At 44.1% G+C, this 72,089-nt stretch overlaps 1 long non-coding RNA gene across 1 annotated transcript; it reads right to left on the bottom strand.

Moving 5' to 3' along the window:
* Positions 1 to 17,804: 17,804 nt before the first annotated feature.
* Positions 17,805 to 33,864, bottom strand: LOC138273665 (uncharacterized). Its single transcript, XR_011200290.1, has 2 exons — positions 33,497 to 33,864; positions 17,805 to 18,185 (listed from the first exon to the last, which is right to left on the bottom strand). It is a non-coding gene; the product is annotated as an uncharacterized lncRNA (long non-coding RNA).
* Positions 33,865 to 72,089: the final 38,225 nt, after the last annotated feature.

Consider the following 72,089-nt stretch of genomic DNA (forward strand, 5'->3'; position numbering starts at 1 on the left):
TGTGCTACATAGCATTGCATTTTACAATGCTGGGCCAAGCAAAACATATTTGTGCTACGCAACATTGCAATTTACAATGCTGGGGCCACACAAGGCACGTTTGTGCTACGGAGCATACTATTTTAACCACTCAGGGGCCAATGAAGATGTTTGTTTCATGCAGCATACCATTTTACCACACAGGTACAATTATCGCAAATATTGGATACTTCCAAGATAGAAGAGGGGTTGAAAGTGGTATCAATCTACCTGTACATCAAAGCAGGGCATCACATACAATTTAATCGACAATCAATCTGTAGTGACTCTACGCAACACAGCAATGCATCCTGCTGTACATCGTTGCACAAGGAGAACTACATTTTATGCTCCACATAGTTGTGTGCCATTATGTATTGCCTAGTGTAAAATGAGACAGGCTTACAACATACTGCTCATGGCTTCACATTTATTTGTTATTTTAGCATGAAGGTGTTCATTCCTGCACACAATGTCCCTAATTTTTCATTGTATTACCTTGACCTTGTGTCACATATGGTGTTGCAAGCGTAACATAATCTTTGAGTCAGATTCAAACTTAAACACAACACCAATTTGTGCAGCCCTGAGTTGTTTGTTAAATCAAAAGTAAAGCAAATCAGTATAAGTCTGCCTTGCGTTACTCTGCCCTGAGATTGTGTTCCACGGGTTGAGCATGGTTGATCTCATGCATTCAGTCATCAATTTTGTCCCATCCTCAAATGTATCCAGCATGGTAACCTTGGAAATGCATAAAACATGTGACCCCTTCCAGGTGATGCTCAAGGTGGTGTGATAGCTTCATCTTTCCTTGTACTTTCCTGTTTTGGATTCTGTAACACACTTAGAGTAAAAAGGCTCAAAGGATTGTTTTTGTGCACTAAGGTGTCCATTTCTGTACAAAAACATAATCCTGCCTGTAATGCATGCACACTTGCATTACAGAGCAAGGGTGCCTGCATTGGCACTATAGTGGACTCATTGGTACAGTGCAGTAATATGTCAGAAATGCCCCAAATATTGTTGCATACGGTCTATTCCTGCACTATCTTAGTGATGCTACTAACCACAGCAAATGGAATGGCAAAGTTGACTCGCATCACCTTGTTTAAAATGGACGCCTATGTAACTTAGCAGAGTGCACATAAATATTTCTCTCCATACTGTGGACAGACCACAACAGTGTCAGTGTCAGTGTCACTGGACACATACAATTAGTCACAGATGTTGTGGGATGTGTTGAATTGTATTTCGATTTAGTACTTGTGGGAAACTAGCACCTTGGTGCAGAACCCTTCCCCCCCACACTTTTTGCCTGGTTTCTGAATGCAACTTGGACTGGAGTGCACTGGGATCCTGTTAACAGGGTTTCCATTGCTAGTGTTCTTTCCCTAAAACATTGTAAAAGTGATTGGATACACATTTAGATACCACTATAAAGGCCAGATGTAGGAAGGCTTTTGCACATTGCAAACTTCGAAAAACGCAGTTTGTGGCATGCAAAAGGCCTAACGCGATGCACAACCTCAAATTGCTAGTCGGTACCGACTCGCAATTTGAGGCTGCAACTCGCAAATAGGAAGGGGTGTTCACTTCCTATTTGCGACCGCATCGCCATGCTGAGTTGCTTTGTGACCGCGAATGCGGATGCAAACCAACTCGCAGTTACCACCCACTTGAAGTGGGTGGTAACCCATTCGCAAAAGGGAAGGGGTCCCCATGGGACCCCTTCCCCTTTGTGAATGCCGAAAAAAACGATACCAAATGGTTTCGGAAGTTTTTCTTTTTGCAACTCGTTTTCCTTTAAGGAAAATGGGCTGCAAAAAGAAAAAAAAAAACTGCTTTATTAAAAAAGCAGTCACAGACATGGAGGTCTGCTGTCTCCAGCAGGCCACCATCCCTGTGAGTGCATGGACTCGCTATGGGGTTGCAATTTGCGACCCACCTCATAAATATTCATGAGGTGGGTCTTTGCGACCCCATAGCGAGTCGCAGAAGGTGTCTGAAACACCTTTCTGCATGCACTTTTGCGAGTTGCAATTTGCGAGTCGGTATGACTCGCAATTTGCAAGTCACAAAAGTTTTTCTAGCTACATCTGGCCCTAAGTCCCTAGTAAAAGGTACTTAGGTACCCAGGGCATGGGTACTATGGGTAAGCCCCTGAGGGCAGCAACACTGATTGTACCACCCGCCAGGTCCATGCATCCAGATGCACCCAGCACTGCCATAGCAGGCTGAGTGTTCTGGTTCAAACACACAAGCTCCACTTGGTACACTACCTGTGTGCCCTGTTCACCATAAACTGCATTTACTATGGGTAAGACACCCATCTAGTAGGCTTTACAGCCCTAAAGCAGGGTGCTCCATATTATATGTGAGGGCATAGATGCATAAGCAATATGTCCCACTGTGTCCCTGCCAAACCTGGGACATAGTGAGTGAACAGAGCAGCCATTTTAACGCATGTGCTAGACACTGGTCAACACAAGTTTCCCAGCTACATAATGGCTACTCTGAACCTTGGGTTGTTTGGTATCAAACAACTCAGAATGATAAATCCACACTGGTACCATCACTGGATTTATTATCAAATGTACCCAGGGGTCACCTCAGAGGTGCCCCCTGCAAAAGGTAACTATCCTGGCATAGTTGCTGACTGGTTCCAGCCAGCTTGCCACATCCAGAAGGCCAATACTTAAACCTTGGGGGAGAACCATGTCTCTCTGGTTTGTAAAACAAAGGGGGTCATCACAACCTCGGCGGTCTTTTTACAAGACCGCCAGTGCAGGCGGTTTTCGGCTCGGCGCATTATGACTGCTGGCAGTCCTTTTCCGGATGGAGAGCCGCCAGCAGCCATACTGGTGGTTGGCGGGGAAGTGGAGGTTGCTCCACCTCCACCGCCACGTCACCAGAACACAGCCCACTGAATCATGTTCTGTGACTCGCGTGGCAGTGTTCTGTTGACGGGGTGCTGGCGGCGGAGCAGCCCCCATGGATCCCGTCCCCTCCCGGAGGATCAACCGACCAGGTAAATTGATCATCCATTAGGGAAGGGGTGTGGGGGGGCGTTGTGTGTTGTGTGTGTGCATGGGGGTGTGCGTGTGAGTATGTAGAGGGGGTGTGTGAGTGCCTGTGTGCATGCGGGGTGTTGTGTGTTTGGAAATGTGTGCCTGTCTGTCTGTATGGATGTGTGCGTGCGTGTATGTCTGAATGTGGGTGTGTGTATGACTGTGTGTGTGGCTGTTGGCATGTTTGTTGGTGTGTGTGCGGGTATATGTGTTGGTGGTGCCTGCGTGCGTGTCCGGTGTGAATCAGTAATGTGATGTTGGGTGTGGGGATGGGGAGGGGGTCCTTGTCAAAGCCCAGCTCACCTGAGTTCTAGTTCAGTTCTGATGGAGGTTGAAGACAATCCGACCCCACCCTGAAACTGCTTGTTCCAGCACACTAGTTTTTAAAACAGTGCACTAAGAACAGAAGCTCAAGGGAAGGGGGGAAGTGGATAAAATAAAAATAAAAGAGACAACACCGTTCTTGCGTTTCCACTGTTGAAGTGCTGCACAAATCTGCGGCCCTTTCTGACTTCTGTAGAAACTGGTGCCTAATGAAACATAAACAAAGAACAGATAAGTGCAACCTATTCCTAAATGGGTTCCTAACTATCCCTTTATTTATTAGAAATTCTCTTCTAAAAGTACCTCTTGGATCCTGGTCTCTAGTTTCCAGGTTTGGAATGTGTTACTGCTCTGGGATGTGTTTTCTATTACTGTAAAGCTTCTAAAACATTAAACAAATACCATTATCAGAATTACCAATATCAAACATTCATCATAATATAACTAAAGCCTAAATTCCCAATAGCAGACTCACTTTTCGCATATTTCCAGAATCTTTTATAAAACAAATATTGTACTTTTACATCAAAATACAGCATGTAATTTGTGCAAGTCCTTGATTTACTGTTTGCCTTGCTGTCAATGGTTTCCACTGTTCGATTCCCAAAAGTTCCATGAAAAAAAACAATGTCCGCTTCACAAAGTCCTGCAAAATACTCCTGCAACAAAGAGCCTGAATCACAATGCTCGTGGAAGGCACTTCGCCTCAAACTGTCTATACACGAATCCAGAAATTGCCGTCAAAGCTCCCTCAGGTAATAAAAAGTTTTGCACTTACTTGTTGCTGGCAAGAGATACTGATCAGTCTAACCTTGTCTTCTTTCTCTTTTGCAGGTTACTCGTAGGAGAGAGGCTGAGGCAAGGAGGAACCGGAAACCAGAAGAAGGAAGAGCCAGCAGCTGCGCCCATTGAAGTCAAAGAAAGTCTGTAAAGAGCAGGAGTGCCAGCGCCGAGGGATCTGTTCTCAGGTAAGCGGGAGGTACACGAGCACAAGCACTGGGTGAGGCTCGGGGGATGCCTTTTATAGACAGGGCTGGGTGTGGTTCGAAGAGCTGGGTGTGGTTTGAAGGGCTGGGTGTGGTCCTCACATGCTGCACATGTTCTTGGAAGGTGTGCAGAGCTGGGTGTGGTTTGAAGAGCTGGGTGTGGTCCTCACATGCTGCACATGTTCTTGAAAGGTGTGCAGAGTTTTAGTTATTATGCAAATGAGTTGGATTAACACATGGCCTAGGGAGGAGTGTTTTAAAGAAGCCTTGGTAAAAGCAAGGCCCAATGTGTAAACAAAACAGCACATTAAACAACATACACAGAAGCCTAGGGGGGGGGGGAAGGTGAGATAACAAGAAAGGCTTTCAATAGTAAGTTTAAAAGGGAGCTATTACAGAACCCACTAGTGCAGTGAGAGGGGACATGCTCTTTGCTGTGTACAAACCCTAACAGTTGCCCCCCTCAAAGGCCCTCCTACAGGACGGGGTTTTCCTGGATTTTTTAAATAAAACCGTCTAATCAGCTGTGGGGCATGTACATATGATGCTGGTTCCCATGAATTCTCAGATTCATCATATCCTTTCCATTCTACTAAATAAAACAGACGTCCACTAATTATTTTTGAGTCTTTTATGCTTTTCACTTCATATTCCAGATTTCCCTTAATTGGTATGGGTGGAGGTGGTGGTTCAGGTCGGGTTTTTGAGTTGTACGGCTTAAGCAAGGACACATGGAATGTAGTATGTACTGGATATACTTTTGGTAAATCTAATTTTACTGTTACCGGGTTTACTATGGCAGTTATACTAAAGGGTCCAATGAAACGTGGTTGCAGCTTTCGGGATCCCTCTATGTTTAGGTTTTTTGTGGAGAGCCATACCTTGTCACCAATTTTAAACATTGGGGCCTCAGACCTGTGTTTGTCTGCTTGTCTTTTCATGCTTTCCTTGTACTTAAATAAATGTTTCCTGGCTTTGTCTTGTATGTCACCTAACCTCGTTAGTCTATCCGTTACTGTAGGCAACAGGGAATCTTCTAACAAAATGGGTATAGCTCTTGGATGATACCCCTGCAAGAAATAGAATGGTGAGCAAAGTAGAGCTGAATGCTCAGTATTATTATAAACAAACTCTGCTACAGGAAGAGCTTCCAACCATTCACTAGAATAATCAGCCAATAAACAACGTAGCGTTTGAAGTAAGGTTTGGTTCAGTCGTTCAGTCTGTCCATCTGTCTCTGGGTGGAAAGCAGTGGATAAGGCCACATCTATTTTCAGTTTTTCACATAATTTTTTCCAAAATCTGGAGTTGAACTGGCTCCCTCGGTCTGACACCACTTTGCTTGGCAAACCATGTAAACGCACAATTTCCCTTATACAAATATCGGCAAAATCTGCTGCCGTGGGTAATTTCCGTAATGGTACAAAATGTGCCATTTTAGATAAAAAATCCACTATAACCAACACTGTTGTGAAGGATTTTACAGGTGGTAAACCTACAATAAAGTCTACGCTCACAGTGTGCCAAGGTTGTTTGGGTGTTGGCATTGGTATTAACAAGCTGTCAGGAGCCTTATGAGAAGATTTATGTCTTGCACAAATTGGACAGGTGGTGACAAATTGCTTAATGTCCTTTCTTATAGTGTCCCACCAAAAGTGTTTTTGCACATTTTCCAGGGTTTTTACCCAACCAGGATGACCTGCCAACGGTGAGGCGTGATGCCAAATTATCACCTGTGTTTGTAATTCAGAGGTGGGCACTAACAGCATGTTGTCGTGATACAATAAACCTCGTTGTATTGTGTTATGGGAATCCTTTAACCAATCCTGAGGTGCTATTTGCATGTATGCATTATATAGATCTGTGATGAAATCCTTCTGTTGTACTGGTGCCAACAACTTTTGGGGAGGAATAATGGGTTCTCCTATTTTATCTTGTTTCATGTCTGAGGTATGTCCGTATCTAGATAACACATCAGATTGAATTTGTTGTGCACCTGGTCTATAGGTTATAACAAAGTCAAATGTGCTAAAAAAATTTAACCAGCGCATCTGACGTGGTGTTAGTGCTTTAAGTGATCCAAAAAACTGTAGGTTCTTATGGTCAGAAAAGATTGTAACTGGGTACTTGGCTCCCATTAAATGGTGCCTCCATTCTGAAAAGGCTACTTTGATAGCTAGTAGTTCCCTTTCAGCCACAGTGTAATTTTGTTCAGCTGGCAATAACTTTTTGGAATAGAAGGCTATAGGATGTAACTGGCCATCTACTGCATCTCGTTGAGAGAGAACTCCTCCTAAAGCTACTTGTGAAGCATCCGCTTCAACAAAAAAGGGCAAGTCAGGATCAGGATGTTTCAGAATTGGGGCTGAAGTGAACTTTTGTTTTAGGAGTTGAAAGGCGTGTGCCGCCTCATCAGTCCAAAGAAATCGTTGCCCTTTCCGCAACAAGGTAGTTATTGGGGCCGCAATGTCTGCAAAATGTGCAATAAACCTCCTTTAAAAATTGGCGAAACCCAGAAATTTCTGAATATCTTTTACAGAGGATGGTTCTGGCCCATCAGCAATAGCACTGATTTTCTTTACATCCATAGTTATTCCTTGAGGTGACAGGCAGTATCCTAAAAAGTCCACCTTGTTGACATTAAAAGTACACTTTTCTAACTTAGCAAAAAGATGATTTTCTTTTAACTTTGATAATACTGCACGAACATGTTGGCTATGTTCTTCTGAGTTCTTAGAGTAAATGAGGATGTCGTCTATGTACACTATGACACAAACGTCCAGGAATTCGTGTAGGACCTCATTTATAAAGAACTGAAAGGCCGCAGGGGCATTACATAACCCAAAGGGCATTACTGTGTACTCAAATAAACCAAACTTTGTCTTGAAAGCTGTCTTCCACTCATCCCCCTCTTTTACTCGGACCAGGTGGTAAGCTCCCCGCAGATCTAGTTTAGTGTATACAGTAGAATGTCTTAATTGATCCAACAACACAGGTATTAGAGGAAGAGGATATTTATTCTTTATTGTAGCCTTATTTAGTCCTCTATAATCGATACACGCGCGCAGGGATTTATCCGGCTTCGGGATAAAAAAGAGTGGAGATGACACTGGAGATGTGGAATGACGGATGAACCCAGACTGTAGTAGATCATCTAGGTAGGTTCTTAAGTATTTGGTTTCTTCGTCAGTCAAAGCATATACTCTGTTATTAGGTAAAGGGGCCCCTGGGATAAGATCTATACGGCAGTCATAAGACCGATGTGGGGGCAGCACACTAGCCTTTACTGGATCAAAGACGTCTTTAAAGTCAGAATATTCAGGAGGGAGACTTGGTTCATCTTGTGTAACACTAGCACAGTGTAATACTGTGCTCTGTTCTGTACCTGCTTCTTGATAGCAATTGGTTCTACAGAAAGAGGAATCCAAAGTAACAGTTCTATTCACCCAATCAATTTTTGGGTTATGAGTTGTTAACCAGGGTACCCCGAGAATCAAACCAAAATTAGGAGTATCTATCAGATCAAAGCTAATCACCTCTGTGTGCCCGTTCTGACAGACCATAACAAGTGGACTTGTTTGTTTTGTGATTAATCCAGAGGTCAATTCTGACCCATCCACTGCACATACTGCTTCTGGACAAGGCTTTAGGCACATAGGAAGTCCTAAGATTTCAGCTAACTTATTATCCACAAAATTTCCTGTCGCGCCTGAGTCCAGTAGGACAGGGAGAGAATGCCTCACTTGGGTAGTAACAATTAAAACGACCTGAATTATGAAATGTCTAGGTATGTGCGGTACCCTGAAGGCTGCAGCATTAGAGGTTTGATTAAGATGTTTTCTCGAACAAGTAACCTCTCCCCTTGTCGAGCTTAATCGTTTCCCGATTCAGTTGAGGAGGTGGAGGAAACAGCACCCTTTCGTGGAGTTTTAGGCTTTACTGGACATTCTCTGGCAAAGTGACCTGCCCTGCCACAATATAAACATAATTGAAATGTTCTCCTTCTTTCTTTTTCCTCTGATGTGAGTGGACCTCTGAGTGTCCCTATTTGCATAGGCTCTGGTTCAGGGAGTTTATTATCTGTGTCTTTCTTCTCGTGTCTAATAAAAGTTAACCGTGATTCCAGTTTGTATTTATCTCTCTTTCTTTCTCCTAGTCTATGTTCTAATTTCACAACTAAATCTACAAAGTCCGAATAGTCTTTTGGCAAATCAACGATATGAGCCAGCGCGTCTTTTAACTCGTCTCTCAAACCTTTATAAAAAAGGGAGACACGCTTTTCTTCTGGCCACTGTGTCTCGGTGAGTAAACGATTAAAACTAGTGAGATAGGTCAATAAATCCTTGTTACCTTGTTTAAGATTTAAAAGCTCATTATCACTTGCCTGCATGAAAGTGTGTTTTGCAAAAAGGCTGGTCATGGTACGTTTAAATTGATTCCAATTATGGAGGATGGGATCATCTCTATCCACGAAAGGAATTGACCAATTGGCTGCTGTGCCACCCAAATAAGACAAGACGAATGCCACTTTCGTATCATCAGTAGGGAACTGTTGTGGCTTACAAATGAAGTGTAATTGACATTGATTGATAAAAACATGGAATTTGTTACTATCTCCATGAAAACGTTCAGGTGCTGCTAAGGGCACAACATTAGGAACATTAACAGTAACCTCAACTGGGGAAGGCAAAGTTGTATGTTTTGATGGCACCCCTGTCTCTGAGGAGGTTTTAAACAAAGGCGTAGAAGCTGTTTTCCACTGAGATCCCCTAAATTTATACCTGCTTAAATCCTGTTTTAAAGAGGTATTCTCCATCTTTAATCTCTCTATTTCCTCTTGCATATGTTGCAAGATGCCAGACACTGATTCATTATGAGCCAAGTCCTCATTTAGGGCCTGCTCCATATCCGTGACGTCAATGCCCTCTATTTCTTCCCCGGTATTCATCCTCCACCAGAACTGAAATTTTGTAAGGCTTGTGCTTCTGTCAAAGCCCAGCTCACCTGAGTTCTTGTTCAGTTCTGATGGAGGTTGAAGACAATCCGACCCCACCATGAAACTGCTTGTTCCAGCACACTAGTTTTTAAAACAGTGCACTAAGAACAGAAGCTCAAGGGAAGGGGGGAAGTGGATAAAATTAAAAAAAAAGAGACAACACCGTTCTTGCGTTTCCACTGTTGAAGTGCTGCACAAATCTGCGGCCCTTTCTGACTTCTGTAGAAACTGGTGCCTAATGAAACATAAACAAAGAACAGATAAGTGCAACCTATTCCTAAATGGGTTCCTAACTATCCCTTTATTTATTAGAAATTCTCTTCTAAAAGTACCTCTTGGATCCTGGTCTCTAGTTTCCAGGTTTGGAATGTGTTACTGCTCTGGGATGTGTTTTCTATTACTGTAAAGCTTCTAAAACATTAAACAAATACCATTATCAGAATTACCAATATCAAACATTCATCATAATATAACTAAAGCCTAAATTCCCAATAGCAGACTCACTTTTCGCATATTTCCAGAATCTTTTATAAAACAAATATTGTACTTTTACATCAAAATACAGCATGTAATTTGTGCAAGTCCTTGATTTACTGTTTGCCTTGCTGTCAATGGTTTCCACTGTTCGATTCCCAAAAGTTCCATGAAAAAAAACAATGTCCGCTTCACAAAGTCCTGCAAAATACTCCTGCAACAAAGAGCCTGAATCACAATGCTCGTGGAAGGCACTTCGCCTCAAACTGTCTATACACGAATCCAGAAATTGCCGTCAAAGCTCCCTCAGGTAATAAAAAGTTTTGCACTTACTTGTTGCTGGCAAGAGATACTGATCAGTCTAACCTTGTCTTCTTTCTCTTTTGCAGGTTACTCGTAGGAGAGAGGCTGAGGCAAGGAGGAACCGGAAACCAGAAGAAGGAAGAGCCAGCAGCTGCGCCCATTGAAGTCAAAGAAAGTCTGTAAAGAGCAGGAGTGCCAGCGCCGAGGGATCTGTTCTCAGGTAAGCGGGAGGTAGACGAGCACAAGCACTGGGTGAGGCTCGGGGGATGCCTTTTATAGACAGGGCTGGGTGTGGTTCGAAGAGCTGGGTGTGGTTTGAAGGGCTGGGTGTGGTCCTCACATGCTGCACATGTTCTTGGAAGGTGTGCAGAGCTGGGTGTGGTTTGAAGAGCTGGGTGTGGTCCTCACATGCTGCATATGTTCTTGAAAGGTGTGCAGAGTTTTAGTTATTATGCAAATGAGTTGGATTAACACATGGCCTAGGGAGGAGTGTTTTAAAGAAGCCTTGGTAAAAGCAAGGCCCAATGTGTAAACAAAACAGCACATTAAACAACATACACAGAATCCTAGGGGGGGGGGGGAAGGTGAGATAACAAGAAAGGCTTTCAATAGTAAGTTTAAAAGGGAGCTATTACAGAACCCACTAGTGCAGTGAGAGGGGACATGCTCTTTGCTGTGTACAAACCCTAACAGTCCTTCCACCTTTGGCGGGTGGCAGATGGGTGGGGGGTGTCGAGAAAGGACTCGGGTGGGGGTTGGGGGAGACCCCTATCAGTGCCAGGCAAGGAATTCCCTGGCACTGATAGTGCTCACCGCCATGGATTTCATGGCGGTTCCCAACCCCATGAAATCCATGGCGGTGAGCCAGGTCATGATACCGCTGGCGGTATTGTGACGGCCGCCGGGCTGGAGACCCAAGTCTCCAGCCCAGCGGTAGTCTCCGCCCTGGTGGTCTGATCGCCATGGTCATAATTCCAAATTTTTTACCGCCAGCCTGTTGGCGGTAAAACCGCCACTTCTCCACCAACCGCCAGGGTCGTAATGAGGGCCAATGTCCTTCCTGGGTGGAGGAACTAAACCCCCCTCCCTCAGGAATGTGCACTGCCCTGGCAGTGAGCTTAAAAGGGCTACCGCCGTTGAAACTCGATCCCCAGGCCTGCTGCTAGCAACTGATGGTCTCCCCTTTTGCAGACCCCCACTTTTGGAGGGAGCAAAGGCGGGAAAACCACACAAAGGGTAGGAGGAGGGGTCTCACTAAACATGCACCATGTCTAGGGGCTTACAGTTGACGTGAACTCTCCATTTCATTTTCCTCCATGTTGGATGGCAGGAAAACAGCCAATCAGGTTTAGGGAAGTAACCCTTCCCACAGGAATTGGTCACTAAAGTGGGTGGAGCCACCCATAGGTAAGTGTCTGGGCGCTGTGTATGCCAACGGTGGGGTTGGTGCAGTCACTGACCCAGTGTATCCTTTGTCTCTCTCCCCCTCTTTCTTGTTTTGTCATCCTGTCCTTATCTGCATTAGCATCATTTGGCGAAGAAGCAGAGGCACCAGCGACAAAGGGAGCTCCATCCCACAGGACCCTGGAGGCAGAGTCTGACGCTGAGGGCACCAGTGGGACAGAGGGAGAGGGGAGCACCACAGCGGAGACTGTAAGGGACAACACAGACTCTAATCCCTCCCCCGATGGGAGCTCTCTGGTGGTGGAGGACAACTCTGTGACCACCTCAGCTGCAGGTACAACTGCCACCCCAGTACCAGCACCGCCCTCCAGTAGCCCCTCAGCGCATTGCCCGTGCCCGCTCACCCAGGAGGGTGGGCATCTCCTGTGCCCCAGGCACCTCAGGCCCTGTCCCAGTGAGCCCTGCTGCCCTGAGTGAGGAGGCTATTGGTCTCCTGAGATCCATCTCTGCAGGGCAATCAACCATTGTAAATGTCATCCAGGGGCTGGCATCCCAGATGCAGCAATGCACTGCATTCCTGGTGGGCATTCACAGTGGATTGTGGGCCCAACAGAGATTGATTTAGGCTCTGGCCTCCTCTTTGATGGCAGCCATTGACCCTCTTTCAGCCGTCACCCCTCCAACTTCCACTTCCCAGTCCCATACTCCTCAACCCCAACCCATCCCAAGCACGCAGCCAGACGAGCATGCACACAAGACAACACCCAAGAGTGGCACAGGCAAACACAAGCACCACACTTCATCCCACAGGCACTCACACAAACACCATTCAGTTGCAGACACGACAACATCCACTGTTTCCATTGTCTCCCCCTCCTCCTCCTCCTCCACCTGCCACCCAGTTACGTCTACACTCACACCTGCATGCCCTACATCAATATCTGCTACCACCATCATCACCACACCAAGCAGAACACACACCTCACTGGCAGACACCTCCACAACATCATGCACGTGTCCCCTGTGTCGTCTCCACAGTATCTGTCCCCCCCCTCCTAAAGGACACAAACGCAAGCCCTCAGACACCCAATAGCCGTCCACCTCACAACAGCATACAGCCCATGCACCTGCGCCCAAATCCAGCAGACATACACCTCCAACAACCACTCCCTCATCCTCCACTCCCATTACTCCTCCCTCCTCCCACCCCAATGTCCCTAAAAAGCTTTTCCTTTCCCCATGTGACCTCTTCCCTATCCCTAGCCAGTCCTGCACATATGGGCAGGGTAGCAAGGACGCAGCCCAGCACCTGAGCCAAACAGTCCACGGGCCAGTGGTGGCACCACCTACTCTTGGTGGTAGGGATTCAAGACCAACAATACTGAAGGGGAAGGAGCCTGCACCAGTTGGAAAGAAGAGGAAGGAGCCTGCACCAGCTGGAACGAAGGGGAAGGAGCCTGCAACACCAGGCAGAGGAGGGAAGAGCCCATCCACTCCTGCCAGGAAGGGTAAGGGATTCCCAACTCATGACGAGGAGGAGAGGAGGCAATTTACGCCAGCTAAAGCTGTCAGCCAAACAACGCCACCACCAGCAGCTGTCACAGGCCCCCCACTGCCAACCATAGTTGGGCAGCCATCAGAGAGTGCAGGGGCTGACCAGCAGCCTCCCACAACCATCACCACAGTGCAGCCATCAGAGAGTGAGGGGGCTGACCAGGACACTCCCCAAACCACCACCACAGTACAGCCATCAGAGAGTGCAGGGTCTGACCAGGAGTCTCCTGCAACCACCACCACAGAACAGCCATCAGAGAGTGCAGGGGCTGACCAGGAGCCTCCCACAACCACCACCACAGTGCAGCCATCAGAGAGTGCAGGGGCTGACCAGGAGCCTCCCACATCCACCACTACAGTGCAGCCGTCACCGCCAGCAGACGCCATGTAGTCCAGCCTCCAGGGGATACTGTGCGGCCTGCCCCCTCAAGAACCAGTGTGGAAGACACCCAGTTGAGAGCCTGTGGCCTTGCACTCGCCAGGACAAAGAGCAATGGGCATGTTTCCCCCTCCGGAACCAATGGGAAAGACACCCACTTGAGAGACCGTGGCCTTGCACTCCCCAGGACAAAGCACAGGGCATGTTGCCCACTCCAGAACCAGTGGGGATGACACCCACTTGAGAGACTGTGGCCTTACACTCCTCAGAACAAAGCACAGGGAATGTTGCCCCCTCCACAACCAATGGGCTTGTTGCCGCATCTGGCTGAGGTGCCCCCTCTCTCCTTGAGGTGCCTGCCTATTTGATAGCTGATGCCCCTGCAGTGTTTTATCAAGATTGATGCAGGATTCAAGTGGGGCCTTGGATTCTGCCCGGTGGCCATGTGGAACCTTTGAATTATGGACTGGGCAGTGTCCCTTTTTTTATACAAATGTACATATCTGTTTCATGGCCAAATCGGATTGTTGATTTTATTGTTGGACTGATTACAATCACTTGCATCAATTATTGTTGTCCTTGCATTTTTCTGCTGTTTTTTGGGGTCAAATTGTTTTTATAATGCATCTGGTTGTGTGTATGGTGTGTGTGTGTGTGTGTCACTCTCTTTTTCCTCCCACCCTCCCTTGTGTGCTAGGCAACTGTACTCACTGTAGTCGTTTTTGCCGGTTTTAGTGTTCCAGGTGGAGCACAATGTAGAAGATCATCGGGAATACATGCAGTTCGGGTTCCATGGTGGCGTAGTTCTTCCATGTGTCTCCAATGGTGAGTCCTTTTACTTTTGTGCTCTGTTTCTGCCAGGCTTTTGATGGTGTTAGTACAGCCCCGGAAAAGTTGGCGGACTGTAGCGTCATAATATGGTGGGCAGAACTTTATCTTCCACCTGGCTGGAGGTGGCTACCGCTGTGGTGACTGTTCTTTCTGCCCTGGCAGTCTGTGTGGTACATTGGATGTCTTCTGGAGATATCACTGCCACCGTCATAATTTTCTTGGTACTTACCACCAGCCTGTTGCCAGTATTACCACCACTTTATCACCCACAGCCAGGGTCATAATGAGGGCCATAGTGATTTGCATATAGGACATACTGTTCTGATTTAGTCCCTTTGTTTGTCTTTTTGTAAATCTTTTTATGGGTGCATATGGATAGTTAAGTTGTATCTACAATATATCACAGCGGGCCTGTGTTAGAAATGGGCCTGTGAGATTGTAAGTATTTGCGCAAAGACAGAAAAGGATCCTTAGTGGAAATCCATATGGTATTTTTTCTATACAACAGCCCCAAAACTGTCCTCCCTCCTCATCAACGCTCCTTACCCTGTGCCAGGTATTTTCCTGTGAATGCCCCACACTCAATAATGGTGGACTTGTGAACAAATGAAGCCAAGTGGCCACTGTGGTCCAAGGGGAGGAAATAATACTGTAGGTCAGGATAACTTTAGAGAGGATATCGTCCTTGGTAGCTTCTTTGAAATGCCCCACCTATATGTCCCAGGCTTGTGCAATAAGGTACTTTCTCAATCCTGCACTTTCGTCTCTATTGAGCAGGATGCTCTTATAACAGGCCCTTTAGAGAGTGGTTATAGGCCAGGTTTCAGTGGTAGAGTAGTACATTTTTTCCAGGGCATTGTGATGTTCTGTTTCGCCTAGAAAGGAGCCAAGTCAAAGAACTGTATAGCTGGTCTTTCATGTTTTGGGCAGGAGAAAAGGTCTAGTAATACCTCCATAGGGTAATTTTTTACCGTGAGTTTTGTCATATCATACAGTGTGTGTGTAATGACAGTGTGTGTAATAGACATAACCAGTAAGACCGAGTTCTGGACAGTCTCAAACAAATCTCATGCAGTAGATTAGCACTGGGGAGTGAACATCAAGGGCATTTTGCATCTGCTACTGCAAATATTTTATTGAGGTGGGATGGCTTGAGATATGCCCTATAAAGGACATTAGTTGGATGTATTAGAATCGTGTCCCTCAGGATATTTTACAATGGTATTGTAGTGCCCTTTTCCACTTAGTACCATGAAACGGCTTATCTAGGATAATTTCCAAAGAGGTCTGTAGAAGCAGTCTAGTGGTGCCTCCCTGAGATAGAAATGCCCTGTAGAACCATTTTATCAGTTGACTACCCATGGCAGCAGTAGACTTTGATACACTTTGTGTGGGTGGTGGCATATGGTGGATATGATAAAGTGAACAGACTGTGAACACCTGCGGAATACCTCCACAGGTGAGGAATTGTCCAGGAGGGACGCCATATTCTGCTACTTGAGTTGGGAAGTCCACCATTTAATCATTGACAAATACGACTCCCACTGTGGACAAACCTGTGTTCTACCAGCGGTGCAATTGTCTTTTTTTCGTAATCGTCCAGTTTTAGTAGCAAGTCCCAGTAGATGGATGACAGGGGAATAGGGTGCTGTAATGTTAGTAAATTTATTGGCCCGGGCCAGGCAAGCTGAATCTATGTGAATGAGCTTTGTGGTGTGCAGGCCAGGGCGGGTGTTACATACCAAGGAGTAGTGCAATAGGCCCTCCCTGAGTGTATCAGCTGTGAGTCCCGACTCATACCGGGAATGCCCAGCAAGCCAACAAGCTGGCCACTGTAGCTGCTTGGACAAGTAATAACGTTCAAAGTCAGGAAGGGCCAGCACACCTGCCATCACTGGGAGTTTAAGTGTAGTTAGGGCTACACACTGTTATCCCAGTCCCCAGATCAGCGTTAAAAGGATGAGTCAAGTTGTCTTGAGAAGTAACATGAAATAAGCAGTGGACGGTGGTTAATGAAACAATACAGGAAGCACGGTAGTACTATCATCTTCACCAGAGAAATGTGACCAGTATTGATAATGGGAGAGAGGACCAAAAGGAAATCTGAGTGTGACGCGCTTGCATCACAAGGTACGAAAATGAACCCAGTTTGCTCATTAGTCTGGGGTTTAAGTGTAGTCGAAGAGAAAGCCTAAAGATCATTAGGACTTCCCTAAATTCACTTTAAGGTTGGAGGCTGTTGTGAACTCAAGATAGTACCTGAGTAATAGTAGAAAGACTGCATTTGCATCACCTAAATCTGAGTCATAAGCATATAAGGATACTGAGTGAGTCATACCATGGATCCGTATCCCCCTTGTAGTCCTCAGGAGTCTTAGTGGAGCTGCCAGTAGGTCCATGGTCATGGGGAATGTTAGAGGCAGGAGCTGAAAGGCTTGTTGGGTACCCTTCCCAAGTGCCCACAAGGCTGAGAAGCATTTCCTGATGTTTGCCCTCCCTGAGGGAGCAGAGTAAAGAATATTTATCTAGTTCTGCCAGTACAAGTCTATCCTGAATAAACAACGCACTCTGTACATATCGCCCCAGTAGAGGGCATCAAAAGCTTTCCCTAGATCAAGAACGACACATTCTACATCAGGGAAAAAAGTCACTGATTCATCTTTCATCATAGTCCCTTTGGTGACGCTAAGATTACACTTTGTACTAGCTCCTCACCTACTTCATCCCTCCTTTAAAATCAATATTCTTAACACATACAAGGGTCAATACATAGGTGCACTGATAATCTTTCTAAGGTACAATGTTACAATACAAGCTTGCAAAACGAAGTAACAGCCCTTGGATGACATTGTTTTTGATTACACAAAACACATGTTGCAATGCTAAGTGTGTTACCACAGTTTGATACATATCTTTGGGTGTACATGAACAATACATACACGTATATGTCTAAAGTAATATGTTTACAATTTTTTTGTTACATGTCGCAACGAGTCCATACTTGATACTACAAATCTTATATAAAAGTCCTTATGAAATAAAAGTCAGGTGATTTTTTATGGATACCCCATAGATGCACTCACAGACATCACCTGTCATCCTTTGTTAGTGGTATACACATTGTGCATGAATCATGAAATGCCGACCAGTGTCATGGACAGGCTATTTTGATACTGACAATATGACAGCTATACTACTATGATGGCTTTAGATTTAGAGTACATTTTTATATACATAAGTTGATGTGACTTAGGTAACTCTACTTAGCTATTATCATAAATCCCCAGATTACAGTTATTTGCTTTGCTCATGACTGGGATGTCTGACATTGCATAACAACGACTCCACACACTGTTATAACATTAATCATATATATTTAAGTGTGGGTCTTTTTAACATACTTAGCACAAATTGTGTTTGACATTTATACAAAAGCAACAACATGACCATCCTTTGACAGTGCAAAATTAGGTAAAAGTTGTATTTTTTATTTTATTGCCTTATACAAAAACAAATTAGTCAAGATTGTCTCTGTTGGCACGGACTGCCATTGACTGCACAATTTCTCACTGTAAATCATCATCCTCATCCTGAGATATAATTAGACATTCAGAGTGCCATTGTACTTGGGCTTTGACACACATGTTGTGCCAAACAGTACAAACAAGGTGGATTTTACCCACCATTTGGGGTGTGTAGAGTCACCTTCAGCCATATTGGTCCAGTCTACGAAAATGAGATTTCAGGACACCAAACATCCTTTCCACAACATTGTAGGTTGTCCTCAGCATTCTCTATATTAGTAAATTGAGTCATCCTCCATGGCTGTAGGACATAAAATTGTTCACCTGAAGTAAGAGATAGGATAACGTGTTAGAAGTAATTGACAACTAAAATGTGCATGCTGGGTTAATGATATACATTGAACAAGTAAAAAGCATGTATACTTTTTAATCTTAGAATGTATTAAATTGGTGTGAACATAGTTGGGGTGAGACCTATTTTACACATATAGCTGTATGGAATTATTTTTAACAGTGTTAAATGAATTTCTATTCAACATCCATAGTTACATATCACAATGGGAGTTGGTTCTGTTTTGCCTATTTAAAACATGACAACATTGGGATACTGAGATTGACACATAAATGAGTTAGTGTTGGGTTGGGTTTATTTGACACACATAACATATAGTGGTTTATGTATTTCGCTAACAGTAACAATCTGAGTCACACATACAATGTTTTGGTTTATAAACAGACAAATAGCTACATTAACAGAGCAAATTGTTATTGTAGGTTAGGTACACATATGTGAATACACAAAATTAGCTTTTTTGGACCATTATTATCCATGTTGTGTACTCCTTCAAATCACTTTTTTCATACTGAAGCAATATGCTACATATGCTATATATTTGCAAGAATGTTTACAGAGAACATGTCTCAACCAATGTAGTTCATTACTAGTTGATACAATTTGATGCTTGGCGAACCAGTAGTCATCTACACACATGTCCACATCACTATTTTGATGTGTCTGTGTGTGTACGTTTCTTATTTGGTTAGAAACATGGTTTGTCATGACACACAAGTTTTTACGATTTCTTATTACAAGGATATGTCAGTTACTCGAACAATGCAACAACTGTGAGGCCTTAATATAGCCTTAGAACCCGCTGTAGCGGGCTGTACCGGCTATTAAAGGCCCGCTCCCCGCGTTAAATGCCCGAGCCAAAGGCGAGGGCATTTAACAAGGGAGAGGGACTTTAAAAGCCGGTAGAGCCCGCTACGGCGGGTTCTAAGGCTATTAGAACATTCTGCCACTCAGGGCAGAATGTTCTATTAAAAAAAAAAAAAATCACGGAGCCCGAGAGGATTAAAATCCCCTCGGGCTCCGTGAGGCTTTGTTCACAGCAATGGCTGTGAACAAAGGGAACATTGGAATGTTGGCGCTGCAGGCTTTTACCGGCCTGTAAAAGCCCGCAGCACTCCATTGTTTTCAATGGAGCTACCAACATTCCAATGTTATAATATGTAATAACTGAGCCTTTCCTTTGCCCTTGTGCCTCACAAGATAACAGGGGCAGCTAGTAAATAGTTATGTGTTAGTTTGCAATCAAGCCAATCTTTAAGGTAGTTTGAGTGTGTTTGTACATCACTTTCACACGAGGCAGCCGTCCTTATGTGGACTTACATGACATTTCAGGCTGTTAAGGTCTCCATTGTTGGATTATGGCCATTCACAAGCATTAACTGAAAGTTTTGCTATGTCTACTAGACTGATAGCAGCTGATAACTCTATACTTGTATTAAATGCTGTAGATCCCAGAAGCAGACATAAGATTAAGACACAGATTTTGTACTTCTTGTCATTTTATCTGCCTATATATACTACCGCCTGCAACACACATGGTAAGTGGATCAATTAATTCTGACTTCTTTATATTTACAGTTTTTACAATTCCTACCAATAAGGATTTTCTAAATCATAACACAGACCCACTATGGTGCAACGGTTGATGTCTTGTTGGTAGAATGCATACGGTGCATCAGCACACAGGTAATGAAAGAATGTCAATAACTGTGCTGGTATGGTGGATGTGTCCTGTCTCACTTTGACATCACACAGGACAACTAGTTTGTTTGGTGTCCAGCATCGCATGAGACAATAGTAAACTTTACACCCAGTGAAAGACAACTGGCTATCTGATTGGTTCCAATGCACCCACTCTGTGTACATACAGAATTTTTATAAGCTACATTTATGTATTAAAAAATTTAGTTCAGAAAAAGACAGGATTAATAATATGTGCATTTTGACCTACCAATTAGTAGCTTGTTTACATACCTTCCATTCTAAAAATGCTCATTGATGGTACTACGCCTGACTAGGCACTATCGGAACTTCCAGGGTACTTTCTTGGACATTGGTAAACAGTCCATTATGGTCCACAATTCCATGCACGTTGATGGGGTTGTAATTACGGAAAATGTGCATTGTAGGTGGAGGTGACATCAATTGTACATGGATAAATTCAATAGCATTAAGCACATGAGTGAATCCTGTAACGTCATAAAAACCCTGCTTGGTGGCTTGTGGTTGCCGGATGGTTTTTGAAAATCACAGGTACTCTGGTATAAGCTTGATGATGGCATCCAACACAGATGGCAGATGTGAGGAAAGGCACCCTGGGAAATGCTAGCCAACATTGTAGATGTCTTCTGGTAGGAGCCAGGGACCCACATGTGTACTTCTGCCATTGATTTTACATGTGGTGGGATGGCATGGGTCCTTCCTGTTGCTAGCTGTAGATTTGAGCAGACCTTCTCCAGCAATTCCAGGATGCTCTCCTTCTTCAAACGGTATAGCTGAATCCCCTCCTCCTATCTGATATCAATAAGGCTGATTCTTTGTCTGAATGTATGCCATTTTCTCCTTTGCCGTCGCTGTTGTTACGTCACACCAACTCCTAATTGCAGAATAACTGCTTCCATTGCGTGGATGAGCTCGCCAGAGAGCTTGAGTTAGATATATTTCTATGCTGATGGCCTTGTGATGTTGCATGCACCTGCGTTGACAATGCGTAGCATTCTTTAGCATTGCTATTGCTGCGTTACACTGTGCGATGATGCGCCACACAGTGCTGTGCTGGTAAGTCCTATGTAAACGTTGCGTTAGATTTTGCGCTGGAACATTTATCATGCATACATTCATTCCTGCATCACACTGGCAGATGCAGCGCAGCATATGCAACACAAAGCTCCTGAAAACGACACAGGAAGGCTTGTGCGTCACTCGATAAATATAATTTAAGCCCTTAAGAAGCAATGTAAGCGCTTGATCATTCTGGGCCAAAATGACTGGAAATGGAGACAACATTTCTAGCCATCAAGGGCTTCTGCCTCACCTTTCAAACCATTAAAATTGCAGTCCAAGAGAGAGTATAATGTGTTGCCTGTAAATCCCATTATATTTTTTTTAAAACTACCAGTTTTGCAGAGAACTCTACCACCACTGTGCAGGTTTTTGAAATATAATACTGGGTATTAAAGGGTCATTAAAAGAAAAGGAAGCCATATGTACTAATTCAATATTCTGCTGCACAAAAGTATCTAATGGCAATGTCCACCGCGTGTGCTAAGGTTGTTCAATCAAATTAAAATGGTTGTTGATTTTAGATCCAAATAGATTTTCAATTTTTCATCCAGTTACCACTTTTTTTTTCATCTTCGGCGTGACCTAGTGGTTCGCTCGGAAGCCCCACGTACTCCGAAATCGCCTTCCAGCGCTCTAATTGCTTTTGCGCTGTGGGGTTTAATATTGCGAACTCTCAGCTTTAGATACACATTCCTGCACCATCATTAAATCGCAGGCAATTACTAAAGTGGCCCTTGGGAGATTAACCAATGTACCTGCGCAATACCTCTGAAAGTCTGGGGGTCACGTTGGGTTCGAATCAATACACACCCATCTCAAAGACCTTTATTTGGTCACAAGATAAAAGCGCTGCTGCTGTTTGACGCGCCCCAAGGCGCTTGAGTTGTGCTTCATTAAATCGAATCAACAGCCTCGCTTCTTCAAAATGGTTCCACTACCAAAGAAAAATATTCATTGCAGACAACTTGATGTTTTTTAAAGCTGTCTTTTTTTCTTGGCTGTCGGAGAAGTCGGTATTTCTTCCCGTCTTTTCGACCCCCCCTCCTTCGCACACTGGAAGCGTAACACTTCGCTAACCACAGAGACAGTTTGCCATTATTTGTCTTTTTTGCCTCAGTTACTTCCATTTCAAACTGTAACGTTTAATCGGTCTGGATTTCTTCGCTGTTGCAATTCCGGTCATTCTTCACCGAAGTATTGATGTTTCCTGCTAATACCTCTGTATCCTAGATACAGACATTACCGAGCTTGCTAGAGACATGAGATTATGTTTTCAAGAATCGGATCAGAGTATGTTTGGAGTAGAAAGCTGGCAGTTCACATAGATTTCTTGACAGTCGGAACCCGTTGAGCGTAATAGAGGTCTGCCCAGCGCTCAGCTTGAAGGATCCGCTTTGTGTGTAATGTCACAGAAAGTCACCAATTAAATTACATTTGCAGACTTGCCTGGCTGATGTTGTCTGAGCATCGTCTTGTGGGCTGTCAGCCGCACTGTGGGCCATATTTATACTTTTTGACGCAAAACTGCGCTAACGCAGTTTTGCGTCAAAAAAATTAGCGCCGGCTAACGCCATTCTGAAGCGCCATGCGGGCGCCGTATTTAATCAATGACGTTAGCCGGCGTTAGCCGCCGGCGCTGCCTGGTGTGCGTGAAAAAAAACGACGTACACCAGGCAGCGCCGGCGTAGGGGGATATGGAGCTTGGGCGCCAAAAAATGGGGCAAGTCAGGCTGAGGCAAGGGAGGGCACCTCTGGGCTCCTTCCGAGCCCACAGGTCCCTTAACGCCTGCCTTGTCCAGGCGCTAAAAAACGGCGCAAAAGCGGCCGTACGTCATTTTGTTTGACCCGCCCACTCCCGGGTGTGAATTTTGCCCGGGAGTGTATATACGGCGCACATGCCTCCGAGTCAATTTTTTAAACGGGAACGTCTACCTTGCATCTCATTAACGCAAAGTAGGTGTCCACGCTAAAAAATGACGCAAACTCCATGGACTTTGGCGCTAGACGCGTCTAACGCCAAAGTATAAATATGGAGTTCGTTTTGCGTCGGAATTGCGTAAAAAAAAACAACGCAATTCCGGCGCAAACAGAGTATAAATATGCCCCTGTGTGCGTATTCATAAGATTTAGCTTTTTTGTAAGAATTAGATGTGTGGAACACATACCACAATAATAATGGGTCGGCATATCCACTACTTTCTGGTAGATTTCTGATGTTTGATAAAAACAGTACTGTTTTCTCTTTTACTTTGAAGTTTACCTGAAACGACGTGAGCAGGTATTTTAAAACGAGTGTCCCAGGACTGTTACATCTTCTGTGTGACCATCTTCCTGAAGTATCGTTGCAGGTGTAATGACGTATCACCACCCAGCAGCACTTATTGGAGGGAATGGAAAACAAGTTGGACGAGTAAGCACGGCAGGCCTGGGCTCGAGGATTCTGGATCGCCGAAGGCTAAGAACAGGGCCGTACCGGACAACCAATTTGACATCTATATGTAAGTTCCTCCCATTAGTGAACCAAATAACTAAAAAAGTGGTCCACATTTGCACACCAGATCAGTGTTGAACTTGTAAAGCCCTATATGGTATTTTACAGGCAACGTTTGTGTCAATATCAGGGAAAGAAACAGTGAAAACCGGCCCACCTGGTCATAAACAAGCCCACAAACTACTACTAAACGGCCCACACAATGATCTTTCAGGCCAGCCCATCAGACACTGCCTGATTGTCCTATAGGCCAGTTTGGCCCTCGTTGTGAATAAGCTTGGGTGGGTAGTGAAGATACATGCATGAAGCAGCAAAATCAGGAATATTTGTGCTCTATTAGACCCCGACAATATCTGATGAATACAGACATGTCTACGAAGTGAAAGTAATATCTTTTGTAATGTTGAATGTAGTAGTTACCACCCGTGGCCCTGCCCAGTGGCCATATTTCTGTCGTTGACTTTAAGGTACCCACTGATGGAAGCTTGCATTTTCTGTCTTTAGTTGCAGTGAATGTTGTTGGATGCCCCGCTATTTATTTGTGTTGATGGATGGTGTGATTTCATCTTTCTTCCTCACTGAACTCAAATTAACTCACCCAACAGGCTATTCAGGAGATTTTGTGCGACCCTGGAGAAAGACGACTTGCGGGATCCTTTGGTAGTTCTCTCCCAAAATGTATCCGAACATCCATAGCAAATGTTTAATTTGAAATTATTCAGCAGTGTTACTCGTCATAAATTGAGAATATTTAAAGAAACGTTTATACTGAGTTAGAGTTTGTCTTTGGGTAGGTTAGGAAGCATGAATGAGAAAAGGAGTTTCTTTTTAAACAGCGTGGGCAATAAACTATGATCAAAATAAAATATATTTTATAGTTATGGGGCGGCAGACTTCCTCTCATGATTTTGGAGAAAACTGAGTCAGTCACACTGTGGAAAAGTGCAATAGGATTTAAGCAGAATTTTACTTTGGACTTGTAGTTTCCCTTTTCATGTATTTAAAGAAAAGGCATGATGCCTGTAAAGCACTTGGACCAGTGGCATTGAACACCAACTGGTTGGGTAAGAGGAAAAGGCACAAAAGAGAATATTTTTTAAATGTGCTTGTAAATAGGGTGATTTTATAACGGGTTGATCTCTTGAAAAGTTGGGATAACCCTGGACTGGTTCAGCCACATGTTGAGCAACAATATAATTGAAGTATAATATGACATGTGATGTGAAGGGCTCTGACTCAACCTACCAGCTTTTCAGAATACAATATAACCTGTAATAAAACTATCTTTAACCGTCAATTAGTATTTTTGCATTTCTGTAGTGTCTTCTGGAATTCTTATTTAGACCTCAAAGTACTTTCCAAGTAGGCTTTAGGTAGGACACAATCTTAGAGAGCAAGGATGTAGATGGATGTTGCATGTGGTATCATCTAAAATGTTGAGTTTTCATGTTGTGTGTGAGTGTACTGAGAGTGTGCTTCAAATTTGTCAAAAATCATATAAACATGCTTGACACATCAGGTGGTATAAAAATGTGAGCGTTATTGCCATTCACAGGGTGGTCTGAGTGGCTTTTAGGAGAGCCCAATTCTTTGTCAGTGGTCCGCATACCATTGGCTTTGGTATTCATAATTGTTTATGAGAATGCGATCGGAGCACACCTGGGTGAGATTCAAGATGTGCCAAGGCAGGACAAAAGAAGCTGCCCCCTGAGGGGGAAATGGTCAGAGCTGGTCCTGTAACAAAATTCGTCCAAACCCAAAAGGCCCTATTAGACCACCAGTAGACTACTTAATGGAGTGATCAAAGTTTTGATACGAGCCCAACCTTTGGAGGACCCTTTGCACTACCAGTAGACCTATTGTGAAATTAATCCAGGAGAAGAAGTCCATGGAGGCACATTCAAGCCAGGGTAAGATAATGACTATGGGCCTGATTTAGAGTTTGGTGGATGGGTTACTCCATCACAAACATGACGGATATCTGAATGAATGGAATCGAAATACGGGGGATGGGCTATCTGTCATGTTTCTAACCCCATCTGCCAAACATAAAATCAGGCCCTGTATACCGTGGTTAAATACAGCTCAGAGAGTGCGCTCAACTATCAGATCCAGACAGTGTGGTAATAGAAACAATTTACTCCAGGAGCCTGTAAATTAAGAGATGAAGTATGGCAGCAGAAAGGGAGCAGAGCTGCAAGTGGCGCAGTCATGTTATTAAGGATTAATCATCAGTAAATTTGTTCTGGCTTACATAATTAGTCACAAACATGCTGCATTTTAAATTATTGTACGCAGCTAAGGCAGCTGCTGCAGTGGTCTTAGAGAAACCAGCAAATTTGAGTAGATAAAAATGGTAAGATAACTGTGGTTGATACTGCACTTGCTGGTTTATCTGTGTTTTGTCTGGTCATATCTGTAGCATAGAGGGTTAATATGCTTGCTGCACAGCACAACATAGCATACTGATCACAGATTTGTATTTCCTGTAGATAGTTCATTGGATTGTTACTTTTGTAACAGATCAGTTTGTTACTTGCATTTAATAAGTTACAGTCATTTTAATATAGCACAGTGAGTTCCCAACCGGCATCATGGAATTACATGGAAATTCCAATGCATAGATAGAGAACCTTACTTGCTTTATTTTCAATCTTTCACAACCGGTGCAAAAGAAGGTTGCAAAAGGGTTTTGTTGGGTAGATAAAATGTTATTATTATAGACAACACCAACCACTACATTACTTTTAAATCCTTAATTTGTGTTTCCCCACACCAAGAATTCATAACACATAAAGCCTACTGTTAGAAATGGGGTTGTTGGCTGAGGGTTGGTGTGAGTCTTTCTCAAGCAACAGCCACAATACTTGCCAGTAGGAATTGTAAAAGTCATTAAACTAACCTGTGCTTAATCCTCTGGTAGCTTGATTCAAAATCAGTGAGGCTTATCTTAGAGTCCATGAGTAAAGTATTTGTGCAGCACACAAACAGTAAGAACGTGTAAACAAAATACAAAAAAAATCCTGCACCAATTTAGAAAAATAGAGGAAAATGTAATACTTTATCTGGCACCAAAATTTCAAAGATCCAATAGGCAGACGTGGAGATATGCATTTTAAAGAATTAGGTAGGTATCGCACCTAAAAGCACAAAGCGCCACACACTGTCATCAACTCATGCTATACCAGTGGAAAGTCACAAGTTCAGGCTCACCGCAATGGAGTGCAGGCTAGATACGGGACTAGGTCAGGTCCCCTGAAAAAGTTACCTTCTTAAAGTCCGGTGCAAGGAGTACAGTTCACTGTGGAATAGGCAGCGGGGAGCAGGGAGAGCATCGCAGATGGTCATCATTGTAGTCTGAGAAGCTGGCCAGGCATCGTGACCGGCCGGTGCTGCAGAACTAAGATTCAGTTGGGCATCGTGGTCAGAAGTTTCTGGAGCTTTTCTATGGTGGTCATTGCCGGCTGTCGATACTGTAGTGCAAAGTGCAGATCTCATGTTGCCAATTGTTGCTGACAGTTGCTGTAGCGTGAAGAGTCAGGTACACTGGCGCTTCGTGCTGGCGTTTGTCGCAGGTGGCAAAATCTTGGTATGCATGGGCTCGTTCATGGTCAAGAAGATTCCAAAATTGCAGGATTTCTCCTTTGCTTCCAGTAGAAGCTCAACTGATGCCAAATCACGGGTCTAGGACCTGGGAGGCACCTCATGGGGATCAGAAACTCACTCCAGCAGAAACTAACAGGGTTCAGGCATGTCCTGTTGCAGTAGATCACCTGAACAGTTACATGGAGGCATCTGGAACTTGTTGTGTCCCTTTAGCTCTGAGTATGAGGTCAGTCCACTGACCCTTGGAGCTTTTAGTAGCCTGGAATAAAGGGAGCCGACCGAGTCTTCTTTCTCAGACAGAGGACAGACATCAAGCAGTAGGGTAATCCTTCTTCTATAGTATCCAGAGGTCCAGGAGTGTTCGGAAGAGTTGGTCTGAGGGTCCAATATTAACACTTGATGCCAACTTTGAAGTGAGAGAAACTTCTAAACTTCCTCCCCATATATGGTTCTGGAAATGTCTTCCTTCCGTTCCCTAGTCCCATAATGTCTGAGGTGACAATAGACTAGTTTAAAGTCCCTATGAAGTGCAAATGAGGCAGGTGACAGCTTCAGCCCTCCCATTGTGACAAGATGGCCCACCCTGACACCTAATCCCCCTTTGTATTCATGTCTGGGAGGATATACTATCAACTACACCTACTTATGTGACCCAGGACACAGGCTGCAGATACCAAATAGTTAGGACAATATGATGGCAACTATTTAAAAATGTTATTTTCAGCATTGTTACTTAAAATTCAACGCTGCCATTAAGGAGGATTTTAAATTATTATTCTTTGGAGACCACCCTGACACTTCCACCTGTTTTCAAGCAAAAGTTAGTACTTATTTAGATGTAATTAGGCTACCTAATATTATCCTATGAGAGAGGTAGGCCTTGCAGTAGTGAAAGTTAAATTTTAGATTTTTTCACCTGCCAGGACGTGTAAAACTACTACATGTCTAACCTTTTACATGAAATGTAACCTGCCCTATGGGTGATCCCCTACATTGAGATTAGTAGCCTTATAAAATAAATGAAATAAAACAATTAGACTAGTAAGTGTTAGTATTATAAATATTCCTTAATTCCGATGATGTTCTTTAAGAAATCATTTATTGGCAAGATGAATTAACAACAGCCTCCAGCCACAACCGGTAGCGAGCATTTCTCCTCACAGCTGTCAACTGTCACAGCAACAGTTATAGAATGCTGGTAGGAACCAACTGGGAAGACAAGGGGAAAATGGGGAGGAATGGAATGTTACACTTGGATCCCTATGGGCAGGTGGGCACACAATGAAAGGAAGGGGGAAATAGAGAATGTACATTTTATACAAAACATTACTTATGATAAATTACAACACTTCTCCTTCCCATAAAAGACTTTCATAGAATGTTTGAAAGTAATATCCTGTTGGGAAATCAAGTGAGCATGTAATCTTTGTGCCAGACAGGAACTGCACGAGCCCTAGCTCTGCGATTGTTCCCATCATATTTCAAGACATCCTTTGGCTTTCCATCCATACCTGAATACTTCTGAGACGGACAATGGGGTGTTAATCTATCCATGCTCCACGTTCTGCCATCCTCTAATGTTACTTCATTTTTCTTCACCTCTGTTATTTTTATAGGTTTGGAGAATTTAGATTCACACCCTTGGCGATTGTCTGGTAGTTTAACCATTACCCGATCGCCAACATTCCATCTTCCTAACTTGGAACCATGCTTTTGGTCATATCTTTTCTTGTACCCTTCCTGATGTGTTTTGACTTGATTCTTCATTTTATCTCTACGAACCCATTTAGGCTCTCCTCCACCCAGCCAGTTGGGGTTCAATTTGGTGCCTGGTAACCTCCCTTTGAGCGCTAAGAAGGGTGATACCTTGGTAACTGAATTAGGGGTTGTGTGATAGGACCAAATCATTTTTTGAAGTGCTTTATCAGGAGGACTCCTTGATATGTGTGCGGTTTGCATACACTCTTTGATCATACGGTTAACGCGTTCCACCAAACCATTTGCTCTAGGGCAATACAATGCTGTTTTGTGATGTATGATAGACAACCTTTGTAAAAACTCACGCATTTCCTCAGAAGTGAATTGGACCCCGTTGTCTGTTACTATAGTGCTAGGCACACCTTCTGTCATGAATGTATCGGTTAAGAAATTCACTAGAGATTGGGTTGTGATGCTGCTAACTACTCTGATGGTGATCCAATGAGAGTGATAGTCCACCAGTACTAACATAAATTTACCAGCCCACGTGGAAAGTTTTAATGGACCAATAATGTCGAGACCCAGTTTGTCCCAAGGTTTGGATGGCACACTTACGGGGGATAGTGGTGCGCACCTGGTATTCTTGCTTTTGTCGCTCATGGCACAAGTCAAACAATACCTGACTTTATTTTCCACAATGCGGTCCATGCTCGGGAACCAGTACGTGGCCCTGACTTTAGCCTTGGTTAAGCTTCTACCTAAGTGACCTTCATGGGCCAAATCCGTAATCCTATCCCACAAGCCCTTAGGTGGTACTATCCTTTCACCTCTCATGACTTTGTCGTCAACAATACTTAATTCTTGTCTCACAGCCCAAAAATGTTTTAAATCCTGATCTAGGCCATTAGACTTTGGGGGCCATCCTTGGACTATCCTTACCTTCACATTTAATAGAGTATGGTCGTTTTCCATGCAAGTGTTCCATTCCTCCCTTGTAATACTAGGGATATCAATCATTAATACAGGCTCTTCAGATTTATTTGCATTTTCCTCCTCCTGTACACATGGTAGCCTGGATAGACAATCCGCTACAGAGTTTTTTATACCAGGAACATATTCGATTTTGAAATTGTAACCTTCCATACCTATGAGCCATTTAGCTATTCGAGGAGTGGTGGTCTCCCTCCCCTTTGTTGAAAATATATAAAATCAGAGGCTTATGGTCAGTGCGTACAGTAAATGGTAATCCCCAAAGGAAGTATTTAAAGTGTGAAATAGCCCAAGTACATGCAAGTGCTTCACGCTCTACAGTGGAGTAATTACATTCTGTATCTTTTAATGCTCTGGAAGCAAACGCTATGATTTTTTCCTCGCCTTCCACCATTTGAGTTAGGGATGCTCCAATTCCTTTCCCACTGGCGTCAGTAGTTAGGATGGTTTTACGTCTGGTGTCAAAATTTCCCAAGGAAGGGGCACTAACAATGGCTTTTTTGATAGACTCAAAGGCTTCATGGCATTCCCCGTCCCATTTGAAATGAGTACCTTTTTTTAAGAGGGCTCTTAATGGTGCAGCAATATCTGCAAAATTCTTGATGAATTTAGTCATGTATTCAACTAACCCTAAAAAGGATTTTAATTCCTCCTTATTTGTTGGAGGAGGAGCATCTTTTACAGCGTTGACTAAATCAATTTTAGGTTTAATTCCATGTTTGGAAATCGTATGTCCTAGGTAATCAACTGATTGGACTCCCAACTGGCATTTGTCTTTTCTTATGGTTAGACCTGCTTTTTTGAGTGCTGACAGAACTTCCCTTAATGAGTTGTCATGATTAGTTGTAGAGTTGCCATATATAAGTATGTCATCTTGGAAGCATAAAACATTCTTTATCCCCTCCAAAAAATTTTGCATGACTCTCTGGAACACTGCAGCTGCTGAAGCAAGACCGAATGGCATTCTGCAGTACCTGTATGCTCCGAATGGAGTTATAAATGAGGTTAAGGATTTGGAATCTTCGTGTAATTCTATTTGGTGGTATGCTGAGGAGAGATCAATTACGCTAAAATGGTTTGCCTCTCCAATTACGCTGATCATTTCATTTATTCTGGGCAGAGGAAATCTATCCACCCAAATATTTGCATTGAGATCTCTTAAGTCGACACAGAGACGAAGACCCCTCCCTCCAGACTTTTGGGTGACTACAATTGGAGCGAGCCATAAAGAACTTTCTATAGGTTCTATAATTTTCTGCTTGACCAGTTTGTCCAATTCCTCTTGTAAAGGGTCACGCATTAAATGGGGAATTGGTCTTACCTTATGTATTACTGGTACTGCGTTGTTTTTTAGTTTGATTTTATGTTGGAAATTTTTAAGATGGCCTAAATCATCATTAAATACTTCAGAGAACTCTTCACATAGTTTCTCATACCGTCTTAAGTTCTCTCTTCCTTCCAAAATTGATAACACAGGTTCTTGGCTGTTAGGATCAAGTTTGATTCCTAAAGCTTTTTGGTGAGCCCAACCTAATAAATTAGATCCTTTTTTTGTTAGATAGATCTTTCCCGCAGTGGAACGGTCCTTAAAGGTTATAATCATATTCACCATTCCTACTAATGGTATGGGATCATTGTTGTACCACCCAGGTTCTACATCAGGTTGTAAGATAACATACGTTTTGTCCTTAAATTTTTCTTGAAAATTGTTGTAATCGATCAACGTGTAGGGAGAGCATGAGTCAGCATACATTTTGAACAATACTCCATCCAGCAAAACGTCACAAGTGGGATAACTACTCCCAGTAGTAGATACTTCACTTACCACTTGGAAAACATATTTGTTAGTACATTCCCCCACATGTCCCACAACATGTACACTTTTTTCTTCATCTTTTAGGTTTTTACATAGTCTAGCATAATGCCCTCTCTTATTGCATTTCCTACAGACTACGGAACGTGCAGGACAATTGATATTGTTGGCTAAATGGTTAAAATTTCCACATCGAAAACATTTTAATTTGTCTCTTCTCTCTTCTTCAAATGCCTTTTTATTGAGAGAGTCTGGAATTTTCTTCCTTTCTCCTGTGTCTTGTACTTCTTTGCCTGGGTGATCTTTCACTAAGTGGATAGTGTCTGAATTGTTGTTTTGTTTCATTTCTCTAATGCACTCTTCTGTGTGTTCTATACTTTTAGCTATTTCTATTGCTTCTTTTAAGTCTGGATTTCCTGCTAATAGTTTTTCTTGAATCTTGTGGTTGTTCGTGCAACGAACTAGCTGGTCTCTAATTAAGGAATCACACAATGGGCCAAAGTCACACATACTAGCCAAACCTCTTAACACAGCAATGTAACTAGAAATTTTCTCTGTTTTTCCTTGTATTCTAGAAAAGAACTTGTGCCTTTCTAATACAATGTTTATTCTTTGACCAAAATGGTTCTCTAATTTGTTGAAAGTTTTATAGTAAACATCTGCTTCGCTATCTGCATCTTCATCCTCACTTTCAGGATCTGGCAGATTCTCATAAACTTCTCTCCCTTGAATACCTAAGTTGTGAAGTAATATGTGTTGTTTCCTTAAGGGAGAGAATTTTTCTCCTCCTATTGCAATCAGATATGAGATGAATATTTTCTCCCATTCCTTCCAGGGTATGGTTGGTTCTCCTGCTTCATCCAAAAAGGGTGGGGGTTGAGACATATTTGTTGCCGCCATGTATAAAGTTAACAGATAACAATATACTCAATATACTCTCAGAAAAGAATTAGTATCACTGGCATATATTCGTAAATGTTTAAAGTTCACTGTTTACCTCAGCAATAGAAAGACATATAAAATCATCTATAATATGTTACTATAACAATGGAGGGGTTAATTGTTGATCTGTGCCCTCAGCTGACATATACTCTTTTTAAATGGAAGGGAATAAACATAATAAACTTATGCATAAACAAATGCAATTAATAACTACTATAACTTGTTAAATAAGCTGTGCCCATCAGCGTGACAGGCTTCTTGTAAAGTAGGTAGAAGATGCTAATGAAGGAGCTTTTCCAATCAGCGTGTAGACACAGAATATCAAGCCAGCTCAGATATAAGATATTGAGGCTGTGTCATTAGCCTCACAGTGCAATAGAGCAGATATGCAAAAAAACAAACTGTGTCTGCCAGTGAATGACATAAGATTCAGATTTGCTCAGGAAGGTTTAACAGCTGTGCCCATCAGCGTGAAGATTATGTGCTGGCTCTCGATAGTAGTAAATCAAAGATGGCGCTATATTTTGTTAGTGTTTCCTTAAGGTGTGCGCTCTAGTCTTCACTCTCTAGTTTCCTGCAGGAGGGACCGGCTTTCCTTGTCCCATCCCTCCATTCAGACTTATGAAGAAAAAGACTTCGGTTGCTGAAGGGATTCCAGTCAGAAGGTGAGGTAAAAGAAGGATTTCTTTCTAGAAATGCAATTGGTGATAACTTTGACAGGCTATTTTAAAGCTGTGCCTGTCCAGCAAAGGGCTATACATTTTTCTTAATTGCTGCTCTGACAGGTTGAATTTGAAAAAAATACAGAGGAAATTCTGAAGTTAAACATAAACTTGCCGTTATGTGTTTATGCTGAGAGTATATTTTATAATAATAACCTGCGTTAGCAGCATGGCAGGTGAAATGTAGAAACAGACAGTACTTTCTCAAATTATTTCCAGACTGAAAGTTCTGCTCACCTCAGGGAATTATTCTCGATCTCCTGTTGTTTATTTCCAGCATCTGTCTGTGACACAGGTGGCTATAAGTTGTAGGGGAGGAGGCTGAGACTGCTGTCCCCCACCAGCAATTCGTCGCCAGTATTATAAATATTCCTTAATTCCGATGATGTTCTTTAAGAAATAATTTATTGGCAAGATGAATTAACAACAGCCTCCAGCCACAACCGGTAGCGAGCATTTCTCCTCACAGCTGTCAACTGTCACAGCAACAGTTATAGAATGCTGGTAGGAACCAACTGGGAAGACAAGGGGAAAATGGGGAGGAATGGAATGTTACACTTGGATCCCTATGGGCAGGTGGGCACACAATGAAAGGAAGGGGGAAATAGAGAATGTACATTTTATACAAAACATTACTTATGATAAATTACAACAGTTAGTTAGTGTTACTTACATTTTTATTAGGCTTACTACTCATACTCATACAACTGACATTATTACAGTGCATTTGTACCTTACATATAGGGGTCAAAAACCTACCACAAAATCATAGTTTTTCTTATGCACTTGAGAAGTCATAACAAGCTGAGAGCCTTTGTTTTCCGACATTGCCCTTGAATCTTTTAGTTAGGTTCCAGATAGCTCCTACATAACTAAAGGAGGGCTGTTGTCCCTTAAAGTGAGGTCTTTGAAGTGAATATAGGAAATCCCTGGAACACTTGTAAGTTGCTGCTCTGAACGGAAAGCAGACAAAGTGCATGTACTGCTCAATGTCTCCCAGTATTGGCAAATTACACAGGGTACAAATTCAGCACATTTTTAACTGGCTCAATATTAGCTGACGGATATGGAATCCAGTATCCCCCTCATTTCAAGAACTGTATCCAGCTATGACATGCAATAATAAACATATGCCTAAAATGAGCCAAAACTGCTGGCTTTGCCTATGCTTTTTAATAGTACTCAATTAACATGTAAAAACAATAATGTTGCAAATAATGAGAATTGTAAATGTTTCAATTCTAAAGAGAAAAGTTTGTGAGTTAAACAACTCAAAGGTCTGTGGGAAAGGCAGTGGTCTTCAGAGTTTCTCTGTCAATCCTACTCTCCCATTAACACCACTTTTCTTCGCAGTCTTTCGCTCAGGTAAAAGTTTGCACCCTTTTCCTCCCCACATATTTTTGAAATCCTCTATCTGCATACCTCACACATCTCCTTTCTCTTTAACAGTGCCTTTTCGTTCGGTCCTTCTGCATGTGATAATCCTCTACTTCGGTACCCACCTGTAAAAACAGCATTTTCTTTTCCTTTGAGATTATCAATATTTTACAGCTGGGGATACTCCTTCACACACTTGCACATTAAATGCCAATTACATTTGGGACTTATGTGACCATCTATCTGTGCACTCAGCAGAAATGACCCGGATTGCATGGGCATGGAATCTGGACACCTTTTTGACCTGCTTCCCACACCATTTTTATAGCTTTGTGTGGCCTGACATAGTCTGAATTGTCACACTTGTAAGAGAGTGGTATGTAGTAGTTGTGTTGGTACTATCATTGGCAGTGCTGGCCGGGGCAGCGGGTGGTCGAAGCTGCAGTGGCCTCCTTGAAGAGCCCTGGCACTTACTTTTTTTTTTACTTTTACGAACTAAGGACTGCTTTCCCACACTGGGGCAAGGCAAGAAAAGGAAAAGGAGAGAAAATGTACATGCATATTTTGGAAATGCAGGGGGTTGTAAGCAGCCACCCCTTAGGCAAGGCAGGTAGCCTAATCAGCCATGAGGCAAAGTCAAGAGGGTGCAATAACAAGAGGGCGGCAGTTTGCTATCCCAGTCCATATAAAATGTATTCAGGCATAATGTTGTTGGCTATAAGTACTATATTCCAGCGCTTAAGCAAGGCTGGTGAAAGAAGAATGAGATCCCCATACCTTAGACCAAATGGGTGGGCATTTCAAATACATCCCCACTCTGGCTGCTTGGGAAGTCTGTGGAGGGTCAGTTGTAGAACAGTTTGTACCTGCTGTGGTCCTTGCCAGGCCATGGGTTCGGGGGTGGAGGCCCCCCTTATTGGTATATCACTTCCCGGCCTATATCACATTCTACTGAGAGATCTGCATAAGTGGGTGGGCCAAGGTACGTCCACTTATACATCCTGCAGCATCATTGTCACCAATGAATTTCTCTTTTTGTATCAAGCATTTGGGGGAATAAAATGAAATATACATAACTAACCCATTTAAAACTCACAGTCCACTTTATAACTCAGGAAGACCTGGGGACAAAAAGTCACCAAAGCCCAAAAAAGGCACATAATAATGAAATGGCAACTGTTCTATTAACATTGTGTGTGCTTTCATCCATTACATTAGGTGAGCTTTCATGTCATGTTGTGTGCAAGCAAAATTTTATCAGGAGAAACTCATGTTAATTTGACAGGAGGCACGTTTTGAGACCTCCGTTATAATTTTTGAAATTGTGGTAAATCTATTCCAAATTCAGCCTTCTGGTGAAAACTGGGGACAAGAGTTATTAAAGCAACAAATACAAGATTTCCTCTGGAGTGTGATGTCCCCTTTAACTAGAGAGGTGCAGCACTATTTATTGCAGAGGTGTGACAATATTATGCCATAAGTCTTCAAACAGTTTAAAAATGTTGTTGTCTTATCAGCACTAGGACTATTTCAAAACGGTTCTGAGAGTCACCAAGTTCTCACATTGTATCATAATTCATAATGAGCACTTTGGTACATGAATATCCAGAATGCTACTATGAGATTCATAGACTTAAAACCCACACACACGACAGACATATACCACACAGTAAATCCAAAATGAAGTAATTTAATAAAAATAATTATTAAATAACATAATTAATTTCCAAACCGGACTATGGGTGTTTTCACCTTGATGCCAATTGCATTAAGAGGACTCCTTCATGGACCATTATGTCTTCACTGTGGTGGTATGCTTCCTGTTGGGTGCACTGCATCGCAGTTGGCAAGAGTCAAATCTGGCTTTTGGTGAGCCATTTTAACTTAGTCCCTAGTTTGTCACTACTCTCCAGTGTTGGAAATGGCTCTTTCCGGAGGGTTTCCTTTGACTTTTTTGGCATCTGACCTCCTGTTTTTTTATCCTGTGCCGAATTTCATTTTTTGCTGGCTTAAGGATTCTAGGCACTATACCACTCCTGACCAGTGCTAAAATGCAAGTGCTCCCTGTCTAAATGGTATTGGTGATTGGTTTATCCATGACTGGCATACTTGATTTACTAGTAACTCCCTAATACAGTGCACAGTGTGTGCCCATGGCCTGTAAATCAAATGCTACTAGTAGACCTGCAGCTGTGATTGTGCTACCCACATGATTAGCTCTGTAACCATGTCTCAGACGTGCCACTGCAGTGTCTGTTTGTGCAGTTTTAACTGCCAGTTTGACCTGGCATGTGTACCCACTTGCCAGGACCAAACCTTCTCTTTTACTACACGTAAGCCACCCCACATTAGGCCCAAGGCACCCCTATGGGCAGGGTGTAGTATATTTAAAAGTTAGAACATGTACTGGTTTGTTTTACATGTCCTGATAGTGAAATACTGGTAAATTTAGTTTTCACTATTGCAAGGTGCATCTCTCCCATAGGGTAACATGGGGGTTGCCTTGAAATATCTTTTAAGTGCAATGTCTTATTGGGAGCTGATAAAGATATGGAGTTTGAGATCTCTGAGCTCACAATGTAAAAATACATGTTTTGGTGAGGTTGGTTTTAAAATTGTAAGTTTGAAAATACCACTTTTAAAAAGCGGGTATTTCCTTGCTTAACTATTCTGTGCCTCTATCTGGTTGTGGAATACACGTCTGGGTCAGGCGGACAGTTGGGCTATTTGTGAATTCACTCTAGATAGTTGCACAAAGGGAGCTGATGTGTGCCCTGTATATTCTGATGGGTCTTCCTGGGCTAGAATGGTGGTAGGAGCTGACACTTGCACCTGAATAGGGCTGTGCCTGTCTTTACACAAAGAAGTCTCCAACCCCCTGGATTGTGTCTGGGGCCAGAACAGGAAAGGCAGGGCCTTGTGCACTATAAATACTTTTCTTTGAAGTTTACCTCCTCCAAACACAGAAATGGGTATCCACACTGGACCTCTGAGACCACAACTTTAGAATCCTTCTGGACTGAGGACATTCTGCCTGGAAGGAGAGCTTGATGCTGTAGGAGGGACAGCCACTTTGCCTATTGCTGCTGCATGCTTGATGATTCTGTCCTGGGAGTGAACAGACTGGTCTTTGCTTTCTACATCCTGCTTCCAAAGGTTCTCCAACGCCTTGGACTGAGCTCACCTCCTGTTAGAAGTCTCAGGGACAACAAAGACTTCATCTGCCAACACCTAGGTTCTCTTGCTGAGAGGCCTGACTCGCCAAGTGGTACCAAATCCAGTTCCTGGGCCCTTGGAAGTAAATTCTGGTGCCACAAAAAACAAGTACATTGACTCCAGAGTGACTCGGAACTGGTGCAGCTGTCTTACTACGCACTGCTGCCTGCACTGGAGCCATGGTCCCCACTGAGTGCAGTGACCATGACTGATGCTGCAGGCCTGACGCCGCTGTAGCACCTCCAAAGTCCTGCCACAGCATGAGTTCTGAGTGCTGTGTCATTGACATCCATGACACCCGACTCTGACTCTGCGGCAGCACCTGAGGCTCCATGGTGTGATAGTGACACCGCAAAGTCGACGCCTCGCATCTTGACCTGCTGGATTCATCGACCCTGCCGGGTCAGAAGGAACTGACGACTCACCACCGTTGTTGCATCACCTTCCCTGCAACTGTAAGGAACCAACACCCACCTCTCCTGCCTCGTAGTAGGGAACAGGTGTCTCACCTCCCTAGTAGCAGTAAGGAACTGATGCAGCACCGGCTCCAGCAATGTCTCACCTCACAGACTCTGTGAAACATTTTTGTTTTCTCATTATTTTCAAAGTTACTGTGCCTGGGGTCCGTATGACTCCATGACCTGCCCGGACTCCCTCACAAGTGGCGTCAGGATGTTGGAAATGCCTCCGTCAAGACGTTATGATAGCCACAGTTTGAGCTAATGTGTTTCTAAGCACTTTACAGATATTTAATCTTTACAAAATTGTATCTTCGCTTGCGGATGTTGATTTTTTGCCCTTTTGGTCTGTTTCGTTCAGATAAATATTGACTATTTTTCTAAACTGCAGTGGAGTACTTTTGTGGTGTTTTCACTGTGTTACTGTGTGTGTGTACGAATACTTTATACATTGCTTCTGAGATAAGTCTGACTGCTCATGCCAAGCTACGAAGGGGTGAGCAGGGGGTATCTTAGCTGTGTGACTCCCTTGCCCTGACTAGCATGAGGGTCCCATACTTGGACAGGGTGCAAACCACTGCCAACAAGAGGCTCCATTTCTAAAATCCAGCATTCCAAAATTGTAATTAAAGTAAAAAAATACACTAGTAGCTCCACTGCTACATTCCCAAACGTGCATCAGCCTATCATATTATCTAAAAATATGAAGAAAGTTTAAAGTAAAAAAAAAGATTTAAGGACAGATGAAAATGAAGCAACAGAATGGTGGGTAAAACATAAAAACAAATGTCTTCTATTGCAGAAATAGTCTTCCATGTGGTGGGATGGTTGAAGTGTTAGGTGGTTAGAAGTGATCATACCTAATAACAAGCATTTGCAATGCAATAGGTCTCCCATTTAATTGAGCTGGAGCTATCGGCCACATTAATTGGTTAACCCTGCTGCATATTTTGGTCCTTTCTGCCACATAATTACAGTGGCCCTGCATATAACAAAAGGGGTAGTAGGCTTACTAGAATTTTTTTTTTAAACAATGCCCTTAAAACAGAAACTACTCCCAGTTGGTACAGGAGACAGAGAGAGTGTGAGATAGAAAGAAATAGATACAAAGAGAGAGAGAAAGAAAAAGAAAGAAAGAAAGAGAGCAAGAAAGTGGGATGAAAAGAAAGAATGGAGAGAGAGAAAGGAGGGAGGGTTAGAAAGAGAGAGGAAGGGAGGGGGAGAGAGAGAGTTAGAGAGACAGAGAGACAGATAGAGGGAGAAATAGAGAGCAAGAGAAAGAGTTAGAGACAAATATATAAAGAGAGATAGAAAGAGAGAGGAGAGAGAAAGAGTGATAAAAAGAGAAAGAAAGACAGAAGAGAGAGAGAGGGAGGAAGGAGAGAGACATCCAATTAGAAATAAGAGATAAAAAGATAAAGTGGGGGCGTGAGAAAGAAAAAGAGAAATGTAGTAAGAGAAGAGAGAGAGACATAGTTAGAGAGTCAGAAAGAGAGGGAGAGAGAGGAGAAAGTGAGAGAAGGAAAGAGAGAAGAGAGAGACAGAATGAGAGAGAAGCAGAGTGTGAGAGAGATTAAGACAGAGAGAAAGAGAAATAGATAAAAAGAGAAAGAGAAAGAGTGAAGAGGAGACAAGCGAGATGGTGGGAGAGAGAGGGAATAGAGAGAGAAAGGAGGGAGAGGGATAGAAATAAATAAAGAGAGGGAGAGATAGAGTTGGAGAGAAAGACAGGGAGAGAGAGAGAAGAAAGTGAGGGAAAGAGAGAGAGAGAAATCAGAGAGCGAGAGATAAAGAGAGGGAGAGAGAGAGATAGAATTAGAGAGTTATCACAAAGAGAGAGAAGAAAGTGAGAGGAAGAAAGCGAGAAAAGTAGAAAGGGAAGAGAGAGAAAGAGAGGAAGGAGAAAGACAGAAAAAGAGAAAAAGTGGGAGAGAAAGGATGAGTTATAGTGAAATATAGAAAGAGAGAGACAGAAAAAAGAGAGAGAAAAATAAAGAACGACAAATAGAGAGAAGAAAGAGAGGGGGAGAGAAAGAGGATGAGAGACACTGAGAAATAGAGAGACAAAATGAGAGAGAGAAAAAAGAAAGTGAGAGAAAGATAGACAGAGGAGAGAGAGAAAAAAGGGAGAAAGAGAAAGCCAGACAGAGAGGGAGAGAGAGAAAGATAGGAAGGTGAGAGAGAGAAGGAGAGGAGGGAGAGTGAGAGAGAGAAGAGAGGAAGAGAGAGAGGGAGAGAAGGGATAAAAACAGAAAGAGAGTAAAAAGTGAAATAAAAGCAAAGCGAAGGCACCCAAATCTGTCGTGAAGGGGGACCATAGATAAAGAGTTAAAAACTACAATTCAGCTCCACAATAGCAATGTTTGTGAAAGAGCGCTCCTCTTGTGGATTAAAAGGAGAGTCCCTATTAGAAAAGTAAATGAGCCAAAAAAACAGCAAATCAAACTAAACATACCATGTATTTCTTAAGTTAAAAAGAAACAACACGAAGGAACCCAAAGCACGTTTTTATGGGTATTTGTTTAGTACACCTATGTTTTTCGCAAAGAATGCACATTTATTGTAGCAATCAAACCTATAGAGAAAGGTAAAACCTGTGTAAAATAAAGCTGTATTTAGAAAAGTGGTTACAGTTCCCAAGTAAAGTTTTTTTTTTTTTTGCCATATCGTTCGGCAAAATGATAGGTATTTTTATCAATATATTATTAAATAGCACCCGAAACAGCAAATCCTATAAAATGCACCATGTTTTTTTTAATCTGAATTTGTTTGTTTTTCCATTAATGAATGAAAATAAAAGTATCCTGGAAAGAATGCAGATGCATGGGAGGTTTTTCTCAAAGAAGTGTGAACTGGAGTAGCATGTGTTTAAAAGCACTTTATCTGGAGTTTGGGGCTGCTAAGTTCACATTGACAAAAGATGGCAACTAGATACGGACCAGACCGCCAAATTGATTCCTTGAGGAGAGAATGTGTTTAACAGCAACAAAACAACCAGATTTTTTGTGCCACATTAAATGGGAAAAAAAAGCGCAATCGCGCTGCTACAGTTCACTCGTAGTGAAACCTATCGGCAAAAGTGCAATTATCTACGTAACCGGCAAAAGTGCAATTAACTATGTAACAGGGTCGATGTCATGCAAAGCGCTCAACTTCTGCCAAGCGAGATCTCGCTGCGAAAAAAAAAGATAAAAAGTCCAGAAACCTGATGGGAAACAACAAGCCTCGCATGTTTTCAGTACTTGGTCGCTGCGCTCGAGGAGGGCTAACCACCGGAAAAGGCATGACGTATGCGTGTCTTCCACTAATGAAAGCAATCAGATTTTGAAAGGCAAGCCCGCGAACCAATGAAAGACACTGACGTGACATGGACGGGGCTCTGAGCCCTTTCTAACTACTAAGCGTCTCGCAAGCGCAACACATGCGCAAGCGTATGCGACGCAGGCTCGACCCTAAAAGAGGGAAGGGGACAGTGCCAATTACCTTGCCACTTGTTGCCCTTTCTCCAATGGCTGTGACTTGGTGATAATGTGGTATACTCAGCTGGTGAATGCATCTCAGTATGTGTCTCAAGCACTATAATTGGATGGCTGTGAGATGCCCATGGTGTCCCCAATTACCCTCTGGAAATATCTAGTGATTGTGAAATGGAATTTAGTCAGCATTTAGAAATGTGCAGGGAAGGCTTGTAGGTGAACTGAGCACCTGCTCCCAACCTGCAACTAAGTCAAGGATTACACCTGGAGACAATGCTACCTAGTCATTACCTCTTCACTGGACATAACAAAGATGTTAATGCTAAGTCAAGGATTACACCTGGAGACAATGCTACCTAGTCATTACCTCTTCACTGGACATAACAAAGATGTTAATGCCCTATCAGTAAATACTTTCTCTTCTCCCCAAGTAATTGTCCCTCAAATTGAGGGCTAAAACAATAAAGCTACTTACCAGCATTGTTAAAAATAGTTTTGTTTTGTTGGTGGCTTGCCTTCTTGCCTGAGCAGTATATGTGTGGTTGATTGATCTAGTAGTGGGTTTCGTGTGCTGATGAGTATGGTGTCATCCTGATTGTTCACTCTCTCCTTTTCAGTTGTAGATGTGTTGCATATGATTGCCATATTGTTGTTAGATGTGTAGTTCACTAATTGTAGCTACGTTTACAGTTGTGTGCTTGTGTTTAACTCTATTTCCAAAGAGAAAGAGACTGTTTAAAAACATATTTTCCCTTTTATTTCTGATTTTCTCATTTGCATTATTTGTGTTATTTCTTGCCTACATTGCTTTCTATAAAGCTGCATTGCAATACATGTGACAAGGCAATGTGTGCAGTCTGACTTACTCCAAGATGTGGCTTTTGCAGATTTGACCCTGTTTGGTCAGTAGTTCTACTGTAGCAGATGTGGGTGCAAGAATGGTGAATGGCAACCCTCTTACTCTTGTGTGTGTGTGTGTGCGTTATTATTTGTGTGTGCCATGTAATGCCCCTCCTTGTTTTACCCTTTATTCCATCGATTTAGTGTTAGACCCCATTTCACAATCTCTCCTTCCACTTTCAAATAAAAAAAGAACCTGTGCCTTCCATGTTCTCACACTTATGGCAGGTAATCCCACACATAAGAGACACAGCAGGTAAAATGGAGTGGGTGTAGATCTAGAGCCAGAAGTTAGTGAGTAGCATCTGAGTATATTTAAAGCTCTACAGCTAGACTATAACTTTATCTACTATAGAATGTGTTTATAAATAAATCGTGTAACAATCATGTTACAATATTCAATTGGATCCTCATAACGTCCACAATCCTATCCCTGTCATTCAGAAGTTTTCGTAACACAGTATAGGATCAAATTAAATTCATGTTCAGTCTTCAATACCATTGGTAGTTCCATTTAACAATGATCATATAATCCTATATATAGTTGACTTGTGAGTGTCCACATTTTTAATGTAAGGTCAGCAATGCAATTGCATCTTTCTGTGATGTATTCTCAATAGCTGCTAATTCCTGTACTCTCATATAATATAAATAATTTGCCTTTGGATACTTTCCTTCTTTTTTATTTTTCAATATTTCATTTTTCAAAAAGTCCTCACATTTTTCAATGCAAAGTGTACTTGGTGGGAAAACACTACCCATATGCTGTAGAGAAATATTAAGTGTATTTGTTTGGCAGTATTTTAAAATCTATCCTCTCTGATTTTATGACAACAGGATGTGACCTACAGAATAACATTACTTGTGAGTTAAATGTTTTTAATCAATAATTTGTAGCACATAAGGGAATATAAACGTTACATCTCTTTATCTTGAAAGGCATTCTCAGTCTTCTCCCACCTGTTAGCATGTCAAAGATCTACTTAAAAATACAAACCATTTTTCAGTCAAATAATTAGCTATGGTCACGTTTATGATTAGAGTGATATAATGATTCAATTATACATTGTTACTCTCAGAATCATAACTTAATGTGATTAAGGCAGGCCAGGTAGAGCAGGCCTAGAGTCAGGTTCCTTCAACATCCATTCATCACTCGCTGTGGTTTGCAAGCAGTCTCATTACATTGAGGAAGCCCAGATAGTGAATTGGATATGTAACTAGAGAGACATCAAGGTCCTTAATTAGAAAGGGTGGTGCAAAGATCAAATCAAGAGGGTTACCCACAGGATGAGTATCTTCTGTAATTCACTGGGCAAGGGTGAGTGTAGTAAAGTCTTGAGTAAACCACAGTCATTTAACCTCAGAGGTATCAAAAGGCATGGACGTTGGAATCGCTAAGATGTTGGATGACAAAAGCACTGCCTTACTTACCAAGCTCAGAAATCTCTTGAGCCAACTGGCGTTAGCATCAATAGGGTAGAAAGTATGGAACAAGGTCATAATTGAGTTCTGGGAGATCAGAAGTTGGCAAACAGGAACCTCAAGGATGGTCACGTTAGACCTGGATGCTAATGAGAGATTCAGAGAAATTCAAAAAAATATTACCACCCCACCAACAAATTTCCCCACCCTATATTTTATTAAAATCCTCTTGAATAGCAATTCCATGGTTGGGGATTGAGGTTTTCTCTAGCAGTTTGTGGAATTTGTGGAATTTATTTGTGTGTATTTATGCAAAATTTCAACAAAACTATGAAAAATTACTCATAATTATGCCAAATGCACATCCATCATTGTGAAATGCGTCTTTATGTAAATTGTTGGTGTGAACATATATTTAAGCAAAGCACTGCAAACAACAGCTGTTTGTGTTCTTTGTTCACTTGCATTCATCGCAATAAGGACCAGATTTATTGGCTTTTAATGCAGGGCAGAACAGCAGGTCACTTTGCTGTGCTGTCCTATGTCAAAAGGTAAGGGCAGGAATGTGCTGTATCTATGCAATACAGCGCATTCCTCTCCTTTCCCACTGTGTTAGTGCTGTTTTGGCTGTCTAGCGCCAATACAGGCACCCAAATACCATAGTTCAAGGGTGTCTGCATCGAGGGCTGTATTGTTTTTGTGCAAGAAGGGGCACTCATTTGCACAAAACTAATTCTAGAGGCATTTGCCCTCTTCTTATGTGTGCTGCATAGAAGAGAAAAAAACAAGCCCTTGCAACTCTGGGAATGTGTCAAAACCCATATGAGTTGCATGGGAACATCTACTGCAATGCCCATGGAACGCTTCTCCTGCACAGAATAAGGTGGCGCAGAGATTTGAGCTGCATTGCCTTACTCAAGATTTATGAGGCCACTCAAAGCCACGCAATCTGTCTTTACATGGCTTCATGAATCTGGCTCAGAGCCTTGTGTCACGCATGTACCACTTTACGTGGTGCAAATGTGATGCAAGGCTCTCATAAATATGCACTTACATTTTTACTGCAAAACAACACAAAGTGAGGTCATGGGATAATTTCAGGAATTTTGCATAACAGGTGTAATTGGAAATTGCCAAAATTACGCAAATTATGAGCATATTTTAAACTTCACCCACGCATAGTCTTCTCCTCCTAAGATTCAGTGACCAGCAAAATATTGCAACACCTGTCAGTAATATGACTGAAATGTTCAGAAAAATGCCTAAGGAGTGAATGGGCAATTATCAGGCAGTACTCTAAACCATGCACTAAGGAGAGGGGAGTAATATTTGCTTCATCTTGTTGCTTTATCCTGACATGAGTAGCCTGTCTGATATCCAGGAAGCAGAGACACCTATTGCTATCATAATCTTGGGTAGCAGACAGGTTCTCAAGAACCCAAATGACTTGCTTCAGTAACAGAGAGCTATGGATGGAAGGGCATACAGAAGTCCTGACCAAATGAGGACTGGCACTTATGGGCTTTACTTTGGTGTGCCCTTAGCATGCCAATTACATGTGACCCACTGACTTTAATTATGACCCAACAGATGACACATTCTAAAATATTTGACCGCAGCAAGGTTGTACGGTGATTGTTCTTCTTCAGGTGCATCAAAAGCAGAAATCTAAGAACAACTCAGCTCGGGAAAGCATCAAAACCAACCGAGTTTCCTACCACAACACACTAAACAGAATCAAGATCACAAACACACAATGGCACTAATGATGATCAGCATCTAAAGCTAGAGTGACAGAGATTGTTAGGAAAAGAGAAGTGTGAAGTTGGAAAGAAATAGGAGCAGGTAAAACTGAGGATGTGAAAGCAGGGTCCTTTGGAGGGCGGAAAACAGCAGGGAGGACTCCAGATGCATGCCCGAGCTTTAGGAGAGTATTCTTGTGTCTATTAGGTGCCACACCACAGCCTCCCTCCCCCTTTTTCAGCATATGCTCCCAGAGGATGAGTTGCCAAATACAGAATTACTGCTTTCCCGCAAGGTACAGTATTGTAAACAGCCACACCATAAAAGAAGATAATTCCAACACATCGTGAAGTAGTAAAAAGCTTTACCATCACCAGACCTGAATTTTACTTATCTTTTAACCATGCACTTTTTGGGACAACTTACATTTTTTTGGAACATAAAAATAAACTGCTAATTGTAGTCAAGTTTTCATGTACCCTTAGCGCCCCCTGAACCTTGAAAGACACGGTGGGCCACAGAAAGGCTCCACAAAGGGAGGATTTAAAAAAAGAATATACATGATTATATCCACATCCACTGGGCTGGTTTTACCGTCATTATCAGTGGCATGCACAGTTGCAACTCGCACAGCTAGTGCCCCATGGACAAAGGCTACAGGGAGCTCTCCTCAGCGAGGGCAAGCACTGCTTCCTCCCTCACTGCTAGAGGATGTCTCCAGCCCTGTACAACCTGAACCACTGCTCCTTCTCAGATCACCTCAGCATCACACCACACTCAATATCAGCACTTGCCAAACACATGCTTTTTTAGGTGCCAGTCTGTAGTGACAGTGCCCACTAGTTGGGGAGCTTGGCAGGACCACTTTGCATTGGCCCGGGGGAGAATCAGGAAGCTGGGGCACTCAGAAATGGACAGAGTCTAATTGAAAGTCAGGGATACAAGCCAGGAGCCACAAGGCCTCTTGTCAGAGGTTGAACAGCAAGCAATCTTCTCTCCTCTGTCAGGGGACCTATGAATCAAGGGAAAGAGTCCGGTCACTGGAGGGACTCAACCTAACTTGCTATTGCCACGCCATCCCTCCACCTATAATTTGAACTATTAGGGTTCTGCCGCTAATGGTTCTACCTATACTTAGCTGAGAAAATAGCAGGACAACTAAACTTTCAGACATTTGTCCACATCAGCTCTGCAGCCTACTTCCCTGTCCTTTCAGGGAAGTAGGCTCTCTCAAACTTCAAAGAGGGTTCATAAGTTGCACTGAAGACATAAGCCATTCATTGTTTAGGCTAGTACCATCACCTGATGTAACAGGAGGACGCTGCCATCAGATTCTAAAAATCACAACTCACCCTCTCCTCTAGCAACAGAGTTAATCATGCGATGCCTTTTGTCTACACGGCATTTAAACATCCATCTAAGAAGTAAAGCCTTTAGCATCACCCAGCCAGGTGAATCAAGAGAAAATGTCATTACTTTATGTGCAAATATATGAAAGAGTCCAGTCTGTAAATTACTCCAGGTCTGGATTCTAGACTCAGGCAAACATATGCAAGGAACAATCTCTAGTCCTTGTACAGTGCACCAATCAAGTGTTATACTTTTAACATATTTTAGTGATTAAGCGCATAATGTAAAAACACAAAAGTAGGAAAGCTTAGGTTTTTCATGCAGTACTCCAGGATCCTGTAAAAGAGGAGTACCTCAAGAGTAAGTCACACCTGTCCATGACAAACATTTGTGCACTAGAACCAATATCTTGAATGCACTCATTAAATTTATTCTCAAAACTTTAATTAGTAGCCGGTTAACACAACGTTCTAAGGCCTGTTCGCAGAGCCATTTCCAGGGTACGTTTGAAGCACGTCTTGAAAAGTACATTACTTACAATTACATATATTACTCCTAAGTCACAAGCAAGAAATAGGAGTGCATCCATTTAATCTCCATGCCATCTTGTACTAACAAGCAGGTTACTATGCTATGCAACAGTAGGTCTACACTTGATCCATACACAAGCATTCTCCACTGAATATAGGGATAGTTATTAAAGAAAATATATGCAATGAAAGGCCCGGTCGGTAGACCAGGTGAAAGTAAAACCCACTTAGGTTTTAAAAAAAATATATATATTTTGACTCTTGCTCTAGGCACAACTGCTGGTTCAAGAATGGCAGTACTTATGTTTGTAGGTGACTATGCTAATCCTACAACAAATCGTAACTGTCGTCTTAACCCTCCCGGCTCACAAGCAGCACCTCACCAAACCCTAAACAGTAAAAGGTGATTTGTGGCAGCCGTTATGCATGGACTCAAGAGTGTGACATCTCAGGGAGTTTTGTGGTTAAACGGAGATTACCCCTTTCTCACATAAACAACATGTCTCAATCAAACACAGGCAATGAAGAAGATGCAGTAAAGTTTTCAATAGGTTTGGTTTTATTTAACAAAACTTCAATCTAAGATAGGTTGCATGGGCTGCAATGACTAGGCTAATGAATAATGCAAGAAACAGAATGGTAAAGACAAGAGTCCTTAATACAAAGACGCCCACCATCATAAAGTGACATGTGATGTGAAATATGTTACAATACCCTAATGACATGTACCTAATATCTAGCCTGAAAGAGAGCTAGGTGTGTTAAACCTAATCTGCCAATGCCATGTCCATGAGAAGAGCCCCCAACCATCGTTACTTTGGAATGAGCTCTCTAGCTGAGATTCCATATAGACATGAAGACTGGATCAGCGTCAAGCCGACGTGCAGCATTGATAGTACCAATGGCATATGGTCAGAATAATTTTCTGTCCAAGTGAGGTGCATTTATACAAATCTGCTCGAACCCCTGACGTAGGTCTGTTTCCAAACAATAGATAACAAGACATGCCTGGGTGATAATTTATGTAAAAAATTCCCTCGAAGGCGTGAAGAGGGAAAGTACCTAATGTGAACACCTACAGTTTGTTTATCTTTGTCGCTTGATATTGAAGCGTTAGTGTGGTGGCACTGATAACGTGAAACTAAAACATTGGACTAACTAGAAACAAGGCAGCCATTTTAAAGATATAATTAAATAAATGTGCTAAAACAGAGCAAACTAAGTAGGGTAAAAGTCACTAGGTGACAGGGGCACGAGTTTGCAAGCCAAAGGCTAAGCTAACTCATGTTTTCGCTTAAAACAAGATAGGATTCACTACAGAGCCATTTTCAGGGTACGTTTGGAGCACGTCTTGAAAAGTACATTACTTATAATTACATATATTACTCCGGATTCACAAGCAAGAAACAGGAGTGCATCCATTTAATCTCCTTGACCATCGTGTACTAACAAGCAGGCTACTGAGGCTATGCAACAGTAGTTCTACACTTGAACCATACATAGGCATTCACCACTGAATCTAGGGGAAGTTATTAAAGGAAATATATGCAATGAAAGGCCCGGTTGGTCGACCAGGTGAAAGTAAAACCCATTTAGGTTTTCAAAACAAAAGATATACAATCAATAAAGAAAGCTGATTTGAAATGCAGAGCATTTTACTTATAAGTCTTTCTGAAAACCTCTTTGGGGTTACTGTTGGGTGGGTGGAGAAGCACAGCTATAATGGAACCCCCCACCCTGTCTCTTTGCCTTTCTAATCTTCTGTTTTTAGGACATGCTGGACTTGGTCTATGCTGGGTTATTGCTTCTCCACACTTTTACTGCTGCAGATCAGTTCTAAAGTGCAAGTGCTCTCTATGTAAATTGCATCGGTAATTGGTTTATACATGATGGGCATATGAGATTCACTAGTAAGTCCCTAGTAAAGGGAACCATGTGTGTCCAGGGTCTCTAAACCAAATGCTACAAGTGGGGCCCCAGCATTGATTGTGCCACTGACATGAGTAGCCCTGCAAACATGTTTCAGACCTGCCACTGCAGTGTCTGTGTGTGCAGTTTGAAACTGCTATGTTGATCTGGCAAGTGAACTCCCTTGCCAGGCCCAACCATTCCCTTTTTTTTACATGTAAGGCACCCTTAAGGTAGGCCCTAGGTAGCCCCATGTGGAGGGTGCAGTGTATTTAAAAGGTAGGACATGTACTGGTTTGTTTTACTTGTCCTGATAGTGAAATACTGCTAAATTAGGTTTGCGGTATTGCACGTCTGGGTCAGACTGACAGTTAGGTTGGTTGTGAATTCACGCCAGACAATGACACAAAGGTAGCTGAGGTGTGTCCTACATGTCCTCATGGGTCTTCCTGGGCTAGAGTGGGAGAAAGGAGATGACGCATGCACCAGAAAGGGCTGTTCCTTTCCACACACAATCTAGGCTCTGCCTCCTGGAGTACATCTGGAGCCAGGCCTTGGAAAGGCAGGATCTTGTGAACAACAGGGACTTTTCTTTGAAGATTGCCTACTTCAAAGTCAGAAAAGACTGGACTTTGCTGTGTATCCTGCTTGTGAAGTTTCTCCAAGAGATTGAAGTAGAGCTTGCCTCCTGTTAGAAGTCTCAGAAATATCAAAGACTTCAAATTCATTTGCCTACAGCACTGGGAACTGTGTATTTTGTGCAGCTGCCTGCACCGTGATCTGACGGCACCACAGAGTCATGCCTTGCTTCGCACCGCAACGCTGGTCTCACCGCCACTTGAAGCCGTCACCGAGCCGCTGCTTGCACCGTGACCTGTGGACCCTGCATGACACATTGCCTCGTTTCACACCACAGCCTTGGTATCCCCGAAGACAACGCTCTACGCTGACACCGACGCCACTGCCTGCAACATGGCCTGAGGAAACCGCTCACGAGGTATACGAAGCACGGTCCTGTCCCGCACTGCAGTGCTGGTACACCGACACCAGCGCTATCGACTCCAGGATGGTCAACAGGCACGCCTGTCTGCACCGCAACCCATGGGTGCCGTACACAGCCCACCTTCCATTGTACTGCAGCCTTGGGCATACCAATGACAGCACTTCAGGGACGATGATTCCGCTGACTGCACCGCTATCTGGAGACAACGCACGTCTCACTACCCAGCTTCACACCGCAGCCCTAGTCTCACCGACACCACAGGGCGCCATCACCAAGCCGCTGTCTGCATTGTGACCTGTGGGCACAGCATGTCGTATTGTCCTGCTTTGCACTGCAGCCCGATGCCATCAACGCCAGTGCTCCTGACTTCGTCATCAGCACAGAGTTCGATCTGCAACACATGTGAATTCTAGGGCGCAATGAAGCCTGCACCGACTTCCAGAACCAACGCCCGCCGACGCCAGCAATGCAATGATCTCATTGCAAAGACCGCGTTACCCTGAATTTACAAGGTACTGTTTGTGGGTCTTCCAGACACCATAGCCTGAACTATTGGATTTGTTGTTTATGACACTGTGATAGTCCCGAATGGAGCTATCGACTTCTGGGAACTACATTTTTATCTTTTTAAGTAATTCTTGCAAAATTCATATCTTTATTACTGTATGTGGAATAGTCTCATTTTGCTCTTGTTGTACACAGATAAATATTGGCTATTATTCTAACACTGTGGTGTCCTTTTGTAGTGTTTTCACTATTACTGTGTGTTATTTGCAAATGCTTTATATAGCCTCTGAGATAAGCTTGTCTGCTTGTGCCAAGCTACCAAGAGGGTGAGCAGAGGTTACCCTAGGTGTGTGACTCCCTTATCCTGACTAGGAAGAACAGTCCCTAGTTGGATAGGGGGCAAGCCACTGCCAAGTGGAGACTCCCATTTCTAACACAACTTATTTCCCGAAAATTGCATACACATTTAAGTTGCATCTGAATTCCTATTAATCAAAACAAAGGTATGAAATTCCTTAATTTTCAGAATGTCATGCACATGTTCCTGCCGAACAGTGCTATACACAAAGTTGAAAAAACTCTCTATTTGTGAATAACATGCCCTTGAATTGCTAATTTGTGACAATAATGTATCAGACGCACTGAGCGTGAAAATGTCTCTGAAGTAGCCAAAGGCCAGCATAGTTAAAAATGATTGTAAATGAGGAATATATTTGAGGGCTCCATAACGTTCCTAGAACACCGGCAAACATTGTGGTGAGAATTCAATTAAACTAATTACTCATTCACGTCGTATTGTTCATGTGTCACTGTCATCCCACTCCTTAATTACTTCTCTTTGTTTCGGTATTGCATGGCGTTCTCGCATAACATTTCCTACCTGGCGCTGCGCTGCAGGGTCTGAGAACGACACCGGAAACAGAAGCACTAAGGCTTACGTCAATAAAAAGCGCCATATTTCCAAAGCAACGCTTGAATTCAGAGTAGGTGTGCATTATTATCCATTTACCCACAAACAGTAAAACAGCATTTTGTACAATACAGCTAACGAGCATCCGCTATATGATTCTGACAGAATACAAAGAATTCTGATAATGTGTAAAACCTGTGCGTAAACACTTGCGTCAAACTGTGCCCTCTGTGCCACTTTCTTTATTTGTCCTCAAATTCACAGCAGGTGAGGGAAAAGCTCCCTACTTTATATTTGAATAGAAACATAAAGGTGGGAGATTGCTACTATAAATCATATAATTGTTACCGAATTGCAGTTTGGGTTTTGCCATTCGGTATTAGGAAGGGGCGTGTCAAGGACGTCCCTTCCTAATACCAAATCCAAATGGTATGTATGATTGTTTTGTGACCGCGAATGCGGTCGCAAACTAATCGCAGTTAACCCATTTGCAAAAGGGAAGGGGTCCCCATGGGACTTCCCCTTTGTGAATGCATGCAAGAAAAAAAAATTCAGAGCAGGCAGTGTTCCCACGGACCACTGGCTGCTCTGAAAAAATGAAAAGAAAACTTTTCATTTTTGTTTTCAAAATGCATTCTGTTTTTCTCTATGGAAAACAGGCTGCATTTAAAAAAAAAATACTGCTTTATTTAAAAGCCGTCACAAAAATGGTGGTCTGCTGACACCAGCAGCCACCAGCCCTGAGTGCTGCTATTCCAAATGGGGTTGCAAATTGCGAACTACCCCATGAATATTCATGAGGTTGGTCATTTGCGACCCCATTGCGAATTGCAGACAGTGTCATTGACAGTGTTGTACATCCGGTTTTGCGAATCGCAAATTGCGAGTCGCTAAGACTCGCAGTTTGTGAGTCGCAAAACAGAATCTTCATACATGTGGCCCTATGTCCTTACATTATACATAATGTTGCTGTTGGAAAAATGGCCCTCTCTGCAGGGTGATCCCAAACTTTTTGCCTTCCTCCTCCTCTTTTTCTGACCTAATTTTGTTGGCTTTAGGACTCTGGGCACTTTGGCACTGCTAACCAGTTCTAAAGTGCATGAGCTCTCTCCCTAAAAACATGGTAGCATTGACTCATACCCAATTGGCAAATTTAATTTACTTGTAAGTCCCTAGTAAAGTGCACTACATGTGCCCAGGGCCTGTAAATTAAATACTACAAGTGGTCCTGCAGCACTGATTGTGCCACCCACATAAGTAGCCCCTTAACCATGTCTCAGGTCTGCCATTGCTAGGCCTGTGTGTGCAGTTTCACTGCCACCTCGACTTGGCATTTACGACTACTTGCCAAGCCTTTAACTCCCCTTTTTTTACATATAAGTCAACCCTATGGTAGGCACTAGGGGCCATATGTACGAACACATTTTCCCATAGACACAGAATGGGAAAAACTGTTTGGTACATCTGGCCCTAGGTAACCAATAGGGCAGGGTGTTATGTAAGTAAAAGGCAGGGCATGCGCCTATGGAATGTATGTTGGAACAACGCATGCTGGAACCACGCATGCCTGAACAACTCGGTCGGAACAACGACCGCGTTATTACCACTAATGCCTTTACCACGAATGCCTTAACAATGATTTTTCGTTGTAAAGGCATTTCTGGTAAAGGCATTAGTGAACAGCATGCATGGTTCCAGCATGCAACCTCACCTGCCCCCCATCCCTGCCCCTAAAAATTACTGCGACCCTGACCCTAAAACCTAAAACAACCCAACCCCCACCCCATAAACTACCCCAACCCCGCTCCTAAAATTACTGTGACCCCCACCCTGACACTAAAACCTAAAACCACCCCAACCCCCCACCCTGCCCCTAAAACCACCCCAACCCCCCACCCTGCCCCTAAAACCACCCCAACTCCCCACCCTGCCCCTAAAACCTAAAGTATGCCAACCCCCACCGCGCCCGTAAGACCACCCCAAGCCCCCAACCCGCCCCTAAAATGACCGCGACCCCACACCTAAAACCAAAAACCACCCCAACCCCCACCCCCAAAAAGTAAAAATTCCCCGGAACTCCACCCCGCCCCTGAAACTAAAAATATCCGAACCCCCCACCCTGCCCCTAAAACTAAAAATGCCTGAGCCCCCCTTCCCCACCCCTAAACCTAAACCACCCTGACCCCTGGCCCCTAAAACTAAAAATGCCCCGACCCCCTCTCCCTGCACCTAAACCACCCCAACCCCCACCCCGACTCCACCACCCCCAAAAACAAAAAATACCCCGAGCCCCCGACCCTAAAACTTGAAAATGCCCGACCCCCACTCCCCGCACCTAAACCACCCTGACCCCCACCCTCTCCCCCACCCCTAAAACGAAAAATACCCTGGCATCCCCAACCCTATCCCTAAAACAGCCCCACTTACCTCCTCCTTGATCGGGTCCTCCTCCTCAGCTGACTCCCTTCTTCTGTGCCTTAATCACGCATGTGCGTGGTTCAACACATGCGTGGTTAAGGCCCCAAACAAGGAAGTTGTGGTTAATGAAAGCGTTGTTCCGCTTTCGTTTTCCACGTCTCAGTAGTTAGGGAGCTGTGTTTCAGGCTGCTTCCCGCGCCTATGTGTTTCACATGTCCTGGTAGTAGTTACAAATTAATTTCCCACTACTGTGAGGCCTTCTCCTCTCACAGACCAGCATTAGAACTGCCCTCATATACTTTTAAGAGGTAGATTATAATTTGAAAGGAGTAGCCCTGTCATGTTTAGTATGGCCAGAATGGTAATATAAAATCCTGCTTACCGGTGAAGTTGGATTTAATATTACTATTTTAGAAATGCCACTTTTAGAAAGTGGGCATTTCTCTTCACTTACTGCCACCTGTGCCTTACAGCCTGTCTCCAATCCACGTCTGGGCTATGCTGGTTGATAGCTCCCCTTGTGCATTCCACCCAGATAGCCATAAACACAGGACTCTCAGTCACATCTGCATTAATCTGCATACTGAATGGTGTAGGAGGCTGGCCTGGCTTATAGTGGGTACCTTGTGGTACTTACACCCTGTGCCAGGTCCAGTTATCCCTTATTAGTAGAATAGAGGTGTTTCTAGCAGCTTAGGCTGATAGAAGGTAGCTATGGCAAAGCAGCTTAGGCTGAACTAGGAGACATGCAAAGCTCCTACTAAACCACTTATATCATATAGCACAATATCATAAGAAAACACAATACTCAGAGTTACTAAACATTAAGGTACTTTATTTTAGTGACAATATGCCAAAAGTATCTCAGAGAATAGCCTCACTTAGGAGGCAAGTAATATACACAAGTTATTTGTACACAAACCCATAACAGGTAAGTAACAGTAAGAAAAGTAGTGCAAACAATGCAGAATCACAATAGGATACAATAGGTAGACATAGGTCTAGGGGCAACACAAACGACATACTCCAAAAGTGGAATGCGAATCACGAATGGACCCCAGACCTGTGGGAGATTGTAGAGGGTCGCTGGGACTGTGAGAAAACAGTAAGGGTGTCCACAATACCCCACCCCAAGACCCTGAAAAGTAGGAGTAAAGTTACGCTACTACCCCAGAAAGACACAATAGCTGTGATAGGGGATTTTGCAAGAACCACAAGCACCAGCAAAACACTGAAGACGGATTCCTGGACCTGAGGACCTGTGAAGGAAGGGGATCAAGTCCAAGAGTCACGAAAGTGTCCAGAGGGGGCAGGTGCCCACTAAACCACGGATGAAGGTGCAAAAGGGCTGCCTCCGGGTGGAAGAAGCTGAAGATTCTGCAACAATGAAAAGGGCTAGGAACTTCTCCTTTGGATGGAAGATGTCCCACGGTGTGCTGGATGTTGCAGAAGAGTTTCCAGGCAGAAATACAGCAAACAAGCCTTGCTAGCTGCAAGAGTCACGGTTGAGGATTATGGGTGCTGCTGGGGACCAGGAAGGACCAGGATGTTGCCCCTTGGAGGAGGAGACGGGGGCGCTCAGCAACTCAGAGAGCCCCCGCAGAAGCAGGCAGCACCCGCAGAAGTACCAGAAAAGGCAATTAGAAGATCTGTGAACTCAGAGTCACAAAAGGAGGGTCCCACGATGTCGGAGTCCAACTCAGCGAGTTGGGCAATGCAGGATGGAGTGCTGGGGGCCCAGGCTAGGCTGTGCACAAAGGAATCCTTGGAGAAGTGCGCAGAAGCCGGAGCAGCTGGAAATCACGCAGTGCACAGGTTTGCTGTCTGGAGTGAGGAGGCAAGGACTTATCTCCACCAAATTTGGACAGAAGGGCCACTGAGACACTTGCTCCCAGCTCCTGTGTTCCAGGGACCACACTCGTCAGGATGAGAGGGGACCCAGAGGACCGGTGATGCAGAAGTTTGGTGCCTGCATTGGCAGAGGGAAGATTCCGTCGACCCACAGGAGATTTCTTCTTGACTTCCACTGCAGGATGAAGGCAGACAGCCCCCAGAGCATGCACCACCAGGAAACAGTCGAGAAAGCCGGCAGGATGAGGCGCTACAATGTTGCTGGTAGTCGTCTTGCTACTTTGTTGCGGTTTTGCAGGCGTCCTGGAGCAGTCAGCGGTCTATCCTTGGCAGAAGTCGAAGAGGGAAGTGCAGAGGAACTCTGGTGAGCTCTTGCATTCATTATCTGAGGAATAGCCCAGAGGAGAGACCCTAAATAGCCAGAAAAGGAGGTTTGGCTACCAAGAAAGGAAGTTTGGCTACCAAGAGGGGTAAGAACCTATCAGGAGGGGTCTCTGACATCACCTGCTGGCACTGGTCACTCAGAGCAGTCCAGTGTGCCCCCAACACCTCTGAATCCAAGATGGCAGAGGTCTGGGACACACTGGAGGAGGTCTGGGCACCTCCCCTGGGAGGTACTGGTCAGGGGAGTGGTCACTCCCCTTTCCGTTGTCCAGTTTCGTGCCACAGCTAGGCTGGGGGATCCCTGAACCGGTGTAGACTGGCTTATGCAGAGATGGGCACCATCTGTGCCCATCAAAGCATTTCCAGAGGCTGGGGGAGGCTACTCCTCCCCAGCCCTTCACACCTATTTCCAAAGGGAGAGGGTGTAACACCCTCTCTCAGATGAAATCCTTTGTATTGCCTTCCTGGGCCGGGGCTGCCCAGACCCCAGGAGGGCAGAATCCTGTCTGAGGAGTTGGCAGCAGCAGCAGCTGCAGTGGAAACCCCAGAAAGGCAGTTTGGCAGTACCCGGGTTCTGTGCTAGAGACCCGGGGGATCATGGAATTGTCCCACCAATACCAGAATAGTATTGGGGTGACAATTCCATGATCTTAGACATGTTACATGGCCATGTTCGGAGTTACCATTGTGACGCAACACATAGGTAGTGACCTATGTGCAGTGCACGCGTGTAATGGTGTCCCCGCACTCACAAAGTTCGGGGAATTTGCCCTGAACAATGTGGGGGCATCTTGGCTAGTGCCAGGGTGCCCACACACTAAGTAACTTGGCACCTAACCTTCACCAAGTGAGGGTTAGACAAATAGGTGACTTATAAGTTACTTATGTGCAGTGAAAAATGGCTGTGAAATAACGTGGACGTTATTTCACTCAGGCTGCAGTGGCAGGCCTGTGTACGAATTGTCTGAGCTCCCTATGGGTGGCTAAATAAATACTGCAGCCCATAGGGATCTCCTGCAACCCCAATACCCTGTGTACCTAGGTACCATATACAAGGGAATTATATGGATGTACCAGTGTGCCAATGAGAATTTGTAAAATTAGTCACTAGCCTGCAGTGACAAATTTAGAAAGAAGAGAGAGTATAAACACTGAGGTTCTGGTTAGCAGAGCCTCAGTGATACAGTTAGGCACCACACAGGGAACACCTACAGGGCATACATTATGAGCACTGGGGTCCTGCCTGGCGCATTGAAAAATCAAAGCAGCACCAGCAGAAATCGATGCCGCTTCTGCCTTGTGGCTGAAATTTCATTGCATCGCCTACCAGATCGACGCAACGCTTGCTGTTTCTACCACCGCATCAAGGATTTTCAACGCCTCGTCCTTGGGCATCAAAATATCCCTGCACCTCAGTGGGGAAACAAGGCTGTGCTCCTGAAAATTGATGCATCTCCTTGCAGTGTGGAAAGAAACCATGTATTGTCTGTGCAGCGCCAGAAAATCCAGTGCAGCACTTTATTTTGCAATGCACCTTCTCCTTTGTGGCCCCTGTGCGTCGTTATTTTTGACGCATCCCAGGTACTGTATGTTACAAGGACATAACCACCGATTCTTAAGGATTGAGATTAATTTAACCCTTTAAAAAGTGATATCTCAAATTGTACATAATGGATTTATGTGATTTTGGTCTTATTTTATTCAGATAAATATTTCTATTTTTAGATGTGTGGTGTATTTTGTGGTGTTTTCATTGTGTTACTGCATGAGTTATTGCACAAATGCTTTACAAATTGCCTTCTAATTTATGCCAGCCTACTCTGTGCCAAGCTACCAGAGGGTGAGCACAGAATAATTTGGGTTGTATTGTGACTTACCCTGACTAGGCTTAGGGTCCCTAATTGGACAGGGTGCATACCTCTGCCAACTAGAGACCCAATTTCTAACAGTTGCTGAGTTCAAATATCACGCAAACCTGCAACAATTACATATTTTGCCTTTCAGTGGCATGATCTCACTACAGCAGACACCTGAGAGCAGAATGAAAGTTGAGAATCAAAAATATACCCAGATTTGTAGCAATCGCTGTAGGGTTGGGGGAGTGCAATGTTATTAGGCCAGACTACCTCCAAACCTTGGAGGGGACTCATCCCAAACAGGAGAATTTCTGTTTTGTCTGGATTGCACTGCACTTTATTATCCTTTAGCCAGTAAAGCAGCACAACCATACATTATTTAAAAGCGTTGTTAGCCTTTGCAGAATCCCTGTCATATGTGATTAAAAGCTGCGTATCATCTGCGTATGATATGACTTTGATACCAGAGGACTCCACTAAATATGTGTGAGAAAACAGGGCTGATTGCAGAGGCCCCAGAACTTTTTGCCCCCATTTTCCACTTTTTGCTGGTGTTTTCCTGACTTTGATGGTGCCCTGGGTACTGCTAACCAGTCCCAGGGCCTGTGCTCTGTGTAAAATGGATATGCAAATTAGGCTAATTATAATTGGCTAAGTTAACCTACCTATAAGTCCCTAGTATATGGTAGGGCATGTAGGTTTAGGGACCACAGCATAGGTGGTGCACACCTAGGTGCACTGCTGAGGTGCCCAGTGTCATTTTAAAGGCAGGCCTGCTTTGCTGGCTGCTTTTAAATTAAAGTTATATGCAAATTCGACTTTGGAATTAAAGGTACTTCCAAAGTCTTAAACTACCTTATTTTTACATATAAGTCACCCCTAAGGTGTGCCCTATGTGCCCCTAGGGCTGGGTGCCATGTAACTATAAGCAGGGACTTTATAAAAATAGATTTATAAGCCCTGGTGAGGTAAAAACAGCCAAATTCATTTTTCCCTCATTGAAGTAAATGGCCTTCATAGGCTAGAATGGGCAGACTTTATTTTAAATTTTAAAGTCTCCTTAAATGTTACATACCAAGAATTTGGTATCAAATTGATTGTTGTAATAAATCCCACAACTTCCAGTTGTTGGATTTAATATAACTTGTCCAGGTAAAAAGTTTAGACTTTACCTAAAAAGTTGCCAATTTCAGCTCTGCATTGTTTTTGCTGCTGTGCTCTGATTGGCCAGCCTGCAGCAGATTCTGCCAGGCTGCCTTGATGAGGTGTGAAGTGGCCTAGCTTCACACAAAGGAATGTGCTTGGGGGAGAGAATCTCCCCTCAGCAGATGGTGAGGCAGGAAGGGGGAGGGCTGCCAAACTGGTCTTCAAAGGCAGAGAAGGACATTTGGAACACCCAGCAACACCCCCACATCCTGCAACCCCAGACAATTAGGTGCCCCCTTGATTAGATTAGGAGAGGGCAGGAGAGGGGTGTGTTTATGATTTTTAGCCACACCAGTGGGTGGGCTCAGCCAGATGTAACCTCCAAAAATCAGATTCATCCATGTTGGATTTTTAGAGACTGTTGCCTTCTGGGATGGATTTTTGCCACACTTCCCAGGAAGTGGTCATCACAGGGGGACGACCCTGTCCCGGATTGGAGAACCAGGGCCCCCCTGCTTTTCACCCAGGAGCAAGGATAAAACTGGCAGACCTGCACCCACACCTCAGATCCCAGGAACTAAAGAAGAAGAAGGACTGCCCTGCTGGACCCCTGGCCTGCACCTGGAACCTGCACTCAGAAGGACTGCACCAGCTGCACACTTGGGCTTCACCACAAGAAGGACTTTGCCTGGCTTCAACTGGTTCAAGGAGGGACTCCCTGTTTGCTACAGGTGAAAAATTGCTAACCAGAGTCCCCTGCACCAACTCCTGAAGAAAGCGACCAGCTGACCACTGTCCAGTGGCCAAAAAGGAGTTTGCGCCAGGTGCATTCTGGGAGTTGAAGTCCGCACCCCCCAAGGACCATCACAGAACTTCTGGACCCTTGGGGTGAGCTGTGGACCCCAAAAGAACCTTAAAAGAACATCTGGGTGAAGCCCCAGAAGTTTGGAAAAGATTTGAGAATTTTTGGAAAAAAGCTCCAGAGAGGGACCGACCCGCCGCGGAAATTCTAGCCGGCTTGCCTCAACCGCGACCCGGCCTGACTTCGTGGTTCGTCCCGGTAAAGAAAAACATCCAAAAAAGAGACTAAGTCCGAACGTAAAAAGTTGACCGGGACCTCCCAGCCATCGTATCCGAGAAGGGCTCCATGGACGTCGGATCAAGATCCAGGTTTACCCCGGTCGAAGGATTTTCATCTCGAAAAAACGACTAAGTCCGAAGGTAAAAGTCTCCACCGAGGAAACCCACATCGCGTATCCGGACAAGGGCTCCAGGAGGTCGGATTCAACTGGCAGGTTCGTCCCGGTGAAGAAAAACTTCAAAATAAAGACTAAGTCAGAAGGTAACTTTTTAACCGAGGCCTCCCGCGACCTGTAGCCGAGCAGGGCTCCATCGCGGTCGGCCTGAAAGTTTGACTTTGCCCCGGTCGAGGTGCAACCAGATGACCCGATTGGCGCTTTTTGTTTCTAAGCGCTAGAAAAGTAATAATTCTTTAAAAATTCATATCTCCGGTTCCCCTGAACCGATTTTAATCGTTTTTGTGTCATTTTAAAGATAAAAATATAAACTATTTTTATAAATTGGTTTGGGATTTTTAAACTGTTTCCTGTGTTTTATTTAATTACTGTTTTGTGATATTTGAATGCTTTACACTTTGTCTCCTAAGTTAAGCCTTGACGCTCGTTGCCAAGCTACCAAGGGTTGAGCTGGGATTAATTTACTGATACCTAACTGTACCTATGTGGAGGTTAGTGGCTTGTTGCTAGGTGTAGGTACCTACCTGCCCTACCAATAACCCATTTTCCAACAATATGCCAACGGAGTAATATATATGTTAAATAGAGTGGGACTTAAGGAAGGGCCCATAGGCACTTCCCATGTCAATCCTTTAGCTCCTGAGGCAAAAGGCTTCATCCAGACAGCCTGCTCGTGGTTCTAAAGAAAGGAACCAAGCCAACTTAAGGCTGAACTGGTAACTCCCAGATTCTCCAACCTGTGCCGCATTATACTTGACTTACCAGTCAAACGCGGTGGACAGATCTAGAAGCATGGCTGCAACGCAAAATCCAGAGTCCAAACTGAACTTTATGTATTCTGACAATTCTAAAAGAGTAGTTTCTGTACTATGGCGGGGTCTAAACCCTGAATGGGAAGGATGAAGCAGGTAATTCTCAGACAGGAAGGTTATACGTTTTTGGTTCACTGCTTTTTCTATGACCTTGGAAGCCACTAGGAGCAAAGATACTGGTCTAAAATTTGCTATTAACTCAGGATCTGCATACGCCTTTTTGAGCAGAGGAGTCACATTGGTCATCTTCCATTCATCAGACAACGTGACAGAATAGAGAGATAAGTCAAATAGTTCCTGATACAGCGGTGTAATGATGTCTGAGATAGACCTCAAGGTAGGAAGTGGCATGTGACCGAAGTGGGACCTTGATTTTCACTTTGCAAATGCTGTTGTGACCTCCTCCAAAGATGGAACCTGAAAAACTGACAGTGTGGCATCTGCCGAAGGGCCAGAAAAATCTCCCTCCCCTAAACTTAATGCTTCCAGATTCTTCTCCAAAAGATTGGCCTGAATTTGAGGATTTTACTCTCACAAAAGCCACTATGATGAGGGCAAAGTGACTGACTAGGCTCCAAAGGTGGTGACATAGTTTTGGGGTCCGTAAAACTGGCAACAAAATATTAAATCTCCTTGTTATACGCTTCGTTGATGCACAAAGAGTAAAAAGTGCAGCGAATGCTTTTAAGATTCTGGTGATAGTTTGTCAACGCTAGTTTATAACAAACCTAGTCATCTTCCATGTAGTGGTGCCCCAAATTCTTTCAAGTTTTTTTACATGCAGCTCTTTCTTGCGCCAGCTCCTGATTAAACCACTATGACGATTAGTTTTAGAGTTGTATTACACTCTAAGCAGGGCTACAGCATCGGCTACTCTCCTGAGTGAAGACCTAATAACTATATCTCCCTCCACAACAGAGTCTGGATTCACCAGATTGGAGTCTAACAAGAACTTCCTAAGGTCGTCTGCTAAGAATTTACCCCAACTCCTTGTTTCATTCAAAGGAATAGGCGGTCTTTGTTCTTTCCTACTATTTGGCTGCCAGGAGAATGGGAGCCAGAAGTGGTCAGACCATGACACAGGGTGGGAAGTTTCCTCTTATATAAAAGGTTAGAAAAGATGCCATCAATAGTGTGACGGCTCTGTGTGTCAAGCCAGTCTTAGTTTTACTTAAGTTCAGAGAGGCCAAGGATTCCACTAATCGAGAAGTCCATGAGTTCTCCACCGCCCCGACGTGGATATTAAAGCCTCCCAGCATTGTGAAATTAGCATAAGCAATGAATTTTGGAGATAAGGCGTGGACGAGTGAGGATACAAAGTCCCCTGCGTAACCTGTTAATAGGGCATGAGCATAACTGGGCACAAAGAGTCAAAAAGTATTACAAAGAAAAGGTTTACACAAACAAAAATAACTGGAGTGTTGCACGTCTCGTTAAATTACACACTTCAGACAGTGCCATATTGTGGTGATCTGAAACTGCAATTGAAGTACTTTCTGATTATATTTCATGGTGCCGACATTGCACAGTGCACAATTTGTCTTTCTAGTTTTTAAAAATAATTAAATATTAAAAAATAAGCTAATTTCTCCCCAGATCTTTAAAAAAATATCCAAAAGAGAGGCTTTTGTGCCTCGTGTGATCCGCAAAAGATATACAATACATGTGGTGCTGTGCTGGTAGCAGTATTATATACAGGCTAATGTACCCCTGTCATTACATTATAAACATATTACATAATTCAACAGAGGGTTCCATGACCATAGACAGGAAAAAGGCCTCAGGTCATGGACCGCCAGGGCCGGGGACCGCGGGAGCACCGCCAACAGGCTGGCAGTGCTCCCAAGGGCATTCTGACCGCGGCGGTATGGCCGCGGTCAGAAACGGAAAACCGGCGGTCTCCCGCCAGTTTTCCGCTGCCCTGAGGAATCCTCCATGGTGGCGCAGCTTGCTGCGCCGCCATGGGGATTCCGACCCCCTCACCGCCATCCTGTTCCTGGCGGTTCCGACCGCCAGGAACAGGATGGCGGTGAGGGGTGTCGTGGGGCCCCTGGGGGCCCCTGCAGTGCCCATGCCAATGGCATGGGCACTGCAGGGGCCCCCGTAACAGGGCCCCTAAAAGATTTTCAGTGTCTGCCATGCAGACACTGAAAATCGCGACGGGTGCTACTGCACCCGTCCCACCCTTCCCACTCCGCCGGCTCCATTCGGAGCCGGCTTCCTCGCGGGAAGGGGTTTCCCGCTGGGCTGGTGGGCGGCCTTCTGGCTGTCGCCCGCCAGCCCAGCGGGAAACACAGAATAACCGCGGCGGTCTTCCCGCCAACACCGCGGTTACCGCAGCCGGCAGGAGTCAGAATGACCCCCTTAATGTGTAAACTACGATGGACAAGGAAGACGTTTTTGCTGAGATTTGAAATATGAACTTCCAATTATTACATGTGAAGGGCCCACTTTCAACTTTATCAACCATCTTACTATCTATGTTTTCCTTTTTTTCTCATAAAGGCCTGTCTTTGTAGGTGATGCTTTTTGTCTTGCTGCAGCAGGTAGGCCTTTGGGCAGAGTAATACCTTTACCATGCATCCAATACAATGCACATGACTTACCATGCATATCTTTACCATGCACAATTTTACCATGCATATGCCTTTGTCACGCATGCCTTTACAATGGAATCAGCCAATCAATCAGTCAGGATTTATAAAGCAAAGCTAGTCACCCATTAGGGTATCCAGGAGCTTGCAAGTCCTGGAGGCTTATCCGAACAGCCAGTTTGAGGGCCATTTAAAATTCCGGGAATGAGGTGATGGTCTGGAGGTGCGTAAGTAGAATGTTCCAGGTTTTTGCTGCGATGTTAGAGAAGGAGCGACCTCCACTTCTGCCTTGTTAGATGCAAGGAGGATGGGCAAGTGAAAGGAGGCAAAATGTAGTCTTCTGGATGGTTGGTGGAAGTTCAGGTGGTGTTTAATGTACGCAGGTCCTTGGTTGTGTAGAGCCTTGTATGCGTGGGTCTGCAGCTTGAATTGGCATCTATTCTGTATGGGGAGCTAGTAGAATTGCCTGAGATGGGGTATGATGTGGAAGGCAGAGGATTAGTCTGCCCCCAACATTCTGTATGATCTGAAGTCTCTGTAGGGGGTGTACGGTGATTCCTACGTAAGGGGTGTTGCTGTAGTCCAGTCAGCTGGTGATGAGGGCCTGTATCATTGTGTCTCGTGTGTGGGGGTAGCCACTTGAAAATCGTACATAGCATGCACAAAGTGAGGAGGCAGAAGAAAGAGACATCGTTGATCTGTGATTTTTTGGTGAGGTTGTTGTCAATGATGATTCTGAGGTTTCTGGAGTGGTCTGAGGGAGTAGATGCACAGCCAAGGTCTGATGGCCATCAGGAAACATTCCATGAGTTGCTGATGTTGCAAAAATCTGTACTTCTGTCTTGTCTGTGTTCAGCTGCTGGCAGTTGTTCTTCATCCAGTCAGGGACACTTGTCATGCATTTGTGGAAGTTAGTTCTGGTGGTAGAGGAGTTGTCAGTGAGTGAGAAGATAAGTTGGGTGTCCTATGCATAGGAAATTATGTTGAGATTGCAGGATCTGACAATGTTGGCCAGCAGGGTCATATATGCTTTGAAGAGCATGGGGCTGAGGGATGAGCCCGGGGGAATGGAGGTGAAAGGTGGGAGGTGGATTCTCTGGGTGTGGGAAAGTACCATCTTTCTTTGGATGTTACCCCCAATTTTACGTGTATGTCAGTATGTTTTTGCCTGTCTCACTGGGATCCTGCTGGTCAGGACCCCAGTGCTCATAGTTTATGACCTAATGTGTGTGTCTGTATAGTGCTTAACTGTGTCACTGAGCCTCTGCTAATCAGAACCTCAGTGCTTATGCTCTCTCTGCTTTTTAATTTGTCACGGTAGGCTACTGACTTTGTTGACCAATTTCAATTTGCACACTGGACCCCCCCCCTTATAAGTCCCTAGTATATGGTACCTAGGTACCCAGGGCATTGGGGTTCCAGGAGATCCTTATGGGCTGCAACATATATTTTGCCATCCATTAGGAGCTCAGAAAACCCTTTCACAGGACTGCCACTGCAGCCTGCGTGAAATAACGCACATGTTATTTCACAGCCATTTTCACTGCACTTAAGTAACTTATAAGTCACCTATATGTCTAACCTTCACTTGCTGAAGGTTAGGAGCAAAGTTACTAAGTGTGAGGGCACCCTTGCACTAGCAAAGGTGCCCCCACATAGTTCAGGGCCATTTCCCGGGACTTTGTGAGTTGGGGGACGCCATTACACGTGTGCACTACATATAGGTCAATACCTATAGGTAGCTTCACAATGGTAACTCAGAATATGGCCATGTAAGGTGTCTAAGATCATGGAATTGTCCCCCCATTCCAAGTCTGGTATTGTGGAGCCAATTCCATGCATTCTGGGGGCTCCACCATGGACTCCCAGTACTGCCAAACCAGCTCTCTGAGGCTTGCACTGCAGCTACATCTGCTGCCACCTCGCAGCAGGGTTCTGCCCTCCTGGGGTCTGAGAAGCTCAGTCCCAGGAAGGCAGAACAAAGCATTTCTTTTGGGAGAAGGGTATTACACCCCCTCCCTTTGGAAATAGGTGTTACAGGTTGGGGAGGTGTAGCCTCCCACAGCCTCTGGAAATGCTTTGAATGGGAACAGATGGTGCCCTCCTTGCAAAAGCCAGTCTACACCCGTTCAGGGACCCCTTGTCCCCTGCTCTGGTGCGAAACTGGACAAAGGAAAGGGGACGCGCATATCGAGGAGACGGAGAGGGCCCAGACTGCAAAACCCAGGATCCCTTACAGCAGGAAGCCGCGGTCGCTGTTTTTTTTGGCGCCAGGAGGCGCATAATTTAGATCGGCCCTCCGCTGCACGGGACGCACATATCGAGGAGACGGAGGGGGCCCAGACTGCAACACCCAGGATCCCTTGCAGCAGGAAGCTGTGGCCACTGTTTTCTTTGGCGCCAGGAGGCGCATAAATTTAGATCAGCCCTCCGCTGTGTGGGACGCACGCGGGCGCGCCCGGGTGAAGACCGGGCCAAGAGCAGGCCCGTCTGCACCCATCCGTGACCGGAAGAGGCCGGGCCTATCTTTGTTTGTTTATATTATTTTTTTTTTCTTTCTTTTATTGTTTTTCACACGCTGATAGATCAGTTTTGGCTGTCAAATTTTAAATAAGATAAGTGTAGCTGATGTAAAACAGGCTATTCAAGATTGCCCCTCTGACAAAGCCCCGGGACCGGACAGAATCCCATCTGATTTATACAAAGCGCTCCCAGATTTTTGGGGACCAGTGCTTACTAACGTCTTGAGATCTGCCATGACTGGCCCACTAGTAGACACTTGGAGAGGGACGATCATTTTCTTGATCTTTAAGAAGGGGGATAGTGCAGACCCTGTATGTTGTCGCCCAATCTCCCTTCTGGACAGCTCATTTAAAATTCTAGGGCGAGTGCTTTTAAATAAACTGGAAAACTGGGCAATGTAGACAAACTGCTTGTCAGAGGTGCAATTTAGGTTTCAGCCAGGGCTGGGTACAGTCGAACAAACACTCAACCTGACTTTGGTAGTCCAAAAATATACAAAAGCTAAAAGGGGATGTGTTCACTTAGCATTCATGGACCTGTCTAGTGCTTTTGATACAGTCAACAGAGAGAAATTGTGGATGGTTATGTTAAATATGGGGGTGTATAAAGATATAATAGTTTTACTTAGTAGACTTCACACCTGCACTGCTGCGCAAGTACAATACTCCCAGAAGGGGGATTTAACAGAGAAATTCCCCTCATTAAAGGGGGTTAGGCAGGGTTGTGTGCTGGCCCCCTTTCTTTTCCTTCTTTATATAAATGGGCTAGAGAAGTTTCTTTGTGAAATTGGGAAGGATCTGCCAATTATCAATAACTCACCAATGCCAGTACTTTTGTGTACGGATGATGCCGTACTTATCTCAAGGACAGCGAATGGTCTTCAAATTTTATTAAATGCTTTTAATACATTTATGTTACATATACATTTAATACCTTGGTCTTAAAACCAACAGATTAAAGTCATTTGTGATGAATTGTGGGCCAAAGTTAGCAAAAACTAAAAAAAATATTTTGGAAGGGGAAGAAATACTCAAGGTCCCACATTTTACGTACTTGGGGATCCCCATTGATGTTGATTTTAATTGGAAATTTTAAGTAAATATACGCTTAACACTATTCCAAAGAGCCATAGCTGCCGTTTTTAGATTTTTGAAAAATTTGGGACATAAACCTGTAAAAGAGATGGTGACTGTTTTTATTAGCAAATTTCTTTCTATTGCGACATTTGGAGCAGGGGTCTGGAGTCATGCTGAATGTTCGAGCCTCCAGGTTGTGGAAAATAAGTTCCTAAGGAGGTTATTAGCAGTCCCGCAATCAACTTCAGTAACATATTGTCATGAAGAAGTGGGCTTTAGAGGTATATCTGATTACATAAAGCTTCAACCTGTATTGTGATGGTTAAAAATCTGGTCAAAACCTGAAGCCCACTTATGTAGAACGGTGATCCAGGACTGCCTTTTACTATCTCGATCACTGGACATACCTTGGCTCAGATATGTTCAATCTTTTTTCTTTTCCTTTGGACTAGGGGAGTTTTTCCTCAAGCCGGATCTACTGACAAAGCTGGACATTAAAAGGGTAAAGGAAATGTATTGGCAGCAAATACATGATTTAAAGCAAAATACAGGGACAGATAAAAATCAGGAGAGGATCCAGCCCCAGCAATTACATCCAAAGTTATACTTGGTTATTACTAACCTTGAACAACAAAGGTTCCTACTTACCAGGTTACGTTTGAGTTTAATACATTATCTGATAGCATTTCCTATTTGCGGGACTTGGTTTAAGAATCTTCCACTGTGTTGCTGTGATGGAAAAACACCTCAAAGCACTCTGCACTTTATACTCTTTTGCACTTTTTATGATATCCCAAGAAAAAGTTTTTTACGGCCCATTTTTCTTTCTAAAAGCATTAGAACTAGCCACCTCGCTTTTTTGCATTTACATAAACAGGGTGACGTAGAGCTGATATAGGCTGTTTTAAATTATATATATGCTACTTTTAGAATCCAAAATTTGTATTAATAATGTTATTTGTTAATCCTCTGCTAAGATTTTTGTATATATATATTTATTGTATGTCTTTTATGGTCTATATGAACCGAATAAAGTATTAAAGAAGAAGACTACTCCCCTGTCCATCACCGCCATAGGGGTGGTGCCCAGAGCTCCTCCAGTGTGTCCCAGACTTCAGCCATCTTGCTTTGCAAGGTGTGCGGGCACTCTGGAGGGCACTGAGTGGCCAGTGCCAGCAGGTGACATCAGAGACCCCGCCTGATAGGTCCTTACCTGATAAGGTAGCCATTAGCCCTCTCAGGGCAATTTAGGGTTTCTCCTGTGGATTCTCTTCAGATTCTACTTGCAAGTTTTCAGCAGTAATCCTCTGCAACTGCTACTTTGTCCTCTGACCTCGGATCAACTGCAGTCTGCTCCAGGAACCCCTGTAACAGTAACAAAGTAACCACAAGGGATAATTTCTTAGTCAACTTCAGCTCCAGCCAGCAACTGCAACAGTTTACATGGTGTGCACGCTCTGAGGACTCCCTGTCTTCACCCTGCACCAAAGAAATCTCCAGTGTGGTGACGGAGTCACTTCCCTGCTCACAAATGCACCTTCTAAGTCGATGACCGGTTCTCTTGGACTCCTCTCACAGCAACAAGCGTGCTCCTTGGAACACAGAGGGTGGACCCCATCGACACAGACTGTCCTGAGGTCCTGCTGACGCAATTTGGAGGAGGTAAGACCTTGCCTTCCCTGAGGGCGACAGTACCCCTGTGTAGGAAGGTAGCCTCTTTCTAGCCTTGTTACCCCCACTTTGGCCTGTTTGTGAGTATATGTCAGGGTATTTTCACTGTCTCACTGGGATCCTGCTAGCCAGGCTCAGTGCTCATAGTGAAAACCCTATGTTGTCAGTATGTTTGATATGTGTCACTGGAATCCTGCTAGCCAGGACCTGTAGGAAAGTACCATCTTGCCTGGCATGTTACCCCCATTTTCACTGTATGTATGTTTGTTTTTGCCCTTGTGTCACTGGGATCCTGCTAGGCAGGACCCCAGTGCTCATAGTGTATGCCCTGTATGTGTTCCCTGTGTGGTGTCTAACTGTATCACTGAGGCTCTGCTAACCAGAACCTCAGTGTTTATGCTCTCTCTGCTTTTTAAATTTGTCACTGCAGGCTAGTGACTAAATTTACAAATTCTCATTGGCAAACTGGTACACCCATATAATTCCCTTGTATATAGTACTTAGGTACCCAGGGTATTGGGGTTCCAGGCGATCCCTATGGGCTGCAGCATTTCTTTTGCTACCCATAGCGAGCTCAGACAATTCTTATACAGGCTTGCCACTGCAGCCTGAGTGAAATAACGTCCACGTTATTTCATAGCCATTTTTCACTGCACATAAGTAACTTATAAGTCACCTATATGTCTAACCCTCAATTGTTGAAGGTTGGGTTGAAGGTTGGGTGCCAAGTTACTTAGTGTGTGAGCACCCTGGCACTAGCCAAGGTGACGCCACATCGTTCAGGGCAATTTCCCCGAACTTTGTGAGTGCGGGGACACCATTACACGTGTGCTCTGCACATAGGTCACTACCTATGTGTAGCGTCACCATGGTAACTCCGAACATGGCCATGTAACATGTCTAAGATCATGGAATTGTCACCCCAATGCCATTCTGGTACTGGGGGGACAATTCCATGATCCCCCGGGTCTCTAGCACAGAACCCGGGTACTGCCAAACTCCCTTTCCGGGGTCTCCACTGCAGCTGCTGCTCAGACAAGATTCTGCCCTCCTGGGGTCTGGGCAGCCCCGGCCCAGGAAGGCAGAACAAAGGATTTCCTCTGAGAGAGGGTGTTACACCCTCTCCCTTTGGAAATAGGTGTGAAGGGCTGGGGAGGAGTAGCCTCCCGAGCCTCTGGAAATGCTTTGATGGGCACAGATGGTGCCCATCTCTGCATAAGCCAGTCTACACCGGTTCAGGGATCCCCCAGCCCTGCTCTGGCACGAAACTGGACAAAGGAAAGGGGAGTGACCACTCCCCTGACCAGTACCTCCCAGGGGAGGTGCCCAGAGCTCCTCCAGTGTGTCCCAGACCTCTGCCATCTTGAATTCAGAGGTGTTGGGGGCACACTGGACAGCTCTGAGTGGCCAGTGCCAGCAGGTGACGTCAGAGACTCCCTCTGATAGGCTCTTACCTCTCTTGGTAGCCAATCCTCCTTTCTTCAGATAACGAATGCAAGACCTCTGCACTTCCCTCTTTGACTTCTGCCAAGGATCAACCGCTGACTGCTCCAGGACGCCGGCAAAACCGCAACAAAGTAGCAAGACGACTACCAGCAACATTGTAGCACCTAATCCTGCCGGCTTTCTCGACTGATACCTGGTGGTGCATGCTCTGAGGGCTGTCTGCCTTCACCCTGCACTGGAAATCCAGAAGAAATCTACCGTGGGTTGACGGAGGCACCAAACTTCTGCATCACCAGTCGTCTGGGTCCCCTCTCATCTCGACAAGCATGGTCCCTGGAACACAGGAGCTGGATCCAAGTGACCCCCACAGTCCAGTGGTCCTTCAGTCTAAGTTTGGTGGAGGTAAGTCCTTGCCTCCCCACACCAGACAGCAAACCTGTGTACTGCGTGATTTGCAGCTGCTCCGGCTTCTATGCACTTTTCCAGGACTTCCTTTGTGCACAGCCTAGCATGGGTCCCCAGCACTCCGTCCTGCATTGCCCAACTTGCTGAGTTGGACTCCGACCTCATTGGACCCTCCTTTGTGACTCTGAGTCGACCGCTGTCCTCAGATCTTCCAAGTACCTGCTCCGGTACTTCTGCGGGTGCTGCCTGCTTCTGTGGGGGCTCTCTGAGTTGCTGAGCACCCCCTCTGTCTCCTCCTCCAAGGGGCGATATCCTGGTCCTTCCAGGTCCCCAGCAGCACCCAAAAACCTCTACTGCGACCCTTGCAACTAGCAAGGCTTTTTTGCAGTATTTTTGTGTGGAAACACTTCTGCAGCATCCCGCGTGTCGTGGGACATCTTTCTTCTAAAGGAGAAGTTCCTATCCCTTTTCGTTGTTGCAGAATCTTCGGCTTCTTCCACCCAGAGGTAGCCCTTTTGCTCCTTCATCCGGGGTTTCCTGGGCTCTTGCCCCCCCGGACAGTATTGCGACTCTTGGAATTGGTCCCCTT

Source organism: Pleurodeles waltl, chromosome 2_2, assembly GCF_031143425.1.
Source record: "Pleurodeles waltl isolate 20211129_DDA chromosome 2_2, aPleWal1.hap1.20221129, whole genome shotgun sequence".
Taxonomy (NCBI): Eukaryota; Metazoa; Chordata; class Amphibia; order Caudata; family Salamandridae; genus Pleurodeles; species Pleurodeles waltl.